This window comes from Lonchura striata, chromosome 9, assembly GCF_046129695.1.
Source record: "Lonchura striata isolate bLonStr1 chromosome 9, bLonStr1.mat, whole genome shotgun sequence".
Lineage (NCBI taxonomy): Eukaryota > Metazoa > Chordata > Aves > Passeriformes > Estrildidae > Lonchura > Lonchura striata.
In genome coordinates this window covers 16077245-16138192 of record NC_134611.1, presented here as the reverse complement: position 1 = coordinate 16138192, position 60948 = coordinate 16077245, and the positions used below count along the sequence as shown (strand labels likewise).

At 38.7% G+C, this 60948-nt stretch overlaps 1 protein-coding gene across 1 annotated transcript; it reads left to right on the top strand.

The window, feature by feature from the left end:
- The first annotated feature begins 335 nt into the window (after positions 1-335).
- On the top strand, positions 336-43285 carry LOC110470436 (vitellogenin-1). Its single transcript, XM_021530080.3, has 36 exons — positions 336-375; positions 687-707; positions 931-1082; positions 3507-3758; positions 5889-6050; positions 6552-6703; positions 9342-9492; positions 9597-9754; positions 9855-10020; positions 11083-11205; positions 12787-13005; positions 15042-15259; positions 15339-15436; positions 19661-19785; positions 19871-19972; positions 20057-20176; positions 20431-20620; positions 20709-20802; positions 20901-21086; positions 26149-26293; positions 27819-28038; positions 28918-29087; positions 29731-30145; positions 30377-30639; positions 30722-30778; positions 31590-31799; positions 32862-33068; positions 34203-34345; positions 34860-34998; positions 36170-36305; positions 37008-37194; positions 37596-37693; positions 38270-38364; positions 38469-38628; positions 39811-39972; positions 42979-43285. The coding sequence occupies exons 1-36, from the start codon at positions 336-338 to the stop codon at positions 43095-43097; spliced, it is 5655 nt and encodes a 1884-aa protein (XP_021385755.2). The 3' UTR covers positions 43098-43285.
- The last annotated feature ends 17663 nt before the right edge of the window (positions 43286-60948 follow it).

Genomic DNA, 60948 nt, shown 5'->3' with positions numbered 1-60948 from the left:
TAATTTTTTTACTGTATAAATAAAATGGAGGAAAATAGCAAGCAGGATATTTTGAAAATTAAATCTCTTTTCAAGCACATACCTGCCAAGGTGTCCTGCTGAATATCAAAGGGCTCACAAACATGGTGAACTATATAGAAAGTAAGGTAGCTGAAATCATGAGGTGATTTGAACTTGTCAGCATTCGTGACCTCAGAAATGTTTATTTTTTGATTGATCAATATGCATTCTAGAAGACACTTATTTGTCAAGCTAATGTGCCAAAAGAAACATGTGATATCTCATGCCTTTATAAAAGAGAAACCCATCACATTCACCTTTACTTTATCCCCATCATGAGGGGCTTGATATTAGCCCTGGTTTTAACCCTAGTGGGTAAGTATCTAACTTACCTGCATTGATGAATTTAAAATTGTATATTCAGGAAAAGGTTTCAGAACCTAAATATATTTCACTGGCAGATGTGAACTTTAACATGTTGTAGGAAAAATATTTTATTGCTTCTTTTGTTCTTTAAAGAAAAAAAAGGAATTTGGCTGGCATTAAAATAGAAGTAAAGTTAATTAGAAAGGTTTATGCTATATGTGCAAGATGAGATATAGCCTTTTATACTACAGTACATTCTCATTTTGGAGTTGTTTTTCTTTCTTTGTCATTTAATTCCTCTATTTTTTCTTCTCTTTCAGGGAGCCAGCATCTTAATTACCGTAAGTTATTTTCCTATCAACTTACAATACTTATAATGAGTGAAATCAAAAATAGAATCTGAAAAGTGTATCAATGTTTAATATAGCTTTACAACAGCTAATTTAGTTCAGGTGCAATGCAAAAATGAACAAATTCATCTTTTTTTGTTCCATACATTCTAATGGGTACATTAATGTTCTGTACATTGTGTATAATATTTTATGGGAACCCATTTCTTTGCAGAACCTGATTTCAGTGAAAACAAGGTTTATACATTTGATTATGAAACCACGCTTCTCAGTGGACTTCCAGAGAAAGGACTTGCGAGATCTGGAATAAGAATAAAAAGTAAAGTGGAAATTAGTGGTATTGGGCCAAAACTTTGTCTTATTAGGGTAAGAAATTGTATTCAATTTTAAAGGTAAAATTCTCATCATACTTAGCTTCTTTTTTAAGCTTTTGTGAACTTATTGGGTTTCATCATGTGTCATGCTTACTCAGGGATAATGCAACTAACACTGTTATTTTTTATACAGTGCCCTAAATTCTATTTGCACTTTGCAAGGTAATTCTCAGCTCAAGCCAACCTTGGGCTTGAAGGATTTCTTCTGCTTTGTGGCCAGGGATACAATGGAATGTAATTTGAAATGCACAATAATTTATTACTGGATCAATCCAATTGTTTCAAACTGTGCAACCTAGGATTATTTAATCAACTGATTTCATAACCAGCAGACAAAAGGCAATAAAACATGCAACAGTAGTTGCATGTGATTCAATATTTAGCATAATTAATGTCATCCTTCTTTTTTCTGAAGGTTCCTGAGTGATATTCTTTGTCATCCTCAATTGTATGTTTTTACTGCTTGCTGAGTAATTACTGAGGGTTTTGATTATGTGGAATACACTTTTGTATCTAACAAGAGCCTATACGTGCTTATAATGAGCATATAGAAATGCACACCTCAATTGCTTTACACAAATTCCACTTAGTCTTGTGTATGCGGGGAAGAAAAATGTCATTTTTAAAAGCTTTAATTTGGCATATTGAACACTTTAGGTTAAAAAGACTGGTGGCCTTCTAATAAATGCTTGTAAATGTTGTAACCTTCCAGCCTGAATTAGCTTGCTGTTACTAGGTATTTTTGTAAATTCAAATTATCATAGATCTAGATGGGGATCCCCATTTGTAAGGGGATGGATTTCAAAACAAAAAAAAGCCAAGGAAATAAGAGTCATGCATCTGGAGTGGTGAGTAGAAAGCTTCCCTGCCAGAAAAGAGGCAGAAGCAGTCTTGTCCTTATCCCAGATCCTCCTTCATTCCTGCCTGAACAGCTCTTGGTGTGCCAGAGTGAGTCTTCACCAAAAATTGACTCCTGTTCTCTAAAACTTTCTAACATAATTTTACTGGTGTTACTGCATTTGTGAAAAGTTTCCATTTCAGAAATAATTTCAGGCAAGAAAAGGAGAAAAAAACCCCATAACTTTTTGGGCAAGTTCTAAGCTAAAAGTAATAGTACATTTATTCCCTTCTTCTCTGGGAAAAGTTTATTTTGCTGCTGTTATATTTAAATTAGACAGTTTGGAGGGATGGTTCAGGGAATTAAACTTTCATCTGCAGCCTACTGGTTCACATTCAGCCCAAACAAAAGGCTGTGTTCCCTGGGCAGTTTCCAGCTGACAATTTTTTCATCACAAACCTACAAGCAAGAATTGCCAGCTGTGTTCAAAACCAAGCAGACAGCCTAAGTCCTGTGTGGGCCCCAAGGGCTGGGGAAAACTACCTCTGCCTGACCCTGCAGAGAAGTCCCAAACCTGCCTGTATGCAATATGCCAGAAGCATGTCCAAGAGGCAGCATGAGGGATTTACTCTCTAACAGCCTTCCCTGTAAGCTTCAGTTACTGGGGTTGGCAGTGATCTCCACCAACAATAACAAAAATAAATATGAAAGTGCAGTCTCCAGCGATTTGCTGTATGAGGAGTTAGTTTGTGTGGCTTTTTGAGAAATTAATCTGTGTCTTGCACCACATCCCCAGCCTGAGGTGTCAGAGAAAAATCTCCTTAAATTGTCAAAATATATAGAAGAGAAGGGTCCTCTGAGAAACTAAGCTAAACATGCCCGTTCCCTGGGGTAGGAATTTTTCAAGTTATGCATAGTTTAGCACAACTTTCTACTTGTTTGGATGTGCCCCATGTTGAGGCTGGAGTGTGAAGTGCAGGGTGGGGTTGGAGCCAGTGCCTCAGCCCTTGTTCCACAGCAAAACGTGTAGGGAAGGACAATTTCTGTAACCTGCTGTCCACTTCTCAAACTAATTCTGCATGTCTGGCTGGCCTAGAGGCCATGTGTTTATTAGTTTCAGATTGCTGCCTGCTCTCTGTGACCCCAGTGAAGGAAATGACAAGAGTTCACAACAGGAGTTAATGATGCTTTATGCAACATTAACTTTCTCCTGCAATTTCCTGCAGATCTTCCATGCTACTTTTGGGTAGCAACCTGCTGCATGTGGCTCTTCTCTGGCTCATTTCTTTGCACAAGTCAACCTTTGGCAATATGGATTGTCCATGAAACAGAACAGAGTGCAGGGGCTGTGGAAATATCAGCCATTTGCAGTGCTCTCTTTCCTTTTATATACAGAAATATGTATATCGACATAAGTTGTGCTAAATGACAATGTCTACGTTTCCCTTTTGAAGAAGCTTTGTGTTATTTAAAAGCTTATTTTTGATGTGATTAAAGCTCTAGATGCTTATGTGTATTGAAAAAAATTTAACTGGGGTAAAAACCTGAAAGAGGAGTTTTATTCCCCCTTTGTTGTAGGTTCACTCGATCGAAGCCGTGGAGTACAATGGTGTCTGGCCCACGAGCTCGTTCTCTCGGTCGCTGAAGCTGACCCAGGTCCTCACCGGGCAGCTCAGCAACCCCATCAAGTTTGAGTACAGCAATGGCCACGTTGGGAACATCATGGCTCCTGATTCTGTCTCGGAGGATGGTCTGAACATCTACAGAGGGATTCTGAACGTGCTGGAGCTGAGCATAAAGAAGATGCAGAATTCATACAGTCTACAGGAGGTGAGTTTTGGTAATTGTAGTGCCTTTGTAAATAAATCAACTTTCACTTCAGAGTCTTCTGCCGCATTTTCTGAATTCATCCTTGACATAAACTTTACTTAGAGGAAGACCTAAGCTTGAGAAATCATGATTAAGTCCCATACAGGACAACATTTAGTTGATACTTAAACAGGACAACAACAGAGCATATCGTTAAATTGGTTGTTGAAAGTATTTCAAAAAATACATTTGCAGAATCAAACGCTTAGAAAATCTGGCCTGTGATTCCAGAGAAAGTAAACTGTGAAAGATGAAGCCTACATAAAATGTGAACACTGTATAAAACATGCTTGAAAATACAGTTTAATATTAAAGTCAAAATAACAGTAATTTGACTTTTTCTACCAATCATATATACCTTAATCTCTTCTATCTCCTCTTTTTAGGAAGAAAATAGTATATATGTCATAACATTACCATAACGGCTTTGACAGTTACAGTTGATGCTCTGTTGGAATTTCTACTGTTTTTCAAATTTTAATATATTAGTCAAGGTCAATCATCTGATATTGCTATTCACCATAGAAATTGCAATGTGTTTAGTTTTTGTGAAACCATATTTGCATTGATTAGGCTACATTCAATTCAGAGATCGGTAAAAACATTGAAATTATCTTACTTTCATACTATTTTTATTGAAACTATAGACCAGAGTAACTAATTTTTTTAAATTTATTTCTATGTAAGTAGAGTTGTTTCTGGGAAAGGAACTAGATGATTTAATTTTTTGCACACTGTTTTCAGCACATAAAAATTCAGCGGTGTTGTTGGATATTCTGCAACACTATTTTCTCATATGTAGTTTCACATCTTAATTCTTTCTAATTCAGTTAGCAATATGTTCTACTCTTACCACTAGGCAATAGATGTGACTTCACCTTCTGGAATAATTTCCAAGTTTTCTTTGCTTTTCTCAGACAGCAACTGATTAATGAGTTTTGGCACCCATGCTTGACAAACTTGAGTCATTCTGCAAAGGAAGATAAACATTATTAGTCCCAAAATCTGGTCTGCAGAGAAGTTTAAAAGACAACCTGGGAAAAGTGTACATCCCATCCTGTGGGTTCAGGGTATCTGAGCTAGCCATAAACTGCACACAGCCATGAAGTTCAGCTAGGCAGGAGTCTGCTTCATCCCACTGAACTCTCTGGGCTGGACATTCCCATTTAAAGTCTGGATGTCTCCACCACACCCTGCAGTGTGCAGAGACCCACACCTGTATTTGCAGAGTGCAAGAATTCCAGAAAGCTTGAGCAATACCTATTTCCAGCCTTTACCAAGGACACAGTGTCTCAGGGAATTCTGTTAAGCTGAAGTGAGTACATCTTGCTTCCTAAACACCATGTGACCATTCCTCTGCTCTCACAAAGCCCAGAGCTGGTCTCTGCACCAGCTATGCTATTAATAACAATAATTAAAAATCAGGAGAATAACTCTTCCTCCTAAAATGCCATCAAGCATTTCTCCTCTACAAAAATCTCACTGACTGAGGAGACTTAAAAACTCTTATAAATGTATATGCTCAAAATATTATTGAAAAGCTCAGCTAAAACTGTGACCTCAAGAAAACTCACAATCAAAAGTCAGTTCTCCTGATGTTTTTTATAATTTTTGCTGGTCATATTGTGATAGATATTGCAAGGCCTGTTCCATAGGCATTTGTAAACTCTCTGATAAAGTAAGTTTTGAGGACAGAATGACATCTCCAACTCTAAAATACTTTGCTGTTAAATTTCATTCTGACTGATCAAATTATTTTGACACTTTTTTTATTAGTATTTTCTCAAAATATATTTCATAATCAACAGCTCTAACTGAAAATTATTACTCCCCTTTCCTGAGGCTCCAAGTGAAACTTTGGGGAGAACTAGTTCTCCATGTAACCCTGATTTGGCTTACTGAAAACTACTTGTAAAAAAGAGATGAAAGTAATGATCATTGCAATTTTGCTTCTGAAGAGTAGAAGGAAAAATAAAGCATTCATTTCTACTATTAATTTTGAAAATGCAGAATTAAACAGAAAATTTCATGTTGTAATGTGAAGCTTTGCATAATAGTGACCTTCTCTGATCCTGTTCTAATTTTTGCCAGGCTGGGATTGGAGGTATTTGTAACACAACATATGCAATTCAAGAAAACAAGAGAGCAAACCTAGTCTATGTGACCAAGTCCAAGGACCTGGACAGCTGTGAAGAGAAAGTTCAATTTGTCACAGGTTCAGCATACACTCATCCATGTAAGACCTGCCAGCAGGTAAATCAGAGTGGTATTATGTATAAGTATTTTAAATTCTTATGAAGAACACCATTTGATATTCATACAATCTCTTAATTTGAAATACTAAAAATGAGGGGAAAATCAGATCTGCAGTATCTAGTTGTCAATATTTTCTTTCTGCTGTTCAAGACAGGTACTGCTGAATTTTATTATAATCCTGTCTTTGAAATAAAAAATTGCATGGTTTATGCAGCTGCTCTCCTCAGAAAAATGTGTCTGCTTCTCGAGGCAATGACCAATTACTTAGATTTGGGAAAAGGAAAAAGCAGCTAATACTTCTTAGCAGTAAAAGTAATGGAGACAGGCAGCGTGCCTGACCTCTCTCATGCACAGAATTCACATTGATTGCTCTTATGGCCAATGAACAAAACAGCCTTGGAAAACAAATGAGTTGAAGTGGGTGATGTAATAGCCTCTAGTCACAGAATTTCAAAGTTCAATTACTTTTTATTTTCTTTGTTTTTTTATATTATAAAGAGGAACAAGAATTCCCGTGCAACTGCTACTTACAATTACAAAATTAAATATACACGTAGTGAAGCTGTAATTACACAAGCTGATGTCGAGGAAATCCACCAGTTTGCACTCTTCAATGAGATAACAGGAGGAAATGCTCTTGTAGAAGCAAGGTACTGTACATATTCCTTTAATTCAGCAACCCAGTAATCTGAGTGAAGGTCTATAAGTGAAATAAATCCTTTATTTCCACAGCCCATTGTTTGGCAGTATTTAATTACATAAAATCCCAAACAGCTCATAAAAACAACCTTGATTGTTAGTTGTAAATCTGAAACATGCACATCACTATCCACCTTTTGTTAGCTAAACTTGGCAGGACTTGACTATTTTATTTCTCAGGGATATTTGATTTATGCCATAAAAGCCAAAACAAATGTAATTCCATCTGAGAAATTGTGAACTAATATATTTGAAGTAAAATATTTTGAAAGACAGTTACTCAGGAAAGAGAGTTCCCTGGAAAATAATAATGCAGTAAGAGATCCTTGGAGACTGATTCACAAGAAACCTAGATAGGACTTTGGATTCCTAAATACCATGGCAGCTTGCAAATCTCCCATCAAAACTGTTTCTTGATAGGAAATTGGGTTTTATTGCAAAACAATTGGGTACAGGACATGTTAAATGCATTTGCTTTCTCGCAGCAAATTTTGCGTATTTCTTAAAGAAATTTGGGGCAAAACATGAATGTGGTTGTCTATGAAATTGTGCCCCTAGCTCAAACTTTCAGTATGAAATTTTTCATCTATCAAATTCATTTACTGAAAAAATTATCAGTTATTTAATTATGGACTCTGTAAATAGGAGTGCCCTACTGAAAGGAGTGTCACAGTGCATGAATGTCACAGTGCAGAAGGTGTTTTTTAATCTCACTCTACAGCTGCTGTAATCTTCATTGCTTCATTAGCTTCTGCAAGTATCTATTGGAAACAGCAGCATCAGAAAGTTTGTGTCAGTAACTCACTGATTAACTTCATATATAAAATGAACAGATTCAATTTGACTAATCAAACAAAACTAAACCAAAAAAAGTGAAAGTGACTTTACTATCTTATGCAATCAAGGTGTAGATAGACACAACTGCAGTAGTTTTATGAATTTATAGGTTTTTGTGAGTCAGCATTAGTCTGGAGACAATGGACTTATGGTGCTTTACACTCTCCTTCTGCAGCCTATAGATGTTGTCTTCAGTAAGGTCTTTCTCAGCTCTCAGAAGGGGTAGTACCTTTACTTTTCCCATTTCCTCTGCATTTTTATCATTACCCACATGAAGAGGACAAATATAGGATAGTTGGGAAGATGTGACTATCTCACTCAAGTCTTCAGAAGTTATTTCCACAATGCATTCTCTGTCAAAAATAAGTAACCTATCAAGGCACTTGGAGCTGTTTTCAGACCTGCTCAGTATAAGACTCTTGCAGAGCACCTTTCAAGGCCAAGAGAGGTTTTACTACAGTTTCACCATTTTAATCCTATCTTTAGCATTCATTTTCTCTTCTCTTCAGAATACAGCATTCTCCCTTCTATTCTAGGCAGATATATCTCTTCCCAAAGCAATGAAAATGAAGACATAATAGATGCATCATGATTTGAGAGAGGGAGTTAAATCTGCCCAAGTGTACCTGATGTTCTACTTTGTGACCCAAATGCCCTTTCAATAATATTGTATAAAATTTCAAGAGAGAAAAAATCTTCATTGATTCTGTAGCAGTTTCTATTCAAATTCCAGTGGCTTGTCTGTAAAGCAGTTATATGCTATTTTTCTGCAGCAGTTCTCTGCAATCCATATGGAAGGAGTGAATAGAAATGATACAGAAGATCACAGAGATTCCAAAATAAACACACCAATTTTCTACAGAGATTTTGAGAGACTGGAGTACAGCAATATTGCTTTTGGAATGTTTTCAGTTATTCAGTACAAATACCTAACTTTATTATAGTGTCCTAAATGACCCATTTTAAACATAATTGGTAGGATAGGCTGCTTCTCTTTGGCTGAAAATGTAAAAAGATAGCAAATATTTACAAAGACAGTCTCTCATTGGAGTTATTCTTCATAACAAATGATGAAGGTTTGTTACTTCTTTAAAAGTTTTCAAAAGGTTGAGCACTTTCCCAAAGACTAATCCTGAATTTATGTGGCCCTTTTCTTTTAAAATCCAATTTAAAGCTTCATGAGAACCTTCTTCTGTAGTCCCCAGGATATTCAGCTTACCAAACAAAATGGGGAGGGAATTGTAATTGTTCAAGTAAAAAGATTGTAGCATTTCTTATTGTATCTAAAAACTTTCAACTCCATTTGAAGCTTCCAGGAGAGACACAGACACATAACAGGTTTTATTAACTTCTTAAAATGTTTAAATTAAATTATAATTTCAGAGCAAGTTTCCCATCTCTGTTTTTCTAGAGTCCATAGTTTACTCTTTAAGACACAACAAGTACTTCCTGTGGTATTCTTCAATCCACATCCTCTCACCTCCCTCTTCTTCCATAAATTCTCTAGCCCAGTTATTCCCAAAGGAAGGCAAAGGCTGGCTCTGCTCCGAGCCCTGGTGTGCAAGTGCACACCTTCTCAGAGTATGGTTCTGAGCAGCATGTCCAAATGCATCTGTCTGTAAATTCCCCCAATAACAAAACCTTTTGTAGTCGCATTGCCATATGGGGAAGCAGAGTTACTGGGTTGTTTGGGGTTTTTTAGTTTGTACCCTGCATCTTGTGATGTTTTCTTCCTGGGGTTCTCCATTCCAGGCAGAAACTTGCTTTGACTGATGTGCAGAAGCAGAGGGCAGAGGTCCCACCAAAAGAGTACCAGAGTCGTGGATCTCTTCAGTATCAGTTTGGCAGTGAATTGCTTCAGCTTCCTGTTCACTTATTCAAAATAAAAGATGTGGAAAGCCAGGTAAAAGCTAGCCACTGTACAGATTTTTTTGTTGGAGATTTAAATACCTGCATGTGGGAAATTATGCATGTGAGCTTCCTTCCTGCATTTTCGTCTTTCTGCAGATAGAGGAAAGCCTGCAAGAATTAGTAGAGGCCACCTCTGACCAGCTTCCCAGTGATGCACCAGCCAAAGCTCTCAAGCTTCTGCACCTCTTCCGTGCAGCAAACGAGGAGAATTACGAAGCAGTGTGGAAGCGATTCTCCAGTCGGCCAGCTTACAGGTACAGGCCATAAAGGAGGTGCTGCTTCTGCTGGAGACCCTCTGGAATGCCTGTGTTCAGAGGCAGACTTGGAAAATGCTGCTTGCCTTTCCCATTGCAGGCGCCACATTTTGGATATAATTCCTGCAGTGGCCAGTCACCGAGCACTCAGGTTCCTTCGGCACAAAATGGAAAGGCAGGAGCTCAGCAGCTGGGAAGTGACTCAGACACTGCTCGTGGCTCTGCACTCCAGCACTCCAACCCAGGCTGTGATGGAGGAAGCAACGGTAGGATGCTCAAAACCCTCTCAAACCACTCTGCTGGTTCTAGCATCTGTTGTATTTATTATTTTGACAAGGTAGCAAAGACTTTGAAAAGATAGAGGTTTTATATCCTCTAGCGAGGTTGAAAGGGCTTTGTTTCTTTTGTGTCTTAAGGGGAGGAGAATGCAAATCAAAAGGGCAAAAATTAGCCTGGAATGAAACAGGAAATAAAGACTAAAATACCCCTTAGGGACAGAGGTTATTGCTGCAAACTGTGGCTTCTAGTCTCTCTTTTTCCAAATGTACTTTATAGTTACATCAGATTAGATCTCTGACTGTCTACAAAGAGAAAGGAGCAAGAAACACATATTTGTTATATCCACTTATATTTGTCCTAATTGTCCTAGAAGGATGGCTATGAATTTGAGATCTGTCAAAACCAAGGGAATTATGTCAATGTGAAGGGCATATAGGAGGAAGTCTAATAATTTTTGCAATTTTTTCTGTTTACACAGGCTTTAATCCCAGTCTCAGATGAAAGAACTTGTCTCTGCCTACCCTAGGTAGACAGTGAACCTCAGACTAGAGTTTTTTCCCCCAGTGAAAGCCCTGATAACCCAACTGTTATTGTGTGGTGGTGCTCTCTTCCCACACAAGAAACCAGTGGGCAGGTGCCTTCTGTCAGCACCTACATTTATAAAAGTTGTTCCTGTCTGCCAAGTAGTGAGGTCCATTCACAACAAATCTCAAATTCACCTATAGTTGAGGCAATCACAAAATATGATGAATGTTTCTTAAATAGTGTGCATTTTTCCATTCCATGAAAGGGTGATTTCTTCCCTTTGGATTATATGCTATGCCAAATTTAAATGGAAAACACTGCAAAAGAAACAGATCTGCCTTCCAGATGTTACTTGGTATTACTTTACAATTACAATGTCAAATAGAGTACTACTCGCAGATTAACTGAAAATCTAACAAAAAAAAACCCAAAATCCTGGTTTTGTCTTTCACTGGGCAGAAACATATTTTTCAATACTGTTTCTCTTCATTAATGGTAGTAACAAACAACTGCCTTCTCCACAGCTCATTGTAAAGAAGCATTGCCCCCGCTCAAGCTCCGTGCTTGGGAAGGTTTGCCACCTCAGCTTCGCGTCCCTGTGCCACAAGCACTGCTCCTCAGCAGACTCCTGCTCCGAATGTCTCCAGGTAACCACAGGGTTATTTATCATTTAAAAGAAAAATTAAGCTTTGAGTTCTTTCTTCATTATTCAGAAAGCTGTATTTCGCCTCACTACAGTGCTTCCTTTGGGGAAAGGAACCCCAGTTGGTTAAATACAGCATTTTTATCTTTAGATTAACACACGAAAGAGAGTGAGGGGAAGAAGCAAACAATTCATAACACTTTCTATCTAAGTGTCTCTGAGTGCTTTGTTGCCAATTATTAATGAAGTCCCGTGACACTGCTCGAAAATACTTTAAATATAGGTATTATGTATATTTATAAATTAACTAAGTGATAAAAAAGCCCAGGTTTTTGTCAGAATTAATGTATCCTAGCAAGAAGCAGAACCCAGTCATCAATATAGGCTATAAGGTTGTTATAACAGTAGTAACACCCTTCCTGTTCTACAATGCTTTTAATCAGCAGGCCTAAAAACACTTTGAGTAGTCATTAAATAGCATTTCCCAGTTCTAAAAATGCATGTCATGTTTTATGAGGCCAGCCACTCAGCCAGTAACAGGGAGGGAAAGAGAAATATGTGTTTAGTCTTTGGCACCCGTCAATCCACAATCCCCAGTGAGAGCAGGGTGTTCCAATTACACTGTGTGCCTGACATGATGTTTTTACTGTAGCACATAGGCATGGCCAACATTCCTGTATTTGTCTCCCGTGTTACAATTGCCACCAATGCTCTTGAACTAATTAAATCTGAGAAGCCTTGTGTCAGAGAATGAAAATTCTTTCCCAAAGCAAATGATTGTTTAGGCTTATTCAATGCTTTTCCAGAGTCCCTTCATTTGATTAGTAATATCAACTAGCCTGTTTCTGCACCATCAAGGGATCTCAAATGTGTTATTTTAAAGTACAGAATCTGTATTGAAATTATTCTCTAACATCTCAGTTGCTTTTCTTAGAACCATTTTTTATCAATTAAAACTGTTATCTATATCAATTTAAACTGTTATCTATTAGGATTTAGTTCTTTGCTCTTATTCAGCCTTCAGTCAACTACTTCTAATCTTGCTATACTAATGGAAGTGTGATCCAGTTGCTTACAGTGAAGGCTGTAAAATTACCTAGTTGTTGGCAGAGATCTCATTTTCCATCTATTAATCCACACTGAAAAGAGGCTGTCATAGCTGGTTAAGGGCACCACCACTATCTATACCTTCAGGAATCTCTTTTAAGGGTCTGAAGGTTGAACTGTATCTGTATATATATATATATATATCTGTCTCTTCAACCATGAGAGAGATGCCCAAGCAGCATTATTTCAGGGTTCCCAACTTACCGAGAAAGGCAGTGGGCACTAGGTCCAAGCTGTTATTTTTTCCTTTAAAAATCTTACTTGGTAAGTTTAAGGTATAGTGAGAAGGTGTTCATTGCAGCTACACTTGTTCTATGAATAAAATGTTCTATTCATGAGGAAAAATAAGAATTAAAATATTTAAAATAAATGAATTGAACAAACTGAAATTATGGAACTTGAACCCCAGAACAGGCTGCTGGATGGAATATAGATAAGAGCTGGAATTGAACTCAACAGATTTGTTTTCATTTTTCAGCTTCTTCATGGCTTTGCAGGGGAGGCATTGAGCAAGTCTAGCACAGAAGAAATTTCCCTGGCTTTGAAAGCCCTTGGGAATGTAGGACATCCAGCCAGCATCAAGCACATCAAGAAGTTTTTGCCAGGATATGCAGCTGGTGCCTTGGATTTGCCACTCAGGGTCCATGTGACTGCTGTCATGGCCCTGAAAAACATTGGCCTAAAAGACCCCAAAATGGTAAGAAAACAAAGCTGCTTCCTTTGCCCTTGTGACTTCCACTTACAAGGCTGCCAATACATAATGGGTGATGAGGGGAAAACAGATTTTTTTTTCCAAAGATAACATTATTTAAAAAAAAAACTTAGCTGTTCCTTGGTAGGCATGTCTTATTTCTTTTGACATTAACCTCTAGTATTTCAAACTGCAACAAAAAAATCCCGTTAAAAGGATACATTCATTGTTGTTGAAGACAAATCAGTATTTCCATTGCAAACATTTCATTTCCAAGGACATGAGACAGAAAACTAAATTATTGACCCAAATGTCGTTAGTACTACTTCACCTTTGGTATGTGAGAGAACCACAAAACAAGGTTTTCAGAGAATTGACATTTAATACTGAGTGTCACATCTAATTGTAATTCAAGACCAGATTTTATTGTAAATAGATACCAGGGGTTTGCATCCTAATTACAAATTTACAGACATTGTGTGGGCTTAAGTCATAAACAGAGCATTTACTAAATGTGACTTTTGTCCCTGACTGAGATAATTATTAGATCTCACATACAATGCCTACACCAGCATACTCTTGTGTACCACAGACATCACTTTACAATTGTTTTCACTTTGAAGCAATATGCTTTTAAAAGGAAACCTTTTCAAGCTTTTAAAGATTTTTTTCCTGATGTTGAAATTTCTTGCTTCATATAATTCTTAATATAAAAAGTAAAATAAAAGCTTTAATTGACTATTCACCTACTAATCAGTATCAGTGTTTCCATTATACTCCTTTTTTGCATGCGCCTCCCAGTTTGAGTGCCTATATTGATCCACAGACAATAGTGAGCCAGGGTATGCTTTTAACCAAAAGAATAAAGAAACAATTTAGTGGTGTGCAGGAGCTGGATGGGGAAATACAAGGGAGGGAATGGAGAGAATTCCAAGTGTAGAAGTTAAAGTATTTTCTGGGGAAGAAAAAGCCAATTTGGTGTTTGAGAGCAACACTGCATCTCTGATTGCTCTTTGCCCCGACTTTCCACAGGTGCCCCAGACCACTCAGTTTCATTTTCTGTGCATTTTCTTAGGAGAAAATCAATCTTGAACAAGCTAATGATTGTGACTACTTTTTTTATTGTTCAAAACACAATTCAATGCCTGGTTTGCAGCTAGGTACACACCCATATTTGGATTAAACATACTTAATTTATGGAGTTTTTTATTGTTTAAAAGCCTCATTTGGGCCTACTTCATCCTTGTCACCTTGTCTACAGTGGCATTTGATAATCAATATATTGAAATTCATAAAACCATTCAATGTTTTTTCTAAAGTTTGCTGAAGTTTCCTGGGTCTCTCTTCATTACAGCTCATGGATGTGCCCTCTCCCAGGTAGGACAGGGCTGTGCAGGTTTGCCAGAACAGGAGCACATCATCCACATCCATTTGAAACTTGGGGCCAATGGCTCCTGTGCCCCTATGGAAACTGCAAAGGTTCCAGTACAAAACTGGTCTTGGTAGTGAATATTGCTGAGGGCAAACATGTCAGCCACAAGTACTAATAAGGAAATTACTTTTATTGCATTAGATTTTGGTTTAAGCTGCCTATATTGCATAGAGATTTCCAGTAATAAATTAGGTTTGCTTTGTTTCATTTTTATTCTGTTATTTAGCAGAAAGTACTCCAGAAGATCACATTAGAAATAAGTTGTACCTTTATGCATAGGGATAAGTGATTACTGAAATTACTTCTCTGGTATGTAATTGATTCATGAAATCTCTTTTACCTGGAGTGGGATAGCTCAAAAAAGGATAAAAGACTTGATGTAGAAGTATCCAGTGAAGTTCCTTGGCTGTGATTGTGTAGGAAGTCAGACCACATTACCATAATGCCCCTTCCAGCCCTTGGACTAAGAAACAACAAACAGAGTTGCCATAATAATTAAATAATCCAAATTTTACTGTGCTAGTGATGAAACAGATCATTCACTGGTGTTGGGTGGTTATTAGCAACATATCAAACATACAGTAAAACTGGATATATCTATTATTTTCAGGTCCAGGCTATTACCCTTGAGATTTTCCTGAATCAAAAAATTCATCCTCGAATCCGAATGTTGGCTGCAGCAGTTTTACTTGAAACCAAGCCGGGCCTTCCAATTGTGATGACATTAGCTGATGCTGTGCTGAAGGAACCTAGCATGCAAGTGGCAAGTTTCATCTACTCTCACTTGAGGGCCCTGGGTAGAAGCACAGCTCCAGATCTTCAAGTGATGTAAGGAAAATTCCTTTCCTAGCAGAAACAATTGTTGCAAACTAATTGAAATGTTAATGCGCTCACCAAACTTTTTCAGAGCTTCTGCATGCAGAATGGCTGTCAGAGCACTAACTCCCAAGTTTGACAGATCTGGATATCAGTTCAGCAAAGTTTTCCGCTTCAGCATCTTTAAAGGTAAGATCCAGAAGATTTTATAGAGAAATATACATTGGTGAATATGTGGGAGAAAAAATTGTGCAATATGAGAGTTCAATTCTCCTAGCCAGCTGTTAGGCTGCATCTTGTTCCTCCATGTTTTCCTATCTTCAGTGAAAAAAATATGAGAATCTCAGGCTCTCCATTTGAAGAGTATTTATGTCTCCGTGTGTTTTGCACTGTACACTGCCAGCATGAAATTACCAGAGGGCTTGTGGGGCTCTAACTCTCTGTTTTCATTAGTCAGGGAGGCACATGCTCCTGTATCAAATGCTGTATTCTCAGTGGTGCTTAACAATTTCATACCATTGTTCAGCACCAAACAAACAGAAGGGACCTAAATTACTGCTGAAGTGGATTAATTTCTACCAGTGTTGAACACCTACAACTCCTGCTGCATCCAAATGTGATGCTAAATACTCTTCACCCCAACAATTGTGCCCAGTGAAACAGAAAAATGAAAACATTCAGATGTGACAATTCATTTCACCCATAAACAGCTACATCAGGTTATTGTCTAAAGATTTTTCTTGCATCTTCCTACCAAGATTCTTTACTAGAATGAGTAGATCCATGTATGGTATCTGGAGACTGGCCAGTTACATTAGAGTTGCACATAATAATGTAGTTAAAGTAGGGAAGGAGCAGATTAGAAGACAGTGTCGCTGGGCCACATTGTAGCTTTTGCTATTTTCCATGTATGTTATTTTTCTCAGTAGATTTTTTAAAGGAACTCTTCTATGTAAATGACCATGACAGCCTCAGTGATTATGCATATGTAGCTGGTAGACTTGGGAGATTATAGCTCCAAACACAGTCTCCTTACACATGCTGTTTATCTATCAGGAGCTGGATGTTTTTAGAAATTTTGTTATTCACTGGTATCTGTTAAGATTCTTCTCAAAGTAATCAATATTAATAGACTGAAAAATCTGAAATCCACAGCGCTGAGTGTGCAAGTACTGCTGCCTCCTTTTTGCAGACAGGAGTGTGGTTTGGATAAATTTTGTAAATCTTATTGTTGTCTTGCCCCAGTTTTGTGGGTTTTACATGGCCATTTAATGTGTTCTATAATAGAAATATAATGCACACTGTAATAATCACAGTAATATACTATACATGTGCTTGCTGCCTCAATGATGGAGACAGCAAGTGCCAAAGAAACACAGCCACTAATACACACCACATGAACTTTAGTACTATTTGAAATACCTTCAGGGATAGATACATTTTCTGTTAATATGAAGATATGTGTTTCTTGGTTTAGGCACTCATTTTGTCTTCTAATTTTCCTTTTAAAATTAAGCCATCTACATTTTTACACAGCGAGAAAGAAGGGTGCAATATGGCAGGGGGCTATGTGAAATGGAATACATTATTTTGGCTGTAGCCTGGGAATGCAGTACATCAGGGAATTGCTGTTACTTCCTGGTGAAGACCATTGTCAGTAATTTGGCTACCATGGATAGGTAGGTCTTCATCCTGAAAAATAAAAAACAAGATCTTTTTCTCACACATGCTAATCTTAGACTTGCATAACTCAGCTAAATTAAGTCAATCTCCTACTACACTAGTATGGGAAGAGGATCCATTCTTCAGCTTTCTAATTTGATTTGTCTCCACTAGCCACAGGTAAAATGTGTTTCTGTGAGTCCATTCTGGTGGAGTTACCATAGTGACGGCTGTAATGCAGTACCTATTTCCTTGATAAAAACAAAAATCTGCCCCTAGCATCACAGATCTTTGTGGTGCTAGATGCTGAATTTTTAATGATAGGCAATAATGTCAGCTGAATCTATCTCTAATCTGGAATTTGTCGCACATGGCCACCACAAATAGTGCTTCATGCTCTACACATTGCTACTGAAATCAAAGGGGTGATTCAGGTTCTGCTCAGTGTGAGAACTGTGAGAATCTGACTCTCAAAATGCACAGATTCATATAATTAAATGTGTACTGATGTTTATATGTACCAAAGACTGCTTTCTTTGCTCACTTAGTTTTCTTTCCCTCATCTTTGGGGCAAGGCATTAATCAGATATATGCAGGCGTCATCAAACTCTTACAGTGAAATGGCAAATATATTCTTGGAGAATTAGCACTATGTAATACCTGAGGCACGGAAAATATTCCTGCTCTCTTTAAGTCAATGAATTCTATATAATAATTTCTAAGCAATATTTCTTATTAAGTATCAGGAAGTGCCACGAACTTTTTTAACTAACAGGCTTTGTGGTAAGAACATAAAAAACAGCTTTAACAAATTCACTTAAAGTTCTGTGCCTCAGTTTTAGTATCCTGTCCACAGAACACCTGGTATTGCTTTGGCTAAGCTCATGCCAAGAAAAAGTAGTCTTCCCATTTCCAAGTTTCCTATCAACTCACTAGTAATGTCCCAGTGTGGCACCACTTTGTTGTTTTGGTTTTTTTTAAATAGGATCATGATTGCTATCTACTGAATGTTCTCCACTTATTCCTCTGTCAAAAGTGGGGCAGCATAAATACCTGTGTCTTTATTGCAGGAGATGTTTATGAATGTAGGTAGATATGCTGTAGGTAGATAGTTCCCAACACATTGGATAGCACAGTAAATTCATACAGCAAAACAATGAAGGCAATGTAGCAAAATTGCAGTTTATACATATTTCCATATTCTCCAAAAGGTGTAGGGACAGGGGAAGAGGGCTAGAAAAAAGCACAACAAGGATGTCTACATATCCTCTCAGCTTTGTTTCTCTTGAAACCTAAGGAAACTTAGAAAAACAGAGGGATTGCTTTAACTCATAAAACAGGACAGGATCTAACTGTGCTAAGACCAAGAGAAATAAATAGAAACAAATTGCTTAAAGTTCAGTCAATAGTTAACAATCATTTAACAATTGGTGCATTTCATGTAAGGGTTACAGCATTTAGGACTAGATTTATTAAATAGTTTTTGAGTCATTTGAGAGACAAATCTATAGCTCACCATCCGTCCTTATAGGACATCTGTATCACTTTCCCTGAACTATTAGCAAAGGATGGCAAATCTCTTTTCATTTCTCATCTCCTTAGTCAAGGTGCCCTAAATGACGTCTCGTAAAAGCATTTCATAAGCTGATTTTACAGAGTGTGACTGGATGTAAATGATATGGATAGGCATATTTTCCATACTTGGAGAAGTTCATGAGGTGGGTCCATAGGAATTTCAGGAGGTTTAACAAGACCAAGTGCCAGATGCTACACATGGGTCAGGTCAACCCTCCACATCAATCCAGGCTGGGGAATGAACAGATCAAAAGAAGCCCTGCCAAGAAGGACTCAGGGTGCTGGAGATGGAGGGCCTGGACATGAGCCAGCCATGTGCACGTGCAGCCCAGAAAGCCAATTGTGTCCTGGGCTGCAGCAAATAAGCCTGACCAGCAGGATAAGGGGAAATTTCTGCACCTCTCCTGTGTTCTTGTGAGCCCCACCTGCAGTGCTGCATCCAGCTCTGGGGCCCTCAGCACAGGAAGGACATGGACCTGTTGGGGCAACTATTAAGGAGGACCAGAAAGATGATCAGATGGGTTGAACACCTTTCCTATGAGGAAAGGCTGAGAGAATTGGGACAGTTTAATCTGGAAAACAGGTGGCTCTAGAGTGACCTAATTGTGGCCTTCCAGCACCTGAAGGGAGTGTGCAAGAGACCTGGAGAGCAGCTTTACACAAAGGCATGGAGTGACAGGATAAGGGGGAATGCATTCAAACTGAAAGGGAATCAGTTTATATTAGATATTACAAAGAAATTCTTTACTGTGAGGGTGATAAGATACTGGCAGAGGTTGCCCAGAGAAGTTGTGGATGCCCCAATTCTGGAAGTATTCAAGGCCAGGTTGGATGCGGATTTGAGCAAACTGGTTTACTGGAGGGTGCCCATGCCCATGCCCATGGCAGGAGGTTGGATGATCTTTGAGGTCACTTTCAACCCAAACTATACTATATAACAAAAGCAACTGAAAAAAGCATAACCACCATGCAGTGACCAGTGAGCTTGTAGCTTTGCTCATTATTACTTTAAAATATCAGACTACTCTGTTTATAACTGTTTTAGAACACCAGTTTTATAGCTAAGTTTTCTGGCCTTGCTCATATGCTATTGATCATTAAATTAGTAAATAGATATAATCTGCACACTGATCTAAAAGCTAACTGTGCTGTGGCTTACTGCCTGTTTCTCTGCAGAGTTCCTTATGAGCGGGCTGGCAGCTAAATATTTGGTACTGAATAATGCGGGTAGCCTAATTCCAGCTATGGCAATGTCCCAGCTACGGACGCATTTCCTTGGAAGAGTGGCTGATCCCTTGGAGGTAATTGGGTCTACCCACAGTTTGCTCTCTAATCCCTTCTTACAACAATCCTCCACTGGCATCTGCACTTTACTTCTTCCCACAGGTAGGAATAACAGCTGAAGGACTGCAGGAGATATTTGCCAAAGGTTATGCTCCTGACAGCAACTGGGAGACTGACTATGACTTCAAGAAAATCCTGAAAACGGTAAATTATGGGGGAAAATAAAATCTCTGGTATTGCTTTCTCAGATGTTATGAAGAATCAGGCTTTTTTCATCTTCTTACACAGCTCTCTGACTGGAAGGCATTCTCCAGTGACAAACCTTTTGCATCAGGCTACTTGAAGATGTTTGGCCAAGAGCTGTTTTTTGGTGGACTTGATAAAAACGCCATCCAAAATGCACTGCAGGTATAATTTTTAAAGCATCAAAATCCGAGCATCAAAAGCACTAAAATACTGTTACTTTCATATATTCTTTCCCTTTTATAAATTCATGGTTGGTTTTTTTTGTATCTAGTATTAATCAAGGCAAATAAGGTCAAGCTTTGATCAGGATTATTTATAATCATTGCTGGCAGAATTTCCCCTGAGGCATGGTTAATGACACGGATCATGATATTCAAGTTCTGCTTATTTAGACATGTTGAACTCTGTAATTGCAGGCATGGTATGGATCTGATGAAAAAATCCCTTCACTAAGGAGAATAATCAGTAGCCTTCAAAGTGGTGTAGGGAGGCAGTGGACCAAAACTCTCCTGTCCTCTGAGATCCGCCGCATTGTGCCCACCTGCACTGGCTTCCCAACAGAGACCAGCTTCTATTACTCTTCTATCACAAAAGTGGCAGGAAATGGTAACATACCTCATTGCTTTAGCAGTACAAACATTCTTGCTAGGACTGTAGGTAATTTTTAACCCATTCTTTTCTTTCTTTTTAATAGTTCAAGCACAGATTACACCTTCTCCAAAGTCTGATTTCAGATTGACTGATTTACTAAATGCCAACATTAGGCTGAGATCCAAAATGAGTCTAAGGTAAATAAAATAATAATATTTTCACGTGACAGAGACCATAAATATTCAATAGCTGATGGCTGCATGAACATAATTATACCCTCCTTCTACCTTTTCAGCATGGCCAAGGAGATGACCTTTGTAATGGGAATTAACACACACACAGTCCAGGCAGGACTGGAAGCACGCACCAAAATTAATGCTCATGTACCTGTGAATGTTGTTGCCAGTATCCAGATGAGGGAAAAAAATATCAAAATTGAAATTCCGCCGTGTAAAGATGAGACTAACATAATTACCATAAGGTAAGACCTAGCACTTAATATCTTTCTATGAAGCAAAGCAGAGTCACCCAAATATATCTAGGAATCTTGTGTCTGACTTACAGCTTGGATAAGTGGTGGTGATTGATATAGTTAAAGTTTATTTTAAATGAAGGTACATGCACTAAAGCTTTGCTTGAAAATATGTTTTACTTCCTGTGGTCTTCACCTGAAAATCCTCCTTAGGACTATAGCTCAGTTGTTGGGATCCATAAGATATCTGGAACACAAATTACATTAAATTTCTATCTTGATACAAGTATTTGAACTGGAAACACTAGGCAAGCTATAAGCCAGATGAATCCTATCATTTAGAACAGTTAACCCATCTATATTTGCATTAGATGCCTTGAAGCATAGAGGGTTTGGTGTTTTTTATGTTTTTACCTTGTTCCCCTGTGGCTGCCATTTGGTTTTCTTACCTGTTAGGTCTCCTTGATTTATTATCAGTGCATGCAATTACAATACACTCTGGAAAACTGTTGTAGCCAGATGCCAAACAAATGAAAACAGATGGAAATACAAATGCAAAAAGCAGGAGGAAACAGAAAGAATATGTCCAAGGAATCAAAGCAGCAGACCAAACTTAGAAAACCTTCTCACGCACACACATGAAAAAATACCTGAGAAAGAGAAGCTGAAAATTCTTCACAAAGGAAAAAGCTTCACTGACAACAGAAATCAGCGATTATACAAACCACTGAAATGTTAACAAGTTTCTGCTCTAGGAATACAGCCGTAACAAAAGAGATCAGTTCCTTGATCCAGCTGCAATTAGCATTCATGGCTGCTGGCCCAGAGATGCTCTGCAGGTCTCCTTGATTTAGCCACCAGTTAGGCTAATCATTATTTTCCCTTGTCCTTCAATAGTCACAGACCATTTGACATGCATTTGACTTGTCATCCTCCTCCCTAAGACAATTCCTGCACTACATCCAGTGTGGTTGTAATAAGGTTCACTCCATGCAGAGGTAGGGAGGGTCTCAGCATTTCAGAGATGAAAAGTTAGCTGCATGGCTTTTTTGGTTCTGTTTCTTATGGAGGCCAGGACAGTCTGCTCGTAAGGTCACCAGGGACAGCAGGCAACAACTCTCACTAGTTCTCACTGCTAGAGAGAGTGAGGCAGATATTAATGAACTCAATAAGAACACTGAACTGAAATGAGAATATTGAATACTGATAGGGAGTTTAGAGCCTCAAGCAGAGAGAAATATTAGCAGAAGGATCCTCCCTGCAAATAGATAAAAAATGTTCTCCTCCTTTGACTTAAGGGGAGATCAAATGAGACACAAAAAGGGTTAAATGCATTGCCATAAAGCAGAAAGCAAGTCAGTATCAGAAACAAGGTATTACAGCAGAGAAGCCCATGAGTTCCACCACAAGCCCTGCTCTAGACCCTGCAGCATTACCATTTATAAAGTGAAGTAGTCACTTGGAAATAGCTCCATAATGCCAAGTATATGAGAAAGCTAATACTCACTAGATGACTTCTAGCACCATCAATTTCTCTCCAAAAAGCATTCCCATTCACTGTTACAAAACAAATGGCCAGTGGAAACCACACAGAGCAATGAAACGGCAATGAGTGCAAGTGAAGGCAAAGCAATAACTAGAGAATGTAACATTGAACCACATCACTGAGGAGGTCAAAGACCAAGCAAAGTAAAAACTTAGAGGTATGAAGAGAAGCAAGCAGGCACAGTAGAGAGAAAGGAGATAGATATATAAATATAGTGATATATCTCTATGTAGCTATATAGACTAAGTTAAGATTTTTAATTCAACATAGCTGTTTTCTTCCTTTTGCATAGATCTACCAAATAATAAAGTTCCAATATTTTAGAGATATTGTGACATCTTCCCTTGTTAGCTTTAAATTCCTCATTTAAAGAAATAATTCTAGAAAGCTATTGATCTTTCATGTGTTTGTAAGCTCTGTTCAAAATATTTTCATATTGGGCACTGTCTTGATGGTCAGCAGGTTACCTTCTACAATCCCATGGCATTAAAGCTAGACAGGATGTGTATTATTTTCCCCATCATCTCTCACATTCAGACACAGGAAGCAAACAGTTTTCAATAGCATTCAGTTCATTTATATCCTACACACCATAAAGGTTATAACCTGTCACAGCAGTGGGATTTATATAAATTTTCAAGAGCCAAAAAGAAATTCAGTTAGTAATCACAGGCTTAAAAGAAGAAAAAAAAAAAAAAAAAAAAGAGAAAACTTTGGTGATGGAGAGGTTGCATTCCCAAGACAAATCAGCACATTATGGGCTCAACTCTCTCTATAGCAAAAATCAGAGCACAGTAATTAATCATACTATGGAGAGAATATATAGCATGTGTTTCAATTCAATCCTATCAAAATTTAATTAAAATAATGGTTATTTTTAAGGCTCTTTTAACATAATTATTTAGTATACTACAGATGGCTACTTCAACATACTTTTAAATAAAATTTACAAGAAGTAAAAATCAAATAAATTTCAGGGGAAATTAGAGCTCTGTGATTAAAGTATAAATATGGAGAGCTGCCAGAGAATGCACTTTGCTAATATACCACATATTCATAATGACAGCCTGCTGAATTATACACATAATCATGAATAGAGCTTGTATCATAAGGTTTTTGCTTATTTTAGCTGTAGGATAAGCAGAAATTGCTTCATATAGGCATCTTATTTGTAAGATGAACCAGGTAATTAGAAATCTCTTTGTCTGACATGACTACACCATGTATAGCAGAAAATGCAGAAGCTGCAGCATATGCTGTGATCTTGTTGAGGCAGTGAGGTGTGTTTGGGGGGAAGAAAAGGGAAACAGGTGGGGCTCCAAGTCTCTCTTTTTATAACACCTTTGCACCAAAGTTGGAAGGAAGATGCATAGGAAAGGCAGAAGATTTTGTTTCACCACATCAGAAGGGGGCTAAAGATCTAGCAGGATAATTGTATCTTGTTTCTCATTTATGTACATGTGATGTCACACTGTGTTTCAAAACCTGGGAAAATAATTTTTGTTGATTGTTTTTTGTTTTAAATAGACATTTGGGCTCTCCTGTCCCCATGTTAGATATGTATGTAAGGTCACACTCTCCAAAAAATCAGCGTGTCCAACACATCTGAGTTGCTTGTCCCTTACCCATGCAGTGAGTTTGGCTTATAATATAGCACAGCTTCTTCTCTCATCCAAAAAAATGCACTAATACATATTGGAAAACCTCTTTTTTATTTTTTCTCCCTTGTGTGGGATCAGAGAGAACAGATTCTTTCATACCATAGCTTTAGGCCTTCTTTGTGACTGTTTTTTCTTGTTAAAGCACCAGAGCTGGCTCTTGTAGCCTATTTTTACCGTGCCGTGTGATTCTGCAGACATTGACATGTGTCACCTGTGATGCAGCTACATTTGTCGGCTCTCTGTGCTCAACAGGGAGGAATCGATCCTTCGCTTTCATTAGGTGGCAGGAGTAGACTATTGGCATAAAAATACTAAAAAAATTGGAAAAGAAACCCCAGGGCTTTCTGCTTGGAGATCCAGCCTGCAGTTCAGTGGTCATTTGAATTATTGAATGGGATTAAAATAAAACCATTTCCCTTTTTGTCTCTTTACCCAGATGAGCTATCTGAAATGCAAGTTGATTTGTATTTTCTTTTATCCCCTCAGCTTGTTAGGGAGAATATTTTATTTCAGATTCCATTCTTCAAGGTTCTCCTATCACCCAGCGTGGAGCGTTGCTGTCATGTCCTTATCTAAAAAAAGAGAGAGATGGAAAAGAAAACAAAGCCCACAGGTGACACACGTTTTATTGAGGTGTTCCACATGAAGAGCAATTGTGTGCTTTACATTGCACACAGCACGGTAGGAGCCTTCAAGAGGAAGAGAAGGCTATCAAATGAATACAAATTCATCTTTCAAATAGGTTAGATTGGAATTGCTCAGGCTAGTACAGTGTGGACCGTATTAAAATAGAGACCATTTTGAGACCATCTTTCCATTCACTGTCACAGCAGCCACCTCCATTGGCAGACCACAAAAGCCCCAGGGCAAAGAGATCAGCTTCATCCTTGAGAAAGCGCACATGGGGAATTTTGAGACGGATGTTAGCTGAAAAATGGCTAATAAGGTAGAGCTAGCACGGTGTTAATAGCTGAGGGAAATAGGGTTTTTTCCCTCAAAAGAGTTTCAGCATTCGAGATGTTTCTCTGACCCAAAACATAACTCATAGTTCACAGCACCATAAGAAGTTTCACGAAGAATGTGGGGTATGAAGCCAGGGGTTCAGGACATTTTGCCATGAGAGCCCCAGTCTGATGCTGCACCTTCTATCACTTCTCTGGGATCCTGACTAATACACTTAGAATTCATAACACTGGAAACAATGTGCTGAACAGATTTACATAAAGAGGCTCTTAACCTTCCTGCTCAACTCTCTTGACCTCTTGCCAAATCATGGCCAAGCCATGAGTATTAGTGAATTTAAATCAAGCTGGAGACACTTTCATGATTTCACAGTCCTTTCTTCAATTCTGCTCTAATAAAAATTCCAGAGGAAACAGCATTCAGTAGCCACAAGTCTTCAGGCTGTTTTTTGAAGTATTCTTTCCAAATACAATGTCAAAAGAAGTTAGAACTAAGGCTGCTACAGTGAACACACAGAAGATGAGTTTAAAAATGTAAAATTCCAGGAGCTCAAAATAGGAGACTCAAAAATTTAATAATGTACTCCACAACCAGACTTCTAAGCATGCTGTTTTATGGTATTAGGATATGAAGATCCAACCAACTGTAAGGTTTTTAAATTGTATACATTATTCTAAAATCCCATCCGGGCTATCTGCCCCTGAGATTGGTCTGTGTCTTTCTTGACTCTTAGCAGTCCTTGAAAACACAACAGGAAGGTTCTATAAATATCCGTAAATATCTGTGAAGCAATTTGCAAGGTATGATACTTGTTGCTGAGTGCAGGCTACAAGGCATTATTCAGGTCTGTTCCTCAGCAGTTCTTTATCAATACAGGTTTCCTCTAATGTTTATTCTGCAGGTCTAAGACATTTGCTGTTACACGAAATATTGGGGATTTGGCTTCTGGTAAGATTACTCCAGTTCTTTCACCTGAAGCAGTGCCTGACATAATGAAGACGTCCTTCAATTCAGATTCTGCGTCAGGCGAGACTGATAACATTGGGGTAAATGATGCAGTGTCTGACTATTCTTTTTTTGGCTTTTAAACAGTAGGGAACCATTTCTTTTCTCTATAGGAAGGGGTACAATTCATCTCTGACCAATGCTGCTTCACTCAAATAAGTCAGGTTCAATCTAATAACACAAATAGCCCTATAGTAACATTATTTTAAAATCTGGAGTGTAATACATCAAACTTGCAACACTTTGTCTAAAGCAAAAGCATTTTCTTTGGTAATTAATTTTGCACTGCCATCTACAGGCCCACAATCTTTAAAATACTTTGCAACCATTATGGAATCATCACATTCCTGGGGCAGTCAAAAATGTTCCACAGGATGCTCCACTGGTCGACTTATAGAGCCAAATTTAATGTTTATAAGCATCCTGATTCAAGGATGGAGTGCAGTTTGTGTCATGACTTCCTGAGCCAGGTTTCCTTAAAGCCAGGGTAGACTTTCTAAGATGGGCAGTGCTGTGAAGGCATCGCTGTGACAATTCATTCAGACCGACAGGGACAGGAAAACATGTCCTGTTCTGGTTTCATTGTTATCCTGCAGTTCTGAAGGGTTTCCAGAAAAAATAAGAGATGAACAGAGGATACGAACAGCACTTTCCTATGGAGAAGTCAATAGACAAACGTGCTATCAGTGAGAGCAGTTTCCAATATCCTGGAACAAGCTTTCTTCTGCTTTGTGCCTCTGTGTTGCCCTTCCTGAAAACTTGGCACTCCACAGTTATTCTTAAATGAACAGCAACTGAAAAATGGCACTGAGTGGAGCATTTCCCAGTATCACTAGAAATTCCAGGTTTTTGGTAGGGTTCATGCAAGGCTGGAATCTTGTGAGACATGCTAAACTGCATAAAAAAACTAATTGCAAACCTGAATTATACGTGAAATGAAATCTTGTGATTATTGTGTCTTTAGGTATTTGCTTCATTGCTTCAGGAAATCATAGCTTTCATTTCATGGATTTGATTCCAATTTTAATTAATTTTAATTTGTACTTCTGTAAGCATTGCTTATCACATGTAAATTACATAGTTTTTAGTGGAAATTTCTAATACATTATATGTTTAGACGATTTAATTGATATAGCATCACATTCATGTCAGACTTCATCTGAGTCAGAATTTTTATGGACATAGTGGAAAGTCCTGTTGTCTGACACATCAAAAATCAAAGGAAAGAACTCCAATCACTCTAAACCACACTCAGTTTTATCAAGAACCTGTTAACTCTGTCTAATATTCCAGGAAAAGAAAATTAAATATTTAGAATTAATTTGCGATATAATTTCCTACAACCTGAAGCTCTTTTTACAGTAGGTAGTCAAATCAACCCATTCAGATGATAATTTTGTCCACTTTAAAACCAAGTTGTCCTATGTCACTGCCTTGGTATCTCAAATAAACTGTTAAATTCCCCATGCAGAATACAGGTAACTGTTACCAAATTATGATGCATAACATGCATCATAATTACTCTCATTTTTGTCTGAGTTAACTTGAAATGTGTGCTATCTGTAGGGTAGACAGTCTGCAGAGGATGTTTCATCTGGAAATCCCTTTTCTTCTGGACGCTCTTCTTCCCAAAAAGAGCCATTTGTTCAGTCCGTGTGCTTCAATGCGAGTACGTTTGGAGTTCAAGTGTGCATTGAGAAGAAAAGCGTGCACGCAGCATTTATCAAAAACCTGCCTCTTTATTACCTAGTTGGAGAGCATGCCCTGAGAATCAGCTTCAAGCCAGGTAAATACAAGTGGGCATAAAAGAGAAAATAGTGGGTGGAGGTGTGTATATACACACAGATACACAAAGATAGATAACAGATTTATATGTAGTTTTTTGGGGTTTTTTTTGCATCTTAAGTACCACTAAATCTACAATTAGAATTACCAGGCCAGCCAGTATTGGCAACAGTCTATGCTCACAGCAGGAATCCATTTCTCCCCCACTTGCCTGAGCAGCAATTTCCCAGCTCTCCCAGCAATGTCACTCAGCGTGGCCAGCGTCAAGCAGAGCTGATCTGTGCCTGCAGAGTGTGTCTGATGCATCCTGAATCATTGGATTTGGGATGCAAGCACGAAGCAATTGGACATGGGCAACAGATCTGATGCAGTGTCCTGTAGCTACATTCTAAAACCCAGACTCTAAAAGGGAATTATGGATTAACCCTGCCAGGATCTAGTTCTTAATGTCTTAATCCATGATCATAAGAAATAAAAGCACAGCAGGGCACTGAATCTAGGTCTCCTAAGTATCAAACTAATGGCCTAAACATTGGGCCGTTCTTTAGTGTTCAAGAGTTGAGCCTCAATTCCTGTCTGACATTTAATTCTCTAACCCATGGTTTATATCTTTAAACAATCTAACTCACTTGACTTAAATCTGCTGATCATTCTGTTTATTGACTTGAAAAGAATCCAGTATAATGGCAAAATTTTAAAATTTGGTTGCCATTAAGTGCTTTAGCTATTAGAGAAAATTTTCAACAATGCTCAATACCAATAATAATCACTGAACATTTATATATGAGAAAAAATGGCTAAATAAATTATGGTAAAATTGGCTTATTCTCTCATTCAGTTGCTAATAGTAACAGTAATACTTATTGTCATGTAATTTCAGTTTACACTGAGGCACCTATTGAAAAAATACAAGTCACAATTCAAGCAGGAGACCAAGCTCCTACAAAAATGGTACGTCTAGTAACATTTGAAGATCCAGAGGCACAAGCATCTTCCAGAAAAGAAGCAATTAAAAAAGTGAAGAAAATCCTTGCTGACACTGATGACCAGGTACTGCCGCAAAATTCCACTTCTGGATTTGTGGGAGACATTACACAAAGCTTATTTTTATTCTTTCTACTAAGTAGCTTCCTTTGTTTAAATATTATGCCAAAATGGAAAATAAAGACAGACTTTTGGATACACAAGTCTTTCAGCAGGTCTTTTGTTTGTACTCATCCTTTCTGCAAGTGAAAGACATTAGAAGGAACAGGTTGGTTTTGCATGCTTTTCTGAAAATCTCTTGTAAGAGATAAAATAGCTGTTGTGTGGCTAAAAAGTAGTCTGTTATTTACAGGTACTGCAACTTAAGCAATGTTCTGACACCAGCTACACAACCTGCCCTGAGATAGTGACAGCTACAGTATTGTCATTACTGATACCAGTTACATGTCACTGTGTGGCCAACGACTGCTGCACACGCTCCTTATCACAAAAGTGTTTGGGGTGTTGTTCTGCTTAAGTGTGGGTTATTATTATTACCATTATTATGAAATTGCCTTTAAATTATTATGATGTGTTGTAAGGGTGCTATCAAGCATACACTTTGTAATCTAAGGCAGCAGAGATTCAGAGATGTCTGCATCTGATTTTACTTATGCCATTCTGCAGGAACACAGAAAAATAATTTTTTTCCAATGTTACCCTTGCCTAGGGGACAAGAAAATACAGGAGCTCGTCATCCAGTGCCAGCAGCGCCAGTGGAAGTGCCGAGAGTACAACGAGCAGCCCCTCCAGCAGCGACTCTGATGACAGAGCATCACAGGGGGGCACCAAGATTAATCTGAAAACAGGGCAGCCCAAAGCCAAAGGGAAGAAGTTCTACCCATTTGGGGACAGTGGCAGTAGCAGCAGTAGTGGTAGCAGCAGCAAAAGCAGTAGTAGTAGCAGCAGTGGTAGTAGTAGCGATAGCAGTAGCAGTGGTAGTAGCAGCAGTAAGAGCAGCAGTAGTAGTAGTAAGAGCAGCAGTAGTAGCAGCAAGAGCAGCAGTAGTAGCAGCAAGAGTAGCAGTAGTAGCAGCAAGAGCAGCAGTAGTAGCAGTAGTAGCAGCAAGAGCAGCAGTAGTAGTAGTAAGAGCAGCAGTAGTAGCAGCAAGAGCAGCAGTAAGAGCAGCAGTAGTAGCAGTAAGAGCAGCAGTAGTAGCAGCAAGAGCAGCAGTAGTAGCAGCAAAAACAGCAGTAGCAGTAGCAAGAGCAGCAGCAGTAGCAGCAAAAACAGCAGTAGCAGTAGCAAGAGCAGCAGCAGTAGGAGCAGCAGAAGCAGTAGTAGCAGCAGCAAAGGCAGTACCAGAGGCAGTGCAGGTAGCAGCAGCAGTAGCAAAGCATCTGGTATAAAGCAGAAGGCTAAGAAGCTGTCCAAGACCTCATCATTTCCACTTGCCAGTGCTGCTGAAGGAGAGAGAAGTGTCCGTGAGCAGAAGGCTGAAACACAGAGCAGCAGCAGCAGCAGCAGCAGTGAGAGCACTGGTGCCTCCCATTGGCGCAGCAAATCTGACCAAGGAGCTGAGACAAACCACGCCAAGTCCCAAGTTTACAGTGGCAGTAGTCACATTTCCACAGAATGGGTAAAATATCTAATATTTTGACTTCTGCTAGGAGGTGATCGTGTCTGAGCTGTAGGTAATAACTTCTTTTGGAATTTTTCAGGAATATCGCCTTCCAAAAGTATACAGCCTCCGCTTCAAGTCTGCTCACATCCATTGGGTAGGTGCCTAATTCAAGTGTACATTGGCATGGTAGCTGCAGTGGATGTGATCAAGCCTGTTACTGAAGAGTTTTATCTGGGCCATTTCCCTTGACCGTTTCATAACACCCAATAACAATACTGATGATGAACAAAAAGAGTAGATTTATTACTTACATGCTATTACACTACATCCTTTTGGTGTTGCAGCACTTGCAATTCTCAAATATGGGTCAGGACACACAAATGCAGCCAAAATCAGGCTAATAAAGATCATGATAAAATGATAAAAGAGTGGGACCTTCCAATGGGAATAGTTATGTCCACATATGTTCCAATGGCAAATTCATTACACGGATTTTTTCAGAAACCAGGTTCAGTACACATTATGGCACAGAGGTATTTTTAGCATATATTAGAAGGGTGATAAAGGAGTGGCTTTTGTAGGTGTTACTTGTACAGCTATTATATATCCTGCATGTGAAAGAGGAAGATGATTTATTGTGTTATTCATAAAACTGTATTATCTATTTTTTTTCTGGATATGGATGTATATGACCACTTATGAAATGCTACTTTTCATTTTCCCTAGCATTAGACCCAAACAGTGTGATGTTGCAGTGTCTGTGCAGTCTTTCTTTCAGCAGAGATATCGAGGTGGATCCAAGGCACATGCCAACCCAACATAATTCATGCCTATATATGGAAATAATAGTCTAGATATGTCCACGTCTGTTACCTATAAAGGGAAGCTGATAGCTCTGATTTTGATATTTACACTGTAAAACTAGAAGCTACCTCATAGATTTTTAACCTATTTTTATTTCATAGCATCCAGATCATAAAGGATCAAGCAGCTCATCATCATCTTCCTCTGAGCTGGGAAGCAGCCACAGAAACAGCAGCAGTAGCAGCGACAGCAGCAGCAACAGCCACCACCACCACCACCACCACCATGGAGAAAATTCTGCCCACAACTCAAGGAGGAGCAAAAGAGTCAGCATCCACCACCACAGCCATGGCTCCAGCCTGACACGGGAGGTACAGCTCTGTGGGGTACCCAGAGCAGCCAGGCTGAGCTGGCTGCTGAGCAAGAGCTGTAGATGAGGTGGCACGTACGAGATGACAGCGTTAGGCTCAGGAGGGACACTAAAGTAAAGTCTGTAAATTGAAAGTCAAAGTTTATTGAGATACTTCCCCCCACAAAAATCTCAACCTATTTTTTTCAAATCCCCTTATGTTCAGGTTTGTCTGTTTCCTTTCCTTCATTTCTGAAGGTATTTACAGTATGTGAAAGCCTGGATTTGGAAATTATATGTGTTGAAGGGAATGTATCTGTGAGTTAAAGAGGAAATAATTTTCTTTTTCCTGTGAAAGCCCAGAATACAAAATCAGTTGCTTTAGGTAAAAATGAGGAAGAAATAAATAAGTCTGCCTAATTAGTTTTAAATGTAGGCTGGAGGTCATGACTGCATGCAGAGTATAACTAAAATCAGACTTTCCATGGACATTACTGATTGGTAAATGTGAAGGCCCATTAAGCACAGATTGCCTTTACCTTTATTATGCACATAGTATTCTATAATTGTACTGCACAAAGGTATCTACATAATAATAGAACAAATAGCTCTGCAAATGCAGGCAATGTCATGGGGAATTCTGCTACTAAGTAGGACTTCAAAATATTTGATTGGCTTGAAGAAACTGTAGTATTGTAAAATAATATGTATACTACTAATAGGTAATATAATATAGTAAAATAATGTGTATACTACTAAAATAATGTGTGTACTACTCTGAATGTCTCTAGTACACACTTTAGGCTACTATTTGAAACATTACCATAATGAACAAAGTCTTGCTATATGCATAAAGCTAGCTTGGATGTCTTGGATCCCTCATTAAAATCATCACGTCTTTGATTAATAAAGTTTCCAACCAAATTCATCCTTAAATATTGTGGATATAGAAATATGTACTGCAAACTAAACTGATGAAGGACTAGGGCTGCTGCCTGCTCTCAGTGCACATTAACTGGACTGCAGGCTCTCCAGTGAATGCACAGAAATACTTAAACACAGATGGTTTGGGGCTCTTTTTCAGCACAACTTCCTGGGAGACGTAATTCCACCTGGCATTACGATTGTGGCACAGGCAGTACGGAGTGACAACAGAAATCAAGGTTATCAAGCTACAGCATATGTTCGTTCTGATGCTGCCAAAGTTGATGTGCAACTAGTTGTGGTTCAGCTGGCTGAAACCAATTGGAAAGCATGTGCTGATGCTGTGATACTGCCTCTGAAAGCACAGGTAAGGCAGCTTTGCACAGAGAGACATCTACAAAGTCCAGAGTAGACACAGAGAATCTGCTGATTAGGAGTATTAAACAGGAAAGGCAAACTTATTTTGAAATGTTTCATAAAGTTGGGGAAGATTCAGAAAATGTTTCCCCATTAGTTTGAATAAAAAATAGAAAATAGTAAAAAAAAATATGCACATTTCAAAATCTGGCAAAAAATATTGATTTTCAAGATAAATAAAAATATAACCAGTAGAAGCATTTAAAAAATTAAAAATTGACTCCTTCATCACTATTTATTATTTGTTTTACTATGAGTTTTCTTGTCTGGGAATCTGCCTGTTTTCCTGTTTATAATTTATTGACCCCAAGTTTAGCTCAGCTGGTTAGAGCATGGTGTTGATAACAATAAGGACACTGGATTTGATCCCTGTATGGGCCATTCAGTTAGGAGCTGAACTCTTTCTGGATGGAGTTGGATGATCCTTCTCGGTCCCTTCCAAGTCAGACTGTTCTGTGATTTCAAGACTCATAACTCAAGTATATTTACATTGTATTTCTCAGGATTTATATGAAAATATGGAAAAAGCAAAGTTGGGTAACAGGTTGATGCCAAAGAGAGCAATATAAATGAAAGAACAGGTCCTTACTTTTTTTGCATATCCCTGTGCTGTGCTTCTCATGAGCTTTTTGGAGCAAGTGAGATTTGATCAACAATTCGTAAACTTCTGTTTTTTGCAGCTGCAATTAACAAATTCACTGTGATATTCAGTATTGAAGAAAGTGGGATGGGTTTAAATCAGGAACTCTTGGGGAAGGCAAAGAGAAATTATAGTGCAGTCCTCTTCTAGAAGAAAATACATAGTGATTAAGTTACCATGTCTTAGGAAATCTCAACATGTTTCAGTGGCTGCTTTGAGACATATGTAATTCTGCACAGACCAGAAAACTTTTTTTCTACTACGCCTCAAATTTTGCATGAACAAGTCAAAATTTCTCTGTGAGACTCTGTTTAGAGTAAAAGATTGGAAATATGAAGAATCAATGCACAAGTTGGTGAAAGAAAATTTTGCATTTTGAAAGAGTCAAGGTTTATTCTGGGATTCTTTTCTGAATTTTGGGTGACTGTTTCCCTGTTTACAAAGGCCAGACTGAGATGGGGAAAGGAGTGCCAGGATTACAGGATAGAAGCAGGAGCTACCACAGGACAACTGGCAAGGAAGCCAGCTGCACAGCTGAAGGTGCAATGGGGAAAGCTTCCATCCTGGATAAAAAAGACAAGCACAGCGTATGTAATTCATTGTTTCCTAAGTTTTTATTTTACTTTTTTACCCTACTTGGCTTTTGAAAAACACTGAAAGAATTCGATGAAATTTTTCAACCCAAACTTTCTTGTCCAGGCAGTGCTTGGATGGTAACCACAAGTTCAGTGGTACACAAGCATTTTATGAATGTGTTCTTTTTCCAAATGTTTCATATTAAATGATAGCCTCAAAATATTTAAAATGTATGCTTGATTTAATTTTCCATATTAAATTATTTTCTATTTCAGTTCAAAATGCTTTTTGTTTTAAAATGCTCTTCTATCCAGTCTCAAAAAATAACCATTTTAAATAGGCAAAATAAAATCAGTGTGTTTTTTCTGAATAAAATCAACCATTTAATTTGACCCAAAGTAATATTTTCTTGACTTTTCAGTTCTTCCATTTATTCCTGAGTTTTGGGATCTGCCAGTAGTCCTTGCTGTCCCAAGTGTGCTTTTGTTTATGCACCTGAGTTTGTCACATCTTGTTTATCTCTAGATTCATGCAATACATTCCTGGTGCAGCTCTCGTGTTGGGCTTCTCAGAAGCACATCAGAGAAATCCATCTCATGAATTCATAGTAAGAGCAGCTGCAACATCTCCACGAACAATTGATACAGTAATTAAAGCTCCTGAGGTACGTTAATTTTTTATTTTCATTTTCCTTATGTTGAATGATTTTCAACTTAGAATGTTTGACACTTAACATAAAGAAACAAAAAGCAAAACATTCCCTTTTAGAGAAGCTGCTATATACCCGACTATATTAGGTAGCTGTTCAAATACATACAACAGCTCCCTTGATTTTGTGCTGCTTCAGCCCACTGCAGTAATAAATTGAAAATCAGACTCTGTAGTCCAATACTTTATTTGCATTCTGAGAACAGCAGTGAGGCCAAACTATCTCAGGTATGACTGCTCTGCACTCACACCTTTATGCATTTTTACCCAGTGTGACTAGCTCTTGAATGAGGGTCTCAGAGCAGATAGAGGGGCCTTGAGAACACTCTGCACTCTCTGCAGCCACAAACAGCATCTGTGAGTGTTGGCATTCCAGTCCCACATCTGCAGTAACCATGCTTGATGTGACTGGTCTGAGCAAGCCACGGATGCAGCTCTGCTCTAACCAAACTGGAGCAGTTAGTCACCCTCTTACAGCAGCCTGCACAGGCAGGGTCTGCTGAGTCACACTGATTAATTGCTCCTTGTCCACCAAATTCCTATGCACATCTTTGAATAATTTCCACTATAGATCTCTGGCAAATTAATAAAAGCTAGATATTCATACACAGAAACTTGTGTGTCTTTAACCCTCCACAGTGCTCCACTACTGCAGGATCTTTAATACATGATCATGAGGAAGTTGGTGGATTATGCATTAATTTGATTCTCTTGGCAAATATAATTTGTAGCTACAGCAAAGGATCTTACCCCAATGCTGAACATGCTGATTTTCAGCCCTTAATGGATGAGATTCATTTTTCCAAACACTTCCATCATCTCAGTTACTCAGTTAGCTTATTTTTTAAGAAGACACTCAAATATCACTTAAACTCATCTCTGTCAGTTACTGTTCAATGTTCTTAACAATTCCTCAAAAAGTCAAGTATGACTAGAAGAGATGATAATGATTTCTCACAAAACCTGAAGGTTAGGGTACATTCTGCCAAGACTAACACAACGGCAATTGTAGAAATGCATCTTCAAGGGTTTTTTTTTTTCCAAGATAAGAGTGGGGTTTTTTTGCAGTCATATCTTGAGCATATGGTTCAATTTATCTTAATGTATTTTCATTTCTGCTTTTTCAGGTAACACTTTATTGTCAGGGATTCCGATTGCCATTCACTCTGCCCTTAGGCCCATCTCCAGCTTACGAGACTCGAGATATCACTGCCTGGAATTTATTTCCTGAAATAGCTTCACAAATAGCACAAGAAGATCAATGTAAATGTTACTTATATGTTTGTCTCATGAATAAGCAATGTGTGTAGATCCATACTCTGCCATGGCTGGGCCTTGCCTTTCCTTCTAATGGTCTTACAGGGAAGCATAGCATGCATCTGTAGCCCTGCTTCCAGCAGTTCCTTCCCTCACGGAGAAGCAGGTTATTTAGCAGGTGAATGAAAAGGCTTCAAACTGCTGTAAACATTCAGAGCTTGGCAATTACTCCTGTGTTCAGGGACTGGAGGTTTTCTTTTGCCCCTCCTGAAAAGGTGCCAACTCTGCACTGAGAGGCATCGGGTGATGGGCACAAGAGAGTCTGCATATTTTCTGTCCAGTTTGTTTTATTCAAAAAGGAGCCACGTGGATCTCTACCTGGTTGGTGTCCAGCACTCTTGTGGGAAATGGGGAGTTTTTATCACAGTTTCTTATGGCATCCAGTTTCTCAAGAATTTTGTACATTTTAGTCCCTGTTAGCTTGAGTTTTGTGTTTGGCATGTAACCAAAATCAATACTAGTATAGTCTACAGCACATAGTTATTTTGTAGTGTTCTCATGCCCTTACAGTCTCTGGCTTCTGCCAGGGAGGTGAAGTTTTCTTCCTGTTTGCTGGGTAGTTCAATCTCATAGAGGTGTCTTTCAGTACTTCACAGCAAAACATACAGTGGTCACATCTGCCATTCCTTTTATGGTTTTGTTTTGCAGCCACGTGTGAAATCAGAGAGACAGATTTCAAAACATTTGATCGTGTGAGCTATTCATGTTCTTTCAATAAAAGCTGCAACCTGGTGGTGGTTCAAGACTGTACTGAACACCCAAAATTCATCATTAGTACAAGAAAAGTTGATCCTCAATCTTTCTCAAGAGAGGTTCACATAAATACAACATCAGCGTAAGTGTGGTTTATACTGAGGCTTAGAAATTATGTATAAATTTTCTCAGGGAGCTACTCTGGGAGTGGGAGATATCCAGTTTCCATCTGAAACTGGTTTTCAGTGAGATATATGGGAAAGACAGAATTTCCAGAAGGGATCCTTGTCTGAGGCTCTATCGTGTAGTTGCTCTTGTCTTGAATTCCACAGCCACCAATATCTGATAACTTGCTTACTAATTCCCCACACTGTCTTTTCTTTAAAGGTTGAATATTAAAGCCCACAGTCCTAAAGAATTTTGCACTTTGGAAAGACAACTGCTTGTTCATTCATTCAAATTCAGATAGTCACAAATATCTATACTTTTCACATTTTAAATTAACCACTAATTTATTCTTTTTTATGTTTGCTTTTTCTGAAGGAACATCACAATCTGTCCTGCCTCAAATTCATCTCTCCTTGTGGCATGCAATGAAGAACAAGTTCTATCACACAGTGGAGGTTCCAAGTATGAAAAAGGTAAGCTGTGATACCCAGTTTTCCAGGGCTGCCCTGGGAACTAAATAACAAGATTTTATAAATTTCACAGAAAAATCTCAGTGTAAAGAAAACACAAGTGGCATTAATTCAAAGAGAAAATTAAAGGCTACTTTTTTTAAGTTATGTAGTGACTCATGTACATGTTTCCTACAATATAGACTCTTACTTTCCTCCAGCATACCTGACAGGTGAATAAAGCCCTTTTTTATCACATACCCAGGTTGGTGATTGTTCAGAAAAAAAAGTTCATGCTGTAGTCAAAGAGAAATGCTTTAGTTCAGACATTTAGCTGGAGCACCACCACTGTCATTATAATTTCAAAATTTAGCACACTGCATACAGAAGTCAGTTCCAACTATATGTAACAGTAGTAGAATATTTTTGAAAATATATTATTTCATCTATTTTTGTGTTTCCTCTCCACTTAAATATAAATATTTAACTGTAACAGCAAAGTTATCATTGTGAAGGAAAATGCATTGTGGTGGGTTTTGTGTTATACAGTTTCTCCATTAATTTAAGATGATCACTGTATGATTCACTATCTTTTTACAGACAATGTCAAAATTTATAAAAATGGAAAAACCGTTACTGTGGAAGTTCCAGAACTTGGGCTGAAGGAAGTGACTTTTGATGGTGTAAATCTTAAGGTACTGCACTTCCTTTCAAGGTTACTTCTTTCTTTCTGCCCAGTACCTTGCCAGTGTGCCAGACCAACACTTCAGCATCACTACAAAGGTGTGCTATTTTGCAGGTTACAGTTGCTTCATGGATGAGAGGAAAGACCTGCGGAGTTTGTGGCAATAATGACAGAGAAAAAGAAAATGAGCTCCTCATGCCAAACCATAGGCTGGCGCGCAGCTGTTCTGCATTTGTTCATTCATGGGTATTGCTAGAAGAAACCTGCTCTGGTGGTGAGTGGATCTGGAAAAACTTTATGCTTGGATAGATTTTGATTTCACTTTTCCTCTGCCGACAGCTAGGAATTTTTTTTTTTTAAGCAGTAGATACCTTTTACTTAGAAATTTCATTAGCCATATGTATCCATTTTAACTTTATTAGCCACTGATTGTTTAAAACACTGCTTGTGATTATAGAGAATTATACTCCAGAAAAAGTCTTTGTCTCATGTACAATTCAATGTTCAAATAATTGATTTTTATTTCTTACACTGAGTAGCTTTTCTCTTGAGAGGCAAAATCAACACTAATCTCCCTCCCACCGAAAAAAAAGTGTGATTTTCACCATTGTACCAAAAGTTTCAGCTGTTGTCTGCAGACTTAATTTCACCACACAAGTTGCAAACTATGAATACAGTGTCAGATCCTACACTCATGTAAATTTTCAAAGTGCAAAAAAAAATCATTTTTGTTCTGCACCATGTGAGGTTGCAATCTCAGAAAAAATATTTAGAACTATTCCTACTGTAAAGAGCTTCATCTCACACCTAGCTGGAGAAATAGTGTTAGACTCCCATAATATCAATACAGTTTTGTTTGGTAGGTCTCCATTTACCTTGGACCTGAAATAATTTTATTGAAGTTAATGGTTGCTTTCTCCTTGACTTCAGTGGCAGCAGAATTATGCTTATCTGTGTGTCAGGAAACAGAGTCATCGCTGGGATCCTGTTAAGTTACATTATACCTTTCTAGTGAGATAATTGAAGCATTATAAAAATCATCCAATACAAAAATTATCCTTGTTGTTATTAAATAAATGCTGCCCTATTTTTATCCATTCACTACAGTTGACATTTTTCCTAATGCAATGAAGTAGCCATTGTGCTTGCAGTATCTATTCTTAATAGCTTTCAGACATGAGAGGTTATTTTCTGTGTATTATGTAGTTCTAAAAAACTGAGTATACATGATTCCATTTGGGTTCTATTGTGCAATTAGATTTTAAAAATAGCTCCCCTTTCAGACTCTTTCCTCAACTTATTATTGTCCTATCTTGATAGCCTCGCTACTGTGAAAATGGTTTGTCAGATACCTGTGTTTTAATAAAAGCTGAAGGGAAAATATGGACCTTTATTATTGCAAGGATCGATTGGGATTTATTTCTACAATTTTAACTACCTTTCCTTTTCCTCTTAGGGTGCAAGCTGCAGCGCAGTTATGTGAAGCTGAATCGAAACCCTACTATTGATGGTGAGGAATCTACGTGCTACTCTGTTGACCCAGTACTGAAATGTATGAAAGACTGTACTCCAATCGAAAAAGCTCCAGTAAAGGTTGGCTTCCACTGCTTCCCAAAAGGTACAGTATTTTTCTCCCTCTGTGTGTCATGTACTGCAGGAGCTGTCAGAGCACTCAAAAGAACAAAACACAGCACAGCCCTGCACAGCCCTGCATTGCTCTGGCTCCTCTCTGAGCTGCTGTTTTTAATCCCATTAGTATTTGCTATAACTGCTGACAGTGCTGGCCAGCTAAAAGCCAGGTTAGGTGACGGCAGGTATCATCTGAGAAAAACATTTGAGGAGGCAAAAGGGGCAGCAGCAATCAATAAAATCACAAAATAAAATTCGTCATGTCTTCAGGATCTCCATAAAGTTGAGATAAGCAACACTGAGTCTCTTTATGTACATTACAGACTGCAATTTTGTGTGGACCAGGGCAGGCAAGGCAATTGAAAGTCAGTCAGGTAGTGTGACAGGAGTGCTGTAATTAGGCTGCCATGCTATGCCACTGTGCAATACATCAGCAAAACCACATTGCTGGAAGTTTCTGTAGATTGTTCCAGAAAATTGTTTGGTTTTTAAGGTATTTTATACGCACATACTCATGCCCCAAATTTAAAAAAAAGAAAAAAAATAAAAGGAAAAAAAAAAAAAAGAAAAACAAGAAACAAAAGACCACAAACCATTTTTTCATTTAATTTATACCAGGATATGAGGCACTGTCTAATACAGTTTCACACTGAAGTTATGTAATCATGAAAGGAGAATCTAACCTGAAACCTACAGATATTTCTGGTGCATTCTTTCCTTTTAGTTAATTATCTATATACCTTACAGTGACATATACCATTAGGAAGTATCTATAAGTATCTATTGAAATGGTTTGTTTTCTGTTAACCATTGTTGTGCAAATCCATTGTTATCTGAGATAATCCAGTGTAATTTGGCACTGGAGCCAATGCACCCCTGTGTTGAGTAGTGCTGGAAAGGACAGGGTATTTTATGTCTGATTTTAAACATCTGTGTAGACCTTTGCACTTTGCTTGTGTTATTAATATCTTCAATGTGCTGAATCAGCCCAGAAAAGCAGACAGGATCTCTCTATAATAGTCAAATACCTGCAACAGCCTATTCAACAAGTAGCACAGAGAGAGTATTAATAGTTTTCTGATGGCTCCCTGAGATGAGAATGGATACATTCTTTCATAAATAGAAAAACCCACCCTCTACAAAAATCCTTCCAAAATCTTGTTATATCCATGTTTCACAGATTTCTATTGTACATCCAAGTCTGTATCTCTGAATTGTCATAACCCCAGACCACTCACTGCCTTAGAATATTGGGCTATAATAAAGCTGTTTCATCCTCTCACAAAACTGTTTGAGAAGAGAGGAAAATCAGAAAAAATATGTCAGTTGTTGCAGCCAGTGCTGCTTTCAGAGCAACTGCAGGCTCCTCTTGTTCCTTTACTGAAGCAGACACTGGGAAGTCTATTTGAAATACTTCTAATGGAGGCCTTATATTTTTGTTTGTTTGTTTATCCTGAAGAGGAAACATCAAAAGAGGAGGAGAGGGAGAAGGAAGAAAAAAGATGTTATTTATCATTCTTTAGCTTACTAAATTGATTACTTTTTCTTAGGCTAAGGATCAATAGGAATACAAGGCCAGCACTTAAAAATTATCCTTTTTCTTTCTTCATCTAATGACTTGGAGCAGTAGTAGAAGCAGTAGAAATCTTCACCTTTCTCAATCTAGGACCGTGCATGCACAGGACAAAGAACTTTTTCCAACTCTTTATATGAGAATTCAGAGATAATAGTTTGCTGTTTCAAAGTCCAAGGACCACATCACTATCACCAGTGGAGAAAGGATAAAATGAAGTACAAGAATGCATAATTTCTCCTGTTGTCCTCAAATCAGCAAGACTGTGGCCTTAGGAACTTGACTGAGGCAGACATCACTCCAAGTTTAAGTCCACATATTGGTTTATATTTCAAATATGCCACAAGGTCCACACCTGGGGATCAGTTACTTAGCCACAATCCAGTTTGCAAGGAAACCATTTCCAACATGGATATGAATGTGCTCAGACACACAGTGTGCCAAGAGTAAGAGGCATAATGTATATAACAAACAGAATTCAGACATTTTATAGCATTTCTCATTTCACAATCTGAAAATATAATGTACGTTTTTAAAAGCATCTCTAGCATCTTTCTGGGAAATATTTATTATCCAGTTTATCAAATCCTGTGCCTAATGTTGGACAGTAATTTAGCCACGGAGAGTGTTAACCTTTCAGAAGATAAGTGACTGATGCAACCTGAACTCATACAGCAGTGTCCATATTTCCCTGTGATGAGGGATGGCATGTTAGAAATGTACTGTCCAACTGAGGAATAAAACAAATGGAAGTAAAATTATAAAAGCTTTACACATTCTCATTATACAAACTTAATCTAAATGGATGTCCTAATAATCTTCCAGATGCAATGATAAACCTCCAACTAGCTAGGAATATTTATTGGGAGGATGAATAACATTATTCCATTTAGATTATTTCAGCATTAAGGAATATGGCTTATTCAAGCTGCTGTTGATAAAGCAGTGTGGTAAGGTTAATACTGCAACTGACAATTCTCTGCCAGATTTCACAATATATGGGAAACTTTAATTAGAAGTTTATGAACCTCTGAAAATTCTCCAAAGGGCTTACCCTTCAGAAATGAACTTTGACAAACAGTCAGCAGAAATACCCAGTGATATGCAGCACTAACAGAAGTGATTGCTGATTGGAGTGGTATGTGGTGGTCTTACACTGACAGGGGCTACCTCCAGCACGTTCCCAGCCTCCTTTTGTCTTTGTGCTTCATGAAATGTAATTCATTTTGGGTTTAAGGAAGTATTACAGTAATTATATCATGGATGAAAATCCTGTTCCAAGTCAATGAGTCAGATGTCAGTCGTGAGGGCAGGATTTCATTCTTTACTTGATGAGGGAGTTGACAGCCATCAAAACAGTATTTCTTTGAAACGTGTTAATTTGCTTGATGTTAGTTAACAATGGCTTCACTCTTCTGACAGAAACTGCTGTAAGCCTGTTGGAATGGCAGAAAAGCAGCGATAAGAAATCTGCATTTGAGGATGTTGTGGAGTCTGTGGATGCTGACATTGATTGTACCTGCACTGGCAGCTGTAGTTAAGCTAAACGTTTTGGCATTGTGCTATAGACATACTACACAAATAATTGAATAGCTGGACAGATAAGAAGGGAACATAATAGCTGTAGTAAAATATTAAGAAAGGTGCTTGAAGAAAATAAGTCTTCTGCAAAGTCAAATGCATTATGTACAGTCTGCACTGCTTAATAAATATGTTCATTAAATAAGTATTCATGCGGTCTCTCTTTATTTTTCCCTATCAACAAAACAATCAGGCCAACTATAATATTATACAGAAATTCTGCTCCCTTTTATCTGCGATATAATTACAGCAGTCCGCTCTTAAAATTATGTTCACTAGGTGATGAAAGGAAAACATGATTACGGCTACTGCTAACATTCCATTGTGCAAAGAATTTCATATTTAGCATACTAAAGACACAGTAAGCATTTGTTTTCTTTTATGTTTTCTGGTAAAGAGCAACGTCTGTTCCTGGAACCATTCTGCAAAAAAATATATTTTACTCCCAGCAAGACCATTAGCCTTAGTACATTCTACAAAGGAATGAATTGGACTGCTAGACTCCCACTGTAGCTTTCCAGAGAGCTATAGTGTGTGACACAGTCCCCATTTTCATTTAAATTTCAATGGATGTGCTGTTGCTTCATGAACTAACTAAAAGTGTGAATAGGAACTTTTTTTTGCTTTACCATCTCCTATTGTATATTTATGAAAATGATGGCTTCAAAAACTTCAGGGAACAATAATACATCAAGTAGCATTCCAAATACTCCGAAAAGCAATATGTAGAAAGATATGGAAGATCAATAGCATCATAAAGCTAAAATAAAATACAAGCAGGACAGTCAGACTGTGTTTAACCAGTGAAGAGTCAATCTGCTAGCTTTCACTGTGCAGAAAGGTAATTCTCTCCCACCCCAGGGGACCAGGAATAGGAGGCACCTTCAAAGCCCCAAGCAATGGCACAATATCTCTTCACCCTGTGTCACAAATCAGCCGTGCACTGAACCATGGTATGTTTTCCATAGCAGTCAATAGCAGCTAGCCACTCTTCCAAGAGGAGCCTTAGCGTGGGCAAGGTACAGCGGAACCCAAGCTCTGGCAGGAAACTGTCATTAAAGAAAATACTTTTCTTTCCAACTAAAAACTGATCTACCAGAAGGATGATTGAAGACTAAATAGTTGAACAATTACAGCATAACACTTCACAGTGCTTTTCTTTCAAGAGCAGTAAAAGGAGCTACTCCTGTTACTCTCTCTTGAGTTGCAGCTTGCCACCAACTTTCAGAAAGGCCCAGTTTCTCTCCATGTACAGTCACAACATCATTACTTCCAGAAATAAGCCATTACAAGCTTGTTCAAACCATATACCTGATGCATACTCTGGGGCAAGGGTATTTGCCTCTTCCTCAAGCCCCTCTCCTGGGGATAACCTACAAAGGCAAAAGGCAGATACCTGCATCTTTCTCCTCTCCCAGCCTTAATTTCATCTGTATATTGTATTTGAGAATATATGCTAACAGTCAGTGCTCTATTCAACAGATTTTTTTCATGCATGTATCTTCATACTTAGACCAGTAACATGAATTCTTTTTCTGTATTTTCATTTGTAATAAAGCATTCACAAATTGTACAAAAGCTGTATTTTACTAACTCATCGGAAGTGCTAGATTGCAAAACAGCCTCAAACAAGAGGGGAGATGAAGAATATTGCATTCTACTTTCCCTTAAAAATCACACTAGTCTTACACCTGGAGAGTTCTTTTCTTGCTGGTATTGTTTTCACTATGGCTTATGGGAGATTTGACATTGACTTTCATAGGATCAGACTGTCATCTTTAATCCAGCACCTCTCTCTTTAATCCGCTTGTTTACAAAAGAGAAACTTTTGCCAGTCAACCACTTCAGATAAGACAAAGGTAGTAGGGAGAGAAGAAAAATGAAGTTTCATGCTCAACTACTAAAACAGGGATTTAGTAACGGCAAAGAGCCATTAGTAAGAGAAAAAAATCTGTCCCTCGGGGGAGGGAATTCACTCAGCATCACCCCACCAGCACTGCAGCCTGGGCGGGGGCGCAGGCTCTGCCGGGGGAAGCAGCGGCTCTAAAGCCCAGGCACAGACCTTTCTCTGGTCTCTCAGGGCATGGCTGGGACACAGCTCTCATTCCCACTTCCAAGGGGCAGCTTTCCTCTCTGTCCAGCTCCTGTTCATTACTGCCCTCTTGCTGAGACAGCTGAATGCCTTTGACTGCCTGAAAGGCTTCACTGCAGCTCCAAAATCACAATGCAATGAACGTTAGGAAAGCCTGAGGTTGGTAGTGTGCACAGCAAAGCAAAAGACTTAGAACCAGCTCATTTTGCCAAAGGAATCAAGAACATTAGCAGTACAAGTGTGAAAAAGCCCTTCTGGAATTTCTAATGCACCACACAGACATTTCCAACCCATCTGGGAGAATATCTGCAGTCCAGATTTAAACCTCATTTGAAAATCATGCCTGTCCTATCTTATAAAGCAAGCCAAAGCTACATACCCAACTGAGTATTAAAATGTGTACTACACAGACTGAGCTTTTAAGCATTCCACTTTTCATTCCTAGTGCTTCTCAGTTGTATGTATTAGTGAATTCTGGACTTTACTGCAGTGACCAAGTAATATAATTTTGCAATTATGATACTCTAGTATTGTTTTTGTTTAAGTGCCAGAAAAAAGATGCAGACTTAAGCATAAGCCAGGCTTGTGTCCTAATCTTGCCCTTGCAGCTCTGTAACGTGGTTTTGCATGAGGCTGGGGACTTCTGTGTCTCATTTTCTGCATCAGAAGGATATGACTACTTACCTACTTGATGGAGTCAGAAATGCTTATGAATTTATAGTCCCATACGTCTTTTGCAAGTTCTTCAGTGATTCTAGAAATGAAAAGTAAATTTTTCCACTAGATCTCCTAACCACATGAGTATATTTTATGGCTAAGTTGAAGGTTTTCATTTTCCAATTCATCCAACTGTAAAATAACTCTACATTTGGAAAAAATCAAAACAATATATTTAATTTGTTCATGGTCAGCTTTGGTTAAACCTTAGTGGATTATTCCTAAAAGCCTAGAATTGGATGGTGCTATTACAGACAGGCAATAAGGCTGTTGGAGACACAGCCTTTTATATCCTATACAAAGACAACAAACCTTTTGTCCATCAAACCTGGATCTTTTGGTTCACTAATTTTAAATGACACAGTGACTCTCAGGAAAGCATGATCATTCTGCTCCAGAGAAAGGAGCTGCAGTGTGATAGGAAAAGACAAAACTACTCATTCCAGACCCTTCCTGGAAATGAAATGCCAGCTCCACAGTGTGAGCATTTAATAAAAAAAGCATCTTCAATTCTAACCCCACTGAAGCCAATGGTTAAACTCAACAGAGCTAAGCTTTTACTCAGCATGTTTGAATGAGTTATTAAATGAACTTTAGTTGTCCCTAAAAATAAATGTACTGTGTAGATCTAAGTGCAGCTGATGAATAAGAAACCTCAGGAATCTAGCAAATATAGTAGTTAGGGCTAAAACCAGAGACAGCTCAGAATGTTGCAGGAGTAGCTATTAGTGGCCATCTGAGTTTTATATCCAATCTCAAGGTCTCTCATGCCATCTACTGGCTTTTTTTTTTTTTATTTTGTTACAACGGTTTAAATGTTTTACTTTTAGGTTTTTTTATAGGTCTGATATATTCTAGGTAGTTTTACATAAATTCCATTTAAAGTTTGAGGTGGGGTGGTTTTCCCTCTTATCTCCACACTTGATTACTATGTGATTTTTTTTTCCTGCAAATACATTACAGTTTAGTACTATTCTGAATAACATTTCACATTGTCCCCAGAGGAAAAAGACATTGCATAAGAATTTTTTATTTCTGGTATTGCTGGATAGGCAATAATTATACTTTAAGCAGTACTGGAAGAACAGTTTACTAAGAAAATCCAAAGATGTTCAAAAATAGTACTTACAGTTCATCCTGAATCAGTGTGAGAAGGTTGTTATTTTGGTACCTGAATATGCTTAATGTACAGAAAAAATCTAGTTATCCCTCTTTAATCACTTGCAGCTCACTTAGCTGTAATTCACAGACAACACTTCTATATCCTGATATTAAGTTGCCTTTCAGATGGGGTTTGATAACCAGGAAATATGTATATTGACAGATGTGACCACAGAGCTTTCCCTTCATTATCTGTAGCCTGTCTCTTCCTGCAGCCCCAGTTTCCCCTCCCAATTTATGCATCCACTGGTCTGGTCAGGACACACACAGCCTCACCCTGTCCCTGGGAGAGCAGGCAGTGCTACAGCTGTGCACCATGCCCCATCTATTCAGGCACCTTCAGAACTCACATTGTGGTCCAGGTTAATATATCAGTGAGCTGAAGATTTTGGAGCTTTACAAACTTGCTCCCTCTCCTCTCTGGACTGTCCTTCTGCGGCGCCTTTCACTCATCTATGGTCACAAACAGGCTGAGTCGGGGCATATGTGACACCATAGTTGTTGCAAAGGTGATGGTTTTTGGCAAGGTTGGAGTTCAAGCCCCAGAACATCCAAGTTTGAACATCCAAAACCTCTGTGGATTATTTTGGGTGACTGCATTTGCCATCTGCATACTTAAGTCAAAATGAAGTCAAAATTTTTACAGTAGCAGCTAACCCAAGTATACTTGGGTCCTCTTACTGAAAAGCCACATTTGATGCATTTGATCTTTAGGCAAATTGAGAGTGTTTTGGAGAAAAATACTAATTGGAGACTTGCACCATCAAACCTCAAGTCCTGCATAAATTCTGCAAGGGTCACTATAACAAGTATATTGCTAAAATAGGGTGCTGAAATAATAATCATCAGGCTTTTGCCACATCTCTGTTTTGTTTCACTTGGAAAAATGATCACAGTTTCTTTTCATACTGAAGCTTCAGGACATTTACATGACTCAAAATTTTCTTGGGAATGAAATTAATTTCAAAACAAAGTAAATGGTAATAAACACATTAAATGTTGTGATTAGCTCCCCCAAATTAATCTCCATTTTTCTTTCATTGTTTCTTTCATGTATCTTCTTAACCTTCACAACAAAAAGTAACTCAATATTCCTTATAGACCTTATAGGAAAAAATATTTAAATGCCTAGGGTAACTGTGGTTATATTTCTCTCCTATGTGGTTGAGAATTTATTCTAATTAGAGCTGCTTTGATGCTTTGGTTTTTATCAGCTGATAAAAAAGATAATTACAGCAAAAAAAAAAAAAAAAAAAAAAAAACAGAACCAAGAATTTGGGCTGAATAAGCTAACATGCTAGAATTCTACACAGATTTCTGCTTCCGTGGTCAAAACTAAACTAGTACTATTCAAGATCTATTCATGATTTGGGGGATGATATACAGATTAGATTCACTATGGGCATAAGAGATGAACACAGGCTCAGGCTGGGCTAGAACTGGCAGACAAGTGCTCATTTCACTGTGGCATTAACCTGCCTACATTACTGCAGACTCAATGCAGAGACACATCAGTATCTCTGAATGCTTCACCTTTGAGAAATAACACCACTTCCTTTTGATCTCCACCATGAGTCATGGTGCCTCTGGCATTCCGACCGTGCATTACAAGGCCTGATTTGCTCATCCCAGAGCAATGTGCTCACCTCCCTTCTGAAGGAGAGTAAAGCACTTCAGGTGGGATCCAAGGCATCTTTCCCTCCAGCCCAAGACTTCAGTTGGAAATGCTGAAGATGTCATCATACACAGCCCATTTCACAGGGCCCTGGGTTCCCTGGGAACAGTTTCCATACCTGAAATCACCTTTGAGGTTTTGCCACATGCATTGCCCATTCTGAAACACAGCTGGGGTGGTCCAGGGAAAGAGGCTCACATCACTGATGATTTCTCAGCCTGGTAAATCAGTGTATGAAAACAGGCATAAGCATAATCACAGGTGGAGTATAGAGGGAAGAGCAAGTTGTGTGACGCTTTTCATATCATACGTGTGAGAAGGGGCTGATCCCTGCAGATTTTCCACCATTTCTGAGCAAAGGCAAGGCTGCTTTTTAGGATGCTGGAGTGCTCTACAGCTTGTGAAAATTAGGCAGTGAAAGACTTAGCTATTTAAAGGTATAGAAGGGAGTATTAAGGATTTCAGTCTTGAGTATAATAAGCAAGTGCATTGTATCTAAGTCTTTTTCTTTCCTCTGGAAGCTGGGCATCAGTCTCTACAACACTACAGCTTCACATTGGAAAATCCTAATGCAACCAAACTGAAATGCTCCAGAGGAATTAATTGGTGACCTTGCCTGACAGACCAAAATAAATCTGGCAGGCAGGCTGTCCCCCTTGCCAAGTGCTGAGATCCCCAGCTGCAGCCATAGGATTACACTGCTTCCCGGGCCGGGTAAGGTGCCAGCTCCGAGTCCAGCCGCAGCCAAGGCCCCTGTGCTGCCTCCTGCCTTCAGCTTGGCTCTGCAGGCTCCTAAGCATGCCCAGGGCCAGCTGGTTAGCACCAGGCAGACAGGGAAGCTGGCACTGCCCGCACCTTTTGGCCAGCTGGTAGATGGACAAAATGGATTGCTCCACTCATGAGAAATTGTGGGATGCTGCCGGTCCCCTGCGCGGAGCGGGGCGGCTGTGACACCCCAAACCACCCTGGGCAGGGGCTCTGCCTGCAGCACCTGCAGGCTGCTCTGCCCCACCTCCTGCACTCAGGCAGGACAAAGCAGCTTTTCAGGAGTGCTGCGATGAATTTGTTTATGTTCCTCAAAGGATGTGAGGAAGCACTAAATTTTTGCACATCATTTGGTATCCCATTTCAGCTTTCTCTTAATGAGTAGGCACAGACTAGCTGAATTAAAGGTCATGGTTTAGGTTATAGGCACAGGCAAAGCTCTATCTTCTACCAAATTTTCAGCTTTACATGAACGAACATCTACAGAGAAAACCCTGTTCTGGCCAAGCAGAATCATACCTCAGAGTATAGTGTGGTTCTATATCATGTCAATATAAATATAAAAATAATTAAGAAGGATTTCTCATTTCTCATACAGCTTCTATTATAAATTCTAGGGATAATTCCTTTATAGTACAAACATCTGAATGTCACTTTCACTAATCTGCTGCATGTTTTCAGCAAGGTACAAAAAAGTAGTTGAAATGTGTAAGTTTTTGCTCTTCCTGAGCTTGTTTCTCCTTAAAAGTCTCACTTTAAAAGAGTTTTTTTAATTATTTATATATGCATCTGATTTTTTCTGAAATCAGTGATCAGGACTCTATGCCTGAATGGCCCCATAACAGCAATATAAATATTTCCTGTAATTGTGTCCATCCCTTCACAATTGTTCCAGTCATCAGGTCCCCTTTTAACTGCAGCTCCATATGGAGCAGAAGAGACAAGCAGTGCCACAACAGCTTACATTTGCATGACCTCTGGGCTGGAGACAGTGTGAAATTTTCACAACTGCTAGCTGGAAATGTATTTGTTTAGCCAAGCTGCCAAAACTCATATTTTAGCTTGGGAAGTCTCTCATCCAATAAGGCTCTCATTACATTTCCACTGTTCTACAAGCACTTCATCCTAAGGCAATCAAGACATAATAAATAGTGCTTTTTAAAACACAGTGGCACTGAGTCATAGGTTTTAGGAATACAGACGGAGTGGGATCACCCAGAGTCAGCCCCTCGGGAAAATACCTGGTAATTTCTTCATTACATCATCCTTAAATGTGAACAATTTCCTCTATAGTTGCAATAACACTGACAACATGAGCCTTGCTGTTTTCCTCCACATCAATATGCACTTAAGGAAGAAAGGAAAAAAAAAGTTTCTTCTGCTGCAAAAAGGCTGCTAGATCTTTTAAAACAGTATAGGAGAAATAAAATGTGTGGCAGAACCTGCCTTACTATTGTAATGTCTCAAGACTGAAAACTGCAATAATTTTTTCTGAATGACAAACCAAGCGCTTTTCTTGCTTGGTGATCACACAGCAATTTCACAGCTACTGGGTTTCATTACCCTCTTCCCTCCCCAGAAGATTTCCTTCCTATGAAAAGACCTTTCCTACTTTAAGTTCTCCTCTTTGTCTGAATTCTGCATTATGCTATTTGTAGGGCTTATTTTTCCCTTGTTAGTCAGTAAGCAGGGCTGTCAGGAAAGCACTACATAACCAAGTGTGTGTCTCAACAAGCTGAACAGATTCCTACAGCAAACCCTCAGGAAACCAAACTGCAGCCCCCTCTGCTCCTACCAGCTGCTGCTGCATTTGCCTTCCAGATAAGAGACTTGGTGATCTCCTCTATGGTTTTACCCTTGAGGGAATGGAGCAGCAGGAAATGGGTTTACTCACTCTTCACCCTGACCTCTAGGTGAGAGGAAGCCTTCCCTGTACAGTTATCTGCTCACAGTAGAGGCTGATAAATGGAGCCACAAAACAAGCAGAGTTAAATAAATTCCCTTAGTTTCTCTGCTCCTCTTGGCCACTTCCAGGGGTCCATTAGCTGCAAATTCGCTGCCACTAGAGGGCAAACATGACCAAGCCAATTAACAAAAGAAACCCCCGTATATTAATATATAATTACTTTTCATTATGGCTGATTTTGTGAGAAAAAGCCTCTTTGCCCACTTGTACTTTCAGAAAGGATACTGTGATGGTATTTTCTACCAGAGACATGGATGTCAGACACACTAAAAATACTCATGGTTGGAACTCTCCCAAAACACATGGACACTATTGCACATGTCCCTAAAAAATTTTATAATGCAATCAAGCAAACCACTCTCCTCAGATATTCAAATAAAAATATGGTATATGCATTGCTGTTCTTCAAACCAACACAAATGAAAACAAACTAGATATTTTACACCCTATAGAAAATAATTATTTTGAAAAAATCTATTTGCAGTAACCAGTCAAAAGGAAAACCTCTCCAGGAAACTGTAGATATCCCACTCTAGGTGTTTCCTCTTAATGCAAGAGGTGAAATCCAGACTGACTTCCTCTACAAGGCTCTTGTCTGTCTTTCATCTCATTCTGAATGAGCATATAGGCAGCTCAAGTCTTGTTCAATAACTCTTCACAATGGCTTCAGGGTCTATATGTGGAGTTAGTCATTATCACATGAGTGTTTAGGTATTCAACTATTCAAGATACAGAAGGTAGTTCCCAGTGCAGCAAAGTGAAAGGAGAAAGTAAAGAAAACTGTGTAGGGAATCATTCAAGATATAATTTAAACCGTGAAGAGGAAACAGTATTCATCTGATAATTTATTAAAAGATTTGTGCAGGTGATTTTTCAAATGGAAAGAAATTATAGGTTTAGATAGATCCTGCAGAATTGGTGTCAAAGTTCAGAAGATCCCTTTAATGTAAGCAAGGCAATATTTTTTGTTAACAGGAGGTCTCTAACTGTAATGAAATGCAGTCTCTGGAGTTGCATTTGCCTGTGGTATCAGTAAGTGACCTCACAACATCGGGATTTTACAAAGATTAGCCCAGCAAGCACATAAAATGTCAAAAGCTACAGGAAATTTTCAGTACTTTCCTCCTTTAGCTTTTCAGAAGGAAAGTTGTCAAAGTAGCTGTCTGCTAAACATATCATCTGACTTACTATAGAAAGAAGGATGTCAACACTGCATGTCAAATCCAACACTGAGATATATTTTTTTAATGGGAAGGATCTGACTTAGACAGATCCCAAATCTCTCTGCAATTACCTGCATCTGTAGGAAAGGCACAAAAAGATTTCTCTTAAAGAGCTCTCAAACTATCTTCTAGCCTTGCTTTTTGTGACAAAAGCAAATTAGAAATCTTAGGAGAATATTTTCAAAGGCATTTTTGAGGAGACTGTAAGTGTTAGCTGCTCCTGTGCCCTCACACCAGCAATGGGGGCACATGGGTGCAGTTTGATCAATGACATTTGCTTTCAACCAACCCTTTCCTGCGGGTCTGGTGACCCTTCCCACATGAGCTCCAGCCCTCTGACAGCAGCCAGACACCAAGACACCCAGTGGCTTTAAGGAAACAGCTCACAGGTGGTCTAATGTCCCCAGAACTATTCAGCCACTACTGCAGCCTATTGCCTTCAGAGAAAGTGTTTGGGACAACACAGTGAGAATTCAAATTACACTCTCTCTGCACCATCCCTTAGCCAGACACCCTCCAAATACAAGGAGAGAGAGAACAGAAATGCAAGAACATTAAAAAAAAAAAAAAAAAAAAAAGCTGGCTACTTTCAAGATGTTTCAGCTTGATGATCTTAACCTATTAAGTGTGTCAGTGGTCCCCATGGCCACCAAGGACATGCCATGGCAGTGGGAACAGACACTGCTTCCTGAAGCCAATGTTAACTCAAGTGTAAGAAACTAATTAATTCATCCTGCCAACATGGGCTATCATCTGCTCCCTGCTAGGCTTTCTTCCTGTTCAAAGCATACTTCAAAAACAAGCAGTAATGTGACCTGAAGTCTAAATTTTGCTACAAGAGCTTATGCTTCTGGGAGCCCTTCCCACAGGTTAAGGGAAGTCACGTCAGTCAGGTGTGAGAGTCAAACATGTTTCATAGCTGGTTTCTCAGCTATCCCCCTGTAGATGGTCACTTCAGAGCTATATCCAGCCACTACATCTAATTAATCACCCTGTATTAGCCCAAGAGCAGGTCTACAGATGCAAACCACAATAATGCCACTTTAGGATTCTGACCTGTGATCCTTTACATCCTTCTTTTTGTGTGTCATTTTTACACCCATACAAGGTATGTACAGAGCCCTAAAATCTCTTTTTACAAAAACTTCATGAATGTCCATAGAAGGGAAAAAAATGAGATACAAGCCCTTAAGGTTAGAGCAAAATTTTTGCCTTTGTAACTAAACCTTATTCCCTCCTGGATTAGATTCACCAAGCATACAAAGATGTGCCTTTGTGGCCCGGGAAAGAAAAGCTCTGGAGAGGTTTTGCAAGTGCCCCCATAGAATCTTAAGTGGAACGTGAGGAGCTGCTCACATTTAAAGCCAGCAGTGTTCAGGTGTTAGGGAATGAGACAGCACATCATCCAACAGCCAGCACACCTCACTCCCTGTCTCCTTCTTTCCCTAATTATGCATGAGAATTTAAAAGAAAATAAAATAGAGGGGGTTTTGTAGAAGGTGATTGCCCAACATATCAACAAGGTTTTTTCCTTCTAGGGAACTCCTCAGCTGGGTGGGTAAACTCCTGCTGTTCTGGATTGGGTTGGATGCAGCAAGTCATGTTAGCCCTTACTTTTCCAAAGTTTGTCTTTTTCTCTGCTAACAGAAGACTATTTACTCTTTGAGGAATATGAATATCATTTCAACATATCATAACTTTTTAGAAGGTGAAAAATTATGACACAACTTATGTATTCAGAGTATGGTGGTCCCTCATGGGAAAAAAGTATGACAGAAATGGAGGACAACTGCATTCTCCTCAGCTGATGTGCCTGAGTACGAGGCCTGAGCACCTTCCTCAAAAGAAGGAAATGTTTGCCTCATTCCAGAGGAAAGTCTGCTCTGGTACCAAACAAATGGGCAACCTTCTAGGAACTGCTCCCCAGGAAGTATCTTTGCAATTGCTTCTGCTTGAAGCTCACACAAGAATTCAGTTTTTCACAAAGGCATTAGGTAGAAAAGCTTTAATTATTTAAAGAGTGTGAATTAAGCAGACAGTAGTGCTACACCTACAGAGACTTGGTGAGAAGGCACTCTGTAAACAGAATTATTATTTCATCAACACAGTAGAGTCCTCACTTAATGGCTCACTAACTGGAACAGAGATGAGATTCGATGTGAAGAAATCAATGACTCAAAGCAAGAGATTCAGCAAATATGAAACACCTAGTGCTTAGCTCTTAGGATTGCATATTGTCTCCTGTGGAAGTGACTCATATCATGCAGGGAGAAAATAACACTCCTGCTGCTGCATCCAACTGTATCCATAGGAGATAAGACTGAACTGGTGCTTGCCAGCACTAGAGTCCCATACTTTAAGGGGGTGTTATTTGCTTTTTGGTGTTCTCCTTCTGTGCTCTATCTGCTAAATTAGTAAGCATTGCTACTTCATATTTTCAAAATGGTCTTACTGCTTTCTTTCTTCTTTTTGTAATTCATGACTTCAAAGTCAGTATTTCTTAGTAATGGTAGCCTTATTTTGGTGTCCACCAGATGTACACATCAATCAGAATGACTCTTCTGTACTGCAGAGCAGAAGCACCAAAGGGCATCCTGCAAAATTAAATGGGAAGAATAATGAAGTCCTTCACAATTCTTCTCTGTTCTAACCATTATAACAACTCGAGAGAGCAGGGAAGATATTTTCAACATGTGGCTATAGGTGCATGACTCTTCTTCAGACAGCTGGCTAGAGGGTAAATGGCAAGAGCAATAAGTATCTATCTCTTCTCCCCGGGAGTGGGCATGATTCATGGGTGAAGAATACTTTATTTTCCTACTCTCCAGCACACTGAGGCTTTTCTGTGAAATTCCTTCTTAAATTTTCCCCTTCTCTTCAGTGCTAATTTAGGAATATAAAACTCATCATGCTGGCTCACTTTTCACTGAAGTGATTTCAGCTTCACTTCCAGATTCTCAGGGAAAATCTCAGCTTTGCATTCATCAGCTCCTAATGAAAAACAGCAAATCTGACTCTGCAAAGAAAGGTTCCTGGTGTAGTGAGGATTGTCTGTGCAAAGAGGGAGAGATGAGTTAAATTGCAGAAGAAATCCTTAATTAATAGTACCAAAGGACTGCACAAAACCCAACTAATTCTCTGAACGAAAGAAGGATTAATATCCCATTTTATAGGAAGGAAAGTGAGATAACAGCTCAAACACTCAGGAAAATTAACAGACAGGATCACTGTGGCTTCAATTCCACATCCATTCCCATGGGCAAAGAGCTAAATTTGGGCAGAATCTCTTATATTGGTATGGCAGTTTGTTTATTTGTTGCAATAGAAGGAACAGCCCAGCAAAATTTCTCACAAGCAAGTTTCTTTAGAAAATCCTGCCATTTCTCATTTGGATTTTTTTCCTATCAGTATACATCTTTACCAAACAGGACCATAAACAGTTAATGCAACAGAAAACAAATAAAAATTGCATAAAACTGTGTTAAAATCAGACTGACACCTTCTATGTGTTTTTGAAGATAATGTCTTCCTGACACACCTTCTGGCTGCTTTTTGTAGAGAGGAATAATACAGCACAGAAATACAGTGCTCGAAAATGGCAGCTTACAGTGCCTTCCTCAGAAAAAGCAATAACCTTTTTCTACACATAATTGCACTAAATTCACCAAGAGTATATATAATGGACAGGAATACAAAATTAATCACAGAATTTCTATATGAAACAGCTGTTCCATGAACTGGCCATTTTTGACTATGTGACTGCATCTGTAGTTTGGAAAAAATTAGCCAGGAGCAATTATTTATCTTGAGTTGTCACACTTGTTTTATCAGCTCTTTAGGGGGTACTCCAGGAGAACTTGGAGAGCTCAAAAAGCAGGATTTTCCTACCCCAGTTGGACCAAGAAATAAAATGCAAATCAGTGACAGAGTGTTTAAATAAAATTTGTGACATCCAATTTCATCCATCATTTTCTTCCTTTCCTTGTTAAGACAAAAAAAAAAAAAAAAATTACATTCTCACTATGACTCAGGGGATCTCAAAATATATTTAGTAGTCACACCAGAATACAGGAACCAGGAGAATGCAAATAAATCCCATCCCTCATTGCCTCATACTTTCCACTCCTCTAATTTGCAGTGGTAAATTTGAAATCTGAATAGTGTCATTTTTCAACAAGCACTGAGCACTCCCAGGTGCCTTTTACTGCCACTGGGACATGCAGCTGTGACATCCAACACCTATGTAAATCTGGACCGAGTTATCTGCAGTGAGACAACTAATGCAGCTGAGAAAAAGAGTTGCTTTACCATCTCACAAGGGAATGAAATATCAGTAGTGAGCTGCTGGCTCTGTTAGAGGCAACTCAACAACTTTACAATCATGTAAGCAGCCTTAGGAATAGGCTAAAAGTCTTTAGGAGGTTGGTTTTCAGAGCATATCAGGAGACAATATAGGGCACTGTCACGCATTCAGGAAATCATGTTCAGGTTTTATAAACCACAAATGCAAATAAGCCCTGGCAATCCTTGTACTATGAACACATAAATAGATTTAGTATGTATGAGCCATTGTGTAGCTCAGTTGGAGAATTAATACTGTCTGGGAAAAGATGCCAGAGTAGTAAGAAGTTTCTGAGCACCCAGGACAGACAGATCAGGCTTTCCAATTTCACATGCCTGAGGCAACAACCAAGTGACAAATGTTGTTGACATTAGACATCCTCTTCCAGGACATCTTGAGCAGTTAGCCAAGTGCAGCATAGCTGCACAAAAAAACTTTGCTGTCACTTGTTATTAAGTTATCTGGCTGCTTAGGTATGGGCCACAGCCTCTGGTCAGCTTGTCTGAGTGCTCAGTTTGTAAGCAATAAGCATCACTTTTTGGGAAACTAACAAGGGTGAGACTTTAACTGCCCAAGTATGTAGTAAAGGGCTGTTTCCTTTCAAAAATGAATTAAAATTTGGGCTTATACAATTCCTTTTAAATTAACCTCTTTGCCATATCAATAACCTTTTTTCTCCTTTTTAATATAAAACAGCTTTTGAACATGTAAGCTGACTGGGGATCTGTTTGTGCTTTCCCTCTTGATACATTCACCAGTCTCCTGTTCTGAATTTTGATTCACTGGGTGCTGTCCCCTCAAACAGTCCAGCACTGCTCCTGCTCTCACTGTGCTGCTGCTCTTTGGCCACAGATCCTTTTACAGGAAAGGGTGCAGCTGCTATAGGTGCACAGGACAGGCAAAGCACCTCATCCTGAATGCCAAACACGAATTCTTCTTCCCCTCACAGCTCAGGGGGTAATGAAAACTGAAGACACAAAGGGATTTTGCACTAGATTTCTGAAAAATCCAAGCTGAGCTGACAATCTAAGTACTTCTCTGTCAACAAAGGCTGTTTGGGATTTACAAACTAGCTGTCCCTCCTGAAGAGCCTGATTTATTTGGTATGCTTTGAGCAATCTTAGTGTATGCCAAGTTTTTATTCACAGTCATGGCCTTTTGCATAATACCCGAATAGAGTATTTGCTCAGGAAGTGATAGACCTGAATTCCAGGCTTTTCCCTGCTGAGGAGGGCTGAAACTATGTCTTCTACTTCCTGGGGAAAAATGCAGAGCCTGTAAAGAAGGACAAACATGGATTTGAGTAGAAGAGACCTGGGACTCAGTTTCTGCTCCCTGGGATGTCTGAATATCCAATGTCAGATGGCATCTAGATTAAAAAACAAATATAAGCCAGAAATAATCAAGGACAGTGAGACTGGGACCAGGAATACATCACTCTTGGCCAAGCTCCATAATCACTAGGTTAGATAATAATGCCAGTCCTCTTGGCAGACTTTATTTGCAACGTGCTAGTGCAATTGTATTATTTCAGTTCTGCAGCAGCTTGAATGTCTCTGCATTGCCCCTCCATGGCACAGTGCAGATATACTTTCTTCTCTTTCACTGAAGTACAAGCTATTGTATTCCCTGGGTCAGAGAAAAGTTATGTGTAATAGTAATATTAATGTAACTACTGCAGCTTCACTGCCCTTATGCATTTGTCCTTGGGGCTGCACACATCCTTGGTATCCATGGTACTGCCTGCACCTGGAACGGGAAACCTTTCCATTTAATTTCAAGGATGTTCTATGATTACAGCAGTCATCCATTTAATTGGGGTATCATACCCCCTGTTTCAAGTAATATTTAATTAAATTGTAGTAAAAAAAAAGGAAAATTGAGAATCCCCTATCCAGGAGTGAATAACCTAATGGATTTTAGAATAAATATCTTTGAGAATTTTAGAGTAAAGATGATTTGAAAAGGAATAGTATGTTATAATTCATCTGCCTTGTCTTTCCTAACACATTTTACCCTCTCTTCAATGGGGATGAGATTTTCTGGACAGCTGCATTTCCAGGTCAGCACCACAAGACCAGGGATTATGCAAGAGGCACTGCTTCTTTCTTCCTCCCTGGCTGGAGATTGTGGTGTGCAAAACTTTTTGCCTCTCACCCAAAGTGCCTGTCTGGGAAAAAGGACATTTCCTCCTGGCCTTCTGAAGCAGCTCTGAGCACACCAGCTTCCAAGAATCCCATCCTTGAGCCCTACTGATCCTCTGGGGTATCAGGACAACCAAGAGTTACATGCCTTGACTGGAAGCACAAAACATTTTGCATGTCCTTAGAGAATTAGCCCCCAGTTTCACCCTGTGCAATATCCCATCTAACTGAAGCAGTTCAAGCACTTGGAACTTCTTAGGAACGAGGAAGAAACTAAAATTCAAGTATCAAAGATAATTAAATGACCTCCTAAGAGAACATGGATCTACTTTAGTAAGTTACCCCGAGAAGCCACTTTCCCAACCACAGTCAAGAGCAGCTGCTGCAAGGACCATCTGCCAAGCAATTTGTGTCCATGTCAGACACTTGCCAGGAGATGGAGCAGTGCAATATCAAAATTGGGTCACCAGGGGTTTTTAACATTAACCTGCCTTTGACTCACATTCCACAAGACTTAGGAAGTCTGTCATACTGAATGTGCAGGTTTTAAAATCTGATGTTATGGCTGTGCTATTATTGTGCCGCATGTGTTGCTTGCACAGCAAGATTAGAGACTTGTTTCTAAAATGAGGGTCAAATTTATAAACTTGCATACAGTGCAGTGTCTCTAATAGGATATTTTTTCCTTTGCACTCTTTCTTGTTTAATGTAAAATGAAATTCCACTTCATCTTTATCAACCTTTCAACTGGAATATAATTTTGACTAATAAAACATCTATAAACACCATAAGTTTTATTATGTATGACTGCTAACAGTCAGACCTTGATAACAACACTTAATTTGACTGGCAGCAGTGATGTAACCATGGACACTGTTCTTGTTAAGAAAAGAAAAGAAAAAAATACATTCCAGTAATTCAGAAATACTTTTCTCTTGAATGGTGAAAAATGAAAAAAAAATATTTACAGATCTATTCCCACATCAGATGCTATGCCAATTACTGGTAACATTAATATTGTTACCATTTTAGCTGCAGTGCTTGGAAACATCAGCCTGAGGTCAGGGCTACTGAGGTCAGAGAGATGCCTGAACAGAAACCATGGTCCTTGAAATTCAAGGCCCAGAGTTGGAACAAACAAGGCAAATGAATAAAAGAAACTGGTTTTATCTCTATTTTTATGATAAAGGAAAAAAAACCGCAAGACAAATCTTTAACTAGACTCAAGGACTTTGGCATTTTTGGAATTATTTTTTCTGTATCTATTAAGCATAAAAAAAGCCATCAAAAACTGCTAAAGTGAAAACTAGTCAGCCCTGAATGAGTAAACTCATGTCTACATCCTCACTAATATTTTGCATTATTTAGAAAATTTTATAGACATATTTTAAATAACGGTTTCTATGAAGACTGATCATACAGCAGACATTGTACTGATATTTTTATGGCCTACAAAAACCTCTTGAACTGTGTAATTTCAGCAAACCTCATACTTTAGGGAGCACATCAGTTTTATCTGTGCATTTTTCTAGCCAACTTGCATTTTCCTCTTTATGTATGGATGTCAAAAACTAGAATATAGGTTGACCAAACTCAAACCAGTTGTTGGCTTTTTTGTTTGAATTATTTTTCTATCACACCCTGCTTTTGCCCTTTGCCCTTTTCCATACTGACAGCTTTGCCAGAATAAATCTTTGCTGTTCAGCAAAACATCCCACAAACAAGG

Bases quoted from the DNA above. Each gene is read 5' to 3' on its own strand.
- LOC110470436 (XM_021530080.3), top strand. From the start codon at position 336: ATGAGGGGCTTGATATTAGCCCTGGTTTTAACCCTAGTGG. The intron at 11,206-12,786 runs GTAACCACAGGG...TTCATTTTTCAG, and splicing joins CCTGCTCCGAATGTCTCCAG to CTTCTTCATGGCTTTGCAGG. The intron at 20,177-20,430 runs GTATAATTTTTA...CTGTAATTGCAG, and splicing joins CCATCCAAAATGCACTGCAG to GCATGGTATGGATCTGATGA.